Below are 72089 nucleotides of genomic sequence, written 5' to 3' on the forward strand. Positions count from 1 at the left end.
CCATCAAATCCACATGGCTGTAGATGACCAGGACAAAACCGCCTTTCGGACGCCCGATGGCACATTTTGTTATAAAATGATGCCGTTCGGACTTAAGAACGCGGGGTCCACGTACCAACGACTAATGGACAAAGAGTTTCACGCCCAAATTGGGAGAAACTTGGAAGTCTATATGGATGATTTGGTCATCAAAAGCCCCGAGCCAGAGGCGATGTTGAAAGACATTGAGGAAACTTTCAACACGCTCAGAAAGATAAACATGAAGCTCAACCCGAGCAAGTGTTCATTTGGGGTGGAAGAAGGGAAGTTCTTAGGAGTCATTATTACTAAAGATGGCTTCAGAGCGAACCCTGAAAAGGTCGAAGCCATTGTCAAAATGGAATCACCTACCACCATAAAACAGGCTCAAACACTTAATGGACGACTAGTCGCGCTTAACCGCTTTTTGGCAAACCATGCGGATAGGTCGTTCCCTTTTGTGTCAACGCTAAGAAATTGTTTAAAGAAAACGCACTTCCGCTGGACACCAGAAGCGGAAGCAGCTTTTCAGGAGATTCGATCACGCCTGATCGAACTCCCAACACTCACGGCACCACAAGCGGGGGAGGAGTTAATCTTATACCTCTCCGCAACAGATAGAGCAACCGGGGCAGTCCTGCTTGTAGAACGAAAAGGCATCCAGATGCCAATCTATTATGTTAGCCGCGTGCTGGCAGACGCGGAAACCCGGTACTCTACCCTGGAAAAACTGGTCTTGGCACTTATACACGCTTCACGCAGGTTGAGACGATATTTCCAGGGTCACCCAATCACTATTCTCACCAACTTCAAACTCTCAAATGTTCTAGGCAAACCCGAGTTATCGGGACGTCTAGCCAAATGGGCAATTGAATTGGGAGAATATGCGATTCAATACAAGCCGAGACCAGCCATTAAAGGTCAGGTCCTGGCTGATTTTATTGCAGAAGTCCCCGCTTCACGGGAGAAAGAGTGCCAGGAGGAGGTTCAACCCTCCCCAGCACACGAAATCGATGAAGTCTGGCGACTCTACACTGATGGAGCAGCTAGTAACGAGGGTTCAGGCGCAGGGTTAAAATTAACAAATCCAGCAGGCCAGGAATATACTTATGCTATTCGGCTGGATTTTCCAAGTACGAATAACGAAGCTGAATATGAAGCATTCCTGGCCGGATTGAGGATTGCGCGAAAGATGGGTGTAAAAAATTTGGAAGCCCACGTAGATTCCATGCTAGTGGCAAACCAAATAAACGGGACGTACACGGCTGTGAACGACACAATGGCCCTGTACCTTGCCCAAGCCAAAGCCATCATGCGCGATTTTAATGATTGTAAAGTGATACACGTCAAGCGCAGCGAAAACAAATCTGCGGATGCGTTAAGCAAGCTTGCATCACTGGCCTTCACCCACTTGGGGAAGGACATCCGCGTGGAACTCCTCGAAACACCATCAGTCCCGCATAAGGAAATTTGTGTCATCCAAACCGGTACAGAAACATGGATGACCCCAATAATAAAATACCTTGAAGCAGGAACGTTACCAGAGTCGAAGTCACAGGCAAGAAAACTACGCTGTAAAGCACTGAATTATCAGCTGGTCAATGACACCCTTTACAGACGTAACTTTCTTGGCCCATTGTTAAGATGCGTGGACAACCAAGATGCTGACTACCTCCTAAGGGAGGTTCACGAAGGCATCTGTGGAGTACACGCAGGCCCCCGCGCTGTGGTAGCCAAGCTAAACAACGCGGGATACTTCTGGCCGGGGATGCATATGGACGCGTTGGCATACATCAGAAAATGCAGATCTTGCCAGCTTTACGCACCCAACACGCATCGCCCGAAAAATGAACTTGTTCCTGTCACTTCCTCGTGGCCATTTCAGAAGTGGGCCATTGACGTGACAGGCCCATTTCCAACAGCAGCTGGGAATGTTCAGTTCCTAGTGGTAGCCATTGACTACTTCACCAAATGGATAGAAGCGAAACCTTTAGCCCAAACAACCGCAAAGCATATCAAAAAATTTATTTGGGAATTTATTATTTGTCGTTTTGGACTTCCACAGAATTTGGTAAGCGACAATGGCACCAACTTTGCTGACAAGAAGCTACAACAGTGGCTGAAAGAACTTCAAATCACCCACACCTTTACCTCAGTGGCACACCCGCAAGGTAACGGTGAGGTGGAAAGAGCAAATAAGAGCATCGTCGAAGGCATAAAGAGAAGACTCTTGGAACATAGATCCGGTTGGGTGGACGAGCTTCCACACGTCCTTTGGGCAAACAGAACGCTGAAGAAGACCAGTACGGGAGAAACCCCGTTCAGTCTCACTTATGGCACTGAAGCCATGATCCCAGTCGAAATCGGTTTACCCTCACCAAGGGTCTTAATCCAACCAGAAGACAATGATGCGGAAAGACGGTTAGACCTTATGCTAACCGAAGAGCGCAGAGACTTAGCCGCCGTGCGTGAAGAAAACTACAAACGACAAATGCAAAAATACTACAACACGCGGGTAAAACTCTGCAACTTCAAGGAAGGAGACTACATACTGCGTAACAACGAGGCTTCGAACCAACAACGCCCAGGAAAGTTGGCCCCGATTTGGGAAGGGCCATACATTATCAAAGAAGTTCTGGGAAAGGGCGCGTACCGGCTCGAAAGGCTCGATGGCACTCCCATCCCTAGAACATGGAATGGAGCTCAATTACGCAAATGTTATATGTAGATCAATTCCAACTTGTAAAGAAAAGGCCTAGAGCCACTTCTAATGGAAATGATTCTCCTTTCATGATGTATTAATAGCTTGTAACCTATGAACTTCCCTTACGGGAAGAAGTAGTTGCGTGTGGAAGGCGGCAATACCCGCATAAACACAACGCCAAAATGTTAAGTTCTAAGGAAAACCTACACGCAGGTCTGATGTAGGTAAAGTTTAGCCATCCTTGTAAGTGCAAGTGACGGTCTTACCCGCACAATCACGAACAAGGAAGCCAAACTTAACTTACCGTCTACCACGTTAAAAGGTTAACTTATGAACACTTAAAAGGATAAGAAAAACCTACACGCAGGTCAGATATAGGTCTAAAGTTAAAGCCATCCTACTAAGTGCAAGTGACGGTTACACCCGCACAATCACGAAAGAGGAAGCGAAAACTTTAGTCCATTATCAACCACGTTCAAAGGTTTAACTTAATGCCTTAGAAATTTCGAAAAGGAAAACCTACACGCAGGTCAGATAGAGGGTAAAGATTAGCCATCCTACCAAGTGCAAGTGACGGTTTTACCCGCACAATCACGAAGGAGGAGGCGAAACTTTAACCCATCATAAACCACGTTCAAAGGTTCTTATTCTAAACACTTGGGAAATTGCTAATTTAAACTAAGTATGCAAGTCATAAGTTTATAAAGCAAAGAACCCAAGGAAATAACAATCTTATACGCAAAGAGATTAATATTTCACAATCAATTACAAGAATGGCTGGGTAACTACCCGCCTAAAAGAAATCTATACAAGGCTGTCTATCCTAGCAGGGGGAAGGGATCTTCAAGATCAGGCTTCAGGGCCACCTCCGCTTGGACCAGCACCATCAGAGCGCGGCTGCCCAAGGAAAGCCTTAAGGATGCTTAGCCCATCATCAGCAGCAGCAGCTTCATTCACCTTCTCCACCACTGGATGCGGGAAGGCAGCGTACTGATTCACAGCTTGGTCATAAGCAGCTTCAGTATTAACATTGAATAAAGGGAAGTTGGAGGGCGGAAAGCCTCTCTCAGCAAACCCTAGACCAAGCAGGAAGCCAGTCTTCTGCCCATCCTCATGAGAAGCGTTGAGGGCTGCGCTCATTGCATCGTCGTAAGAGGTCTCTGAAAGGACCCGACGCACAACCTACAAAAGAATATTACAAGTTAGAACATTTTCTAATTACGAGCGGAAAGCGTAAAGAAAAAGATAAAGATACCTCAGGCAACGCTTCTCGAAGCAGCCATTGGAGGGTAGCTTGACTTTCTTTGTAAGCACGTTCGGCTCCGCTTTTATCAAGGTTGGCAAGTTGAACTTCCTTGGCGGCAGCTTCTTCGACGCTTTTGAGTTTCCTTTCAGTACGGTCAAGCATCCCCCTCTGGTCAAGGATCTCCTGCAGCTTCTTGGCATCTTCCATTGCCAAGGCGTCATGAGCATGCTGAAGAGCCTTTAATTTGCATTTAAGCTGCTCATTCTCTTCGCGAAGTGGCTCAGCAACAGCTTCAGCCTTGGCAGCCCTCTCAGTTGAGTTTCTCGCAGTCTCCTTGGCCAGCCGAAGCTGTTCATTCACAGCTTGGGCAGCCTTGGAGCGGGCCTCGAGTCGCGCCTGGACTTCAACCTCGAGGGCCTTGAATGCCTTCTCCTTCTCGGCTGCGGCAGCGGCCAACTGCCGGTTCTCCTCCCGAAGAGCCCGCGCTTCAGATACATCTTTGGCGCGAGCTGCTTTTAACTTGTCGTTTTCACGACAAAGCAGCTCGACGCGGGGCTGCGTTCGGGCCTGGAGAACCCGAAGCTCATTGGTTAGCCTACCCTCTTGGTAGCTAGCCATGGCTTCCCCCAACGCACCATGAGGAGCAGCGTGGCGAGCCCAGTCCACGCACTCCACAGGGGTGCGAAGGGTTGTTCCTCGGCGTATGTTCCATCTTGGAACATACACTTCATTGGAATCCGACACTGCAAAAGAAACAAAGGCAGTTAGGAAAAGATGACAAAAATATACAAAGAAAAAAGAACCCTACGTACCTGTAGGGTCAATAACAGGCCGATAGCCGCCAAACCCATCACCTGAACCTAAAGGAAATCCATCCAACAGGTCAGGCAGACGGGAAGGTGGCGTAGATCGGCGGGAAGCCCGGCGCGTACCTGATGGTCCGGCCGTCGGTGCCGGTGGCGCAGGTATAGTGGCAGCCGCCGTGGTAGCCATTGTTGGCGCCGTCTCCTCAGCAACAGTAACCGCCGGCTCCGTGAAAGATGCTGTAAAAATTGCACTCACGGCCGGCGGAGACACCTTCTCCGCTGGAACAGCCTCAGGAAGGCTGGAACCAGCGGAAGCAAGCGTAGACGCCTGGGTCGACGCCTCGGGAAGGCTGACCGAGCCTACCGTCATTGGCGGGGGAATACTTACTCCAACTCCACCCTGGAATGCGTCAACATCCACACCTGCACAAGCAAAAGTGTTAGAAAAATTTATTTGAAACAACAAATATAGACAGGAATTATGGGGGTACTTACGGGGTTTCTTGAGCTTGAACGCACGGACGAGCGGGGGCGAACCCGATGGAGCCGGCCTCTTGACACCGGTAACCGTCGTCGTCGCTGCCTCCCCGGAGGTAACACCTGCAGCCTCCGGAGCGGTGGTCTCCTCACCACCGGGCTTCCCCGCCACCTCTGCGTTATCTGACTCCGAGTCAGATAGGACTACCGGGTCGGCCGTAGAGGCCACTTTCTCCTTGCCTCTCCCGACGGCAGCCTTTTTCTTCCGCACCAGTGGAGGACCTTCTGCGGATTCCTCAGAAGAAGAAATGTCATGAACTCCAGCAGCAGGCACAGCATTGAGAGGTTCAGGGTAGAAGATAGGCTTACCTGGCCGTCGGTGGCTCAGGATCTCTTGGCCTGGCGGGTAAACCTCCACGAACCGACCCGCAGTCTGCTCTAAGATGGGCAACTCGTTCTCGTCCAGAGCACGAGTACCCATCCGCGCAGGACCATCTTCCTCCCGCGGATTCAGGAGCGACTGAAGATCGTTACCCTCTGAAATCAACAAGAAAGTTAGAAAAAATCGTAGTCAGCAAAAAAGAAACAAGACATACCATAAGGGGTAGAGTTCGAACCATATTCAAGGACGATCGGAACCTTATCCGCATTCGCCGCCTTCCACACCCGGCTCATCCACAGCATCACCATCGCCGACTCCGGAAAACGGAAAACCGGGGACTGGACCCGGGATATCTTCGCGAACCATTCCGCCTCCTCGTAGTTGATGGCGGGAAGGTTCGGAAGCGGCTGGCCATTCTTGAACTTCATGGCAATGGGGATGGCTCGAGCGGATATAAAGAAGAACTCTCTTCTCCATGAGCGAAGACTCCGCTCGGTGGTACAAATCTTTAAACCCTTGATACGGGTTGTAAGAGTGTACCACCCTTGGATGCACCTCCAAGTATAGAAGGTCATCAGGCGGTCAACAAGGGGCTCAAGGCCCAGTATCCGGCACACCCACTCAAAGTGCCGGACCTTGGCAATGGCCATGGGGTGCACCTCTGTCAGGTGCACACCGTGCCTCTCTAGGACACGGTACACAAACTTTGTCAACGGAAACCTAAGGTTCCCGTAGACAAAGAATGCAGCATAAACCCCGATTTTGCCACTAGGGGCATCGTACACAGTATGGTGGGGCTCAGGAAACTCAGGCTCGAGAGACTCGAGCATGAACTTCCTGACGATATACTGGTACAGCTCGACAGGAAGATAACACTGGCATTCGCCAGCAGTCTTCTGATCATCAGCATCGTGAGAAGACATGGTGGAAGAAAGAAGAGATTTCAGAGCAATGCTTTACTGAAAAAGAGAAATTCGCCGGAAATTACTGGAGAAGAAGAGATGAAAGTGGAAAGTGTGAATTACAAATAACCTTCTCTCCCTTTATATAGCAATCGCAATTAATGCGATGAATTTAATACGGAAGAGAGAGAAATCAAAGGTGCAATGAAACTATGACGCGTGGCAAAAGCAAACTGGCAACAGCTGTCAAAAAGGACGTGTGCCAGAGATTTCGCGGCTACGCGCCCGAAATCCCGTGCCCACGCGCCTGAAAAAGCAACTGGAATGACCACATAATGTCATGTCGCCATAACTTCTGGCACGTCCTGACACAGTCAGAAGAAACCGTCGCACGACGTTTGAGGTATTGGGTTGTTATCCATCCAACTCTTCAAATTTCAAAATTTAAAAATTTGAAGACCAAGGTTCAAAAAAGTAAGCGGGAAAATATCCCTTACCTTGGCAAACAAGTAACCATAAGCCGGGTGTGGGTACAGTGTAAAGGCAAAACCCTTCACATACCTAACACCCGCAGGGAATTGAAGCCAAAATATTTGGCAACCAAGTAACCATAAGACGGGTGCGGGTACAGTGTAAAGGCAAAACCCTTCACATACCTAGCACCCGCAGGGAATGGACGCCAGGAATACCTTGGAAGTAAAGTAACCGTAAGACGGACGCAGGTACAGTGTAAAGGCAAAACCCTTCACATACCTAGCACCCGCTGAGAATTGAAACCAGGAAGGATCTTCTGGGCAATGCTTGTGAAAACGGAAGTAATATCCCCGCATTGCGGGAACATCGAGTACTACGTTGTTTGAGGCTCCAAGATGGAATTGGTGGTTTAAACATAATTGATCACTATGTTCAAAAACTACCAGAACCACAGGGAGAATCCGCACAACTAAGACTCAATGCTCCTGACTTGCGAGGAGGTTACAGACCTACCCGCATCATACCCAAAGACCAAGCAGGAAACTCGGGAATTTCTGCAAGTGACAAGGACTTCCGCGGGAAGAACCCCCATGAAAAACCTTACAAAAACCCCTTTTCAAAACCCTTTGCTTAAGTCCAAAAGTTCACCTCACTTTATTAGACATTCGTGAGAAGAACATTGGACTGGGGGGACTTGAAGAGGTAGGTCCCAGCAGGGCTCAGTTGGTCCCGCATGACTCACCTTGAACAGGGATGTCTGCGCAAAGAATATCTACTCCCGCAGGACCCACCATGCTCAGAGAAGCCTACGCGCAGTATGCAAGCTGCATACGCAGGGAAAAGCCTCCCAATGGTAAAGTAACCCGCCTGTTCCCGCAGTTGCGGATACAAGCCATCAGGGAAGGCTACCCGCACAGCATAGCTACACGCATAAGGCTTAACACTTACAAATATTCAGTGTCACCTGAAAGAATGAGCAAAGGCGGGAGGGGGAAAACTCCCGCCAAAATGGGCCAGTCCGTATGATGGAGGATCTTTTGCGTGATACCTGACGAGGTAAAGACAAAAGATCTGACCAAGAATGCGACAGCTCACTGACAGCAGCGTGGCAGACAGCACGCCACAGCACTGTGACCAATAGCCGCCGCCTGCCCACCAACTCCTGCCAGACCACGTGCCTAGCCTGCAGTCGGTAGAAGACGAAGAGTGCACGGCACGCCTGCTCTGTGTCAGCCGCTACATATCCACCACTCACAGGTAGGGCACGTGCATAGGTTACAGTTGGTAGCGTGTTGGGCCGGCTAAACCCCTTGGAAACCCACCTTCGGCTATAAAAGACAGCAAATGGTATTATCATTTCATCATCTACTATCTCGTATAACTTACTTGATAACTGCTCTAATAGTATTCATATACTTTTATATTCAAAGAGCAATATAGACTGATTCTCACGCCGGAGGGTGGTCACAAGGAGGAACCCCCCCCTTCTCAGTGACGAGCTTACGGTGTCTGTTTTGCAGGTTCCCTGAAGTACAACTTACTCTGCTGGACCTAACCTTCGTGGGAAACATTACTTAGCCCCCAGATTACCTATAATCTGCCCGGGGTCACTTAGTGTTTCTTCAGTTATTCACTAAATGCCTAATACCTTATATAAAAGAAAAACATACAGGCCCTAATTAATTATATGATATTCACATAAGGCATTAAGCATACCACTCCTAAAGTTGTAACATTAATTTACACCAACCACAATCATCACAGCAAAAACAAGTTGGATTTGAATGCTCAAAGCTAGTCAATCGAGAACTAGAATGAACTTCCAAATTCAATACTTATTACATAAAATACTTTTGGGCAAAATCGAAAACCCTAAAACCGATTTGGGCAAATAAAAACAAAATTAGGTTAACCCGAAATTGGGCAATAAGGGGAAAACACACAAAACCGACGAAGTTTACCTTAAACAACCGGGTGTTCTTCAAAATCGCCCCAAAGTTGCTCCTGATTATCGAATGGAGGTGATATGGTGGGGGTTTTTGGAGAAGGTTAAGGTTATAGACGTGCTTGGGATAGAATTGGTTAGGGTTACGGAGTGACTAAGGGATAAGAAACCACAGTTATAGACGCGGTTTCTTAAAAACAGCTGCTAATGTTGTAATCTCAATCTTTAGACGCGGCTTTAGGCCTTTAGAAGCAATTTGTTGGCACCTTATTTATAAGCTTAATGAGAAAGGCATTTTTAGACGCGGTTTTTGGATAGCACCGCGTCAAAAGAAGAAACCCATCTGCGTCAAAAGTTCGTTTTTCTACTAGTGAAAACACAATGATAAATAAAAAGGCACAATGATTTTTTTCCCTTAACATTATGTCTTTTTTACGGTGAAAACATTTTTGTATTTTTACTTTTTTCGTTTTTTTGTTAAGTTTTGAGTTATGTTTTTTTATGAGGTGTTTTTTTGTATGATTATAAATCTTTCTAATCCTTCTCATTTTTATCACCCTTTGTAGAATAACTTGACCCTAATAAAACCGGAGTTAGTTAATCTACAAGGGAGGACAAAAATGAGAAGGATTTGTAGCAACAAAAAAAACCCCTAAAAAATAATGAAAATTAATAAAAAAATCATAACTCAAAACTTAATAAAAAACGAAGAATGTAAAAACACAAAATGTTTCCATCATCTTCCCCGTTAACAAAAAAAATGTTGAGGAAAAAAGACCATTGTGTCTTTATTTATCATTGTGTTTTTTGTTTATTTTCGTCATTAATTGTGTCTTTATTCCTCAACATTGTGTTTTTTTTTCTTGATATTGGGTTATATTACTTAACATTGTGTTATATTTTGTTTGCCATTGTGTTATATTTTGCGGCATATTGTGTCTTTTTTCTCGGCATTGTGTTTTTTTGGCGAATTTTTTTTTTAAACGGAAATGGCAGGGGAAACATATTGGTTTTTTTAATTTTTCATTTTTTATTTATATTTTGAGTTAAGATTTTTTTATTATTTTGTTTCATTTTTTTTTCATTTATGTCTTGTATTTTAACTTTTCCCATAAAACCATGCCATTTGATGAGAGTTTGTCTCTTGGTATGACCACTTTAGATGACCTTTTGATTCATTTTCTATATATGAAAAAGAAATGAAAGAAAATATAACTTCTATATAATTTAGAAGAGATGAGTATTCTCTAATTAACCATCATCTTCGGTTTTCCAGTAAAACTCAAGAACACCATTTTATCTTATGAAACCTCGGGCGCGAGCGCTTTCTTCGGCAATACACAAACTGTTTCGGTTGTTGTACCCTGGGAGATAGATGGACTCTTTAGTAGAGACCCGAAATCTGTTTTAAGGGAAGCGTATACAATACATGCCTCGACCAACGCTCAATATATTGTTCTGTTCATCTTTTGTTGCAGTCAATGGAGTTGGGTCAAGAACAAGAATCTACAGCCACAAGAAGAAGAAAAAAACTAAGACGAACGTGAAGATACTCAACGAGTGGACGACTCGAGTTAAGACATTTCTGTTGAAGTCTTCACCAAAGACATCGACTTGAATATTTAACTATATTAATATAAATTGTACTTTATATTTATTTCCTTTTCGGTTTTGTACATGTTATTTCTCTTATATAACGAGAGTATCATTATACTTATTTTATTATTTTAAATAATATTGTGACTCATGTTTTACAGCTTTCGAGAAGACTAATGGTATATTGAGTATTGATTGTACGTATAATAAGATTTTGCAAGGCTCTAAATATGTATAATAATATTAAACTTTAACACCTATAAATTTAATAAGACTTATAAAACATGGGCCGTTCCAGTGTAAACAACTAAAAACAAACTAATACAAGATACTGAATTTGGTGGCTCAGCTTAAAACAACTTTAAGGCATTACAAGAATTTCACGCGACATAAAGCAGCAAACGTACTATTAATTTAGATGTTTTACTAACATAACAGGTACTTTATTATAGAGGCGCAAATCCTAACCAGTCTTATTAAACCAAACCAAAACCAAAACTGGTATTGGAGAAAACGTTGGTTAGGAACTAGTTACACATTTTTGAACTCCAACCAACTACTAACCAGTTAACCGAAACCAGCTATTTTTAGCTTAAATTCAAAAGCTAAAATTGACACGTCAGAAGCAAGAGCGCATTGCAGATCTTGAACTTTGTTTTTTTGTTTTTAAATACACATAATGGCTATGACAAACAATATCCTGATGAACTCATGATAGAAATTTAGATCAACTTATATCCCACCCATAAATCCTAATTTTCTTTTCATTTAGCTCACAATCGGTTCTCAAAAGAGGATTAACCATAATGTTCATAACACTTGTTTCTATGAGGGTTTAAACTTTCAACCTCTTGGTTAATAACCCCTCTTAAGTCTTAACCAAAATACATAATAATTCTAAGCAATCTTCTAATAATTACACACCAAGCCATGGCATAACCTATACGATCGGGTCCATTACCCATTAGTCTATTTTTGCTTTAGTTTCAAAAAAGTTGTCGGTTAGATTCTTCCGAACAAGACGTAGCGCCTCCACACGCCTTTTAGCCTCTCTAGATCGTTCTTCTGCAGCCTCAAGCTCTGCACGTTTCTTTCTCAGGTTGATTTGGGCAGCAGTTATATCCGAAAGGTGGTTTGCTTTCATTTTCATAAGGAAATTGTACATTTCACTGGTCTCCTTCCTTTTCTGAATGTGAGCTTCAAGCCATGACACGTCAATGTTAACTGCTTTTGCATCCGACACCCGACTCTCTAAATCTTCCACTCTCTCATTAACATCATTGGCTTGAATCCGCATGGCAACTTCACAAACAGCTTCAAGGATTGTTGATCTCATGGAATCTGTTTTTAATAAACAGTTGGCTGCAATGTCACCGTGTTTCTTCAAAATGGCTTTAAGAATGTTTGCAACACTCTGCTTAACTTTGTAGCCTTCAACACAAACTATGCCACTTTGACTGGATGAGAACTTTTCCACCTAGGCAAAATTTGAGGGTCAGATGGATTGTGTGACACCTAATTACAATGCTGATGTTATGGGTTTAAACTTAAATGTACTCAAATTTATAACCATATTTTACAACCAGACCCGACCAATTTTGACCCGAAACTTAATATTATTCTGGCATATTTGAAATCTTTCATTAAAAAAACTAACAAAAAAGCCAAATCACACCGGTTTTTGTGCATTTCGGGCTACATTTCATTTTCCAATATTAATCATAGAAATGTATAACATAGTTGAGCAGTAGGGAGATACGTACAGAATCCGACATAGACACGTTTTCAGCCAACTCAGATTGTTCTTGCTTGGGTTCTAACATAACCACACCATCATCATCTTGTAACTACAAAAATAAAGCAATACGTGTCAGCCTACATACAAAGTATAATTCGGGATTTCACTGTTTGATGTAGTTTACTTTTAAGTTGTTGAACTGTATTAGTGTTTAAGCATTTACACTTTAGAAAATGCAAAAAAAGTCGATTATAACATTAAATACTGTGCATGACTTACCTTCTTGTCTCTAGGCTGTTCAAGTCGGTTACAACAGACTAGATTAGCTGATAATCCAGAAAGTGATTGAGCACACGGTGGGCCACTGGGTAACATTAGGTTCAAAACATAATCAGGATTGGACAGTTGAAACTGATCTTCATCTTCGTTGTCTTGCGGTACGTTTACATTTTGGTCAATACCGATTTGACTTTCATCGGTTTGAAGTTGAACTTCATCTTCTTCATCTTGCTGTACACTTAAATTTTGGTCAATACCGATTTGACTTTCATCGGTTTGAAGTTGAACTTCATCTTCCTCATCTTGTTGCACGTTTACATTTTGGTCAACAGCAGTTTGACCTTCATGAGTTTGAAGTTGAACTACATCTTCATCTTGCTGTACATTTACATTTTGGTCAAAACCGGTTTGGCTTTCATCAGTTTGAAGTTGAACTTCATCTTCCTCATCTTGCTGTACGTTTACATTTTGATCAACAACAGTTTGACCTTCACAAACTTCACCAGCTTGTCCTTGAGCAGATTCAGTATGAGTTTCAAACTTCACTTGAACTTCAAAATTTTGGTCAACAGCGGTTTGACTTTCATCAGTTTGAAGTTGAATTTCATCTTCTTCCTCATCTTGCTGTACATTGTCATTTTGGTCAACAGCAGTTTGACCTTCAGCAGATTCAATAATAGTTTCAAACTTCACTTGAACTTCAACATTTTGAGTTATATGATTGTCCTCTTGAATGCTATCATTCAAACACGGTCCGTCAACATGCATTGAAGCCTCAAAATTAACCAAAAAACCAGTGGCAACATATCGTATAGCAGGGGTTATTGCCTTTTCGGGATTACGTCTCAGTTGTTGCTCGTGTGCGTATAGTACCTGTTGGTTATAAACATCATATTACTTTATTCATGTTAAAAAGAACTTATACAAACAAACAATAAACAAACGTACCGCAAGAAAAGTGAAGGGGCCATTGTAGGGCTCTTTATCACTCCATTCCTCTTTTGTTCTCTTCAAGCAAGTTATAACATAACTGCACCAATCCATGTTAGATATGTCAGCTTCATTCTTGATTGACGAAAGAAACTTTTGATTCACGTTGCAACTCTTAGTTGTCTCACCCATGATAGAGTTGAAGACAACAAGAAAGTTGAGCTTGAAAAGTTCTCCCCCTCCCGTACATGATTTAAGCTTCTTAATGACATCTTTAACAGTTATATTACGATAAACGAACTGTTTTCTCCACTCTTGTCTAATAATATCGACCTTTTTCCCCTGTTTATTTTCATATACCGGAATTTTCCCCATAGGCACTCCGAAAACATGATGCACCTTGGAAGGTGTAATTTCAATCGTATGGGTGCCAACGTTTAACTCGTTCCTTTTATGATCATAGTTGTCTAACGACCAACGGCCCAATCCCATTGGCACGTGGTGTATGCGGAATGACATAACAGATTCAAATCCCATATCCCTTGTATCAGACTTCTGAGCATCAGTCAAGTCTTGTAACGCGTAACACAAGTCGTTTGGCGTGGCAGTCGTTTCAATGTTCATGTCTGTATACGATGCAAAATATTTTTGTTTTGTTGTTGTATCCATTGTTGATTGCTGGCGGTCGGGTCTATCTATCAGAAAAAAAGAAGGCATCACAAACTGACACAATGATTTTGATAAGTTTTAACAATAAGATTCAAGTGACAAGAAAACAAATGAAAGCAGTTAGAACTCCTAGTTGTAATTGAGGTCCCGCAGCATCACTTTTATAATAAGTTAACAAATTTATTTAGCAGAAATCATGAAAATAAGAAATGAAATCATGGAAATTGGTGAAAATGAAGCGCATTTGAATCCTTTACCGTTTGCAGCTGAAATCGAAGATGTCCAATTGAACTACTCAATTTTCTTCACTCCAGAGTTACCATTCCCTGCCTAGGGTTTGTTTCTTAAAGTAAAAAGGTAATGTTCTTTTCATCCTACTTTATATTTTGCGATTCAGATTTTTGACACAATTTTAGTAGCTATTTGTACTAAATTTAATAACTTGGGGTTTGTTTCCTAATTTTTAGTAGCTATTTGTTCTAAATTTAATAACTTGGGGTTTTCGCTAACAAGAAAAACCAATCATAACAAGGCATGTGACAATATTTTTGACACAAACTGGCGTAAAGTTTTGTAAAAATCAATGGGATATTTATTCCCTTCTTTTTTTTTATGGCCAATAAGTGACTGGGGGTGGCAATTGGTTATGGGTTGCATTGAACGGGTCATGGGTTTAAACGGGTAAGGGTTAAAATGAGTTAGGATCAGAACGGGTCATATAAAAAAAGGTTGTGTTGGTTTGGGTCGTAAGTCGTAACGGGCCAGATTTTTTTTTTCTTAATAAGGACAGCGGTTGAAAATTTTTCTTTTTTTTTTAATGTTATTTTAAGTTATAATTTTTTATTATTTTTTAGAGGTTTCTATTAAGATCAAAAACCCCTTAGAAAAAATTAAAAAATAATAATAATAAAAAAATCATAGCTCAAAATATAAATAAAAAATAGCAAAACTAAAATGTTTTTCCCGTTGCCCTTGTTCCATTAAAAAAAACCACCGAGAAATCCAATCGTGCTCATCCCGTGCAAAACTCGTGATGGCTCAAAACCTAAACCGAACTAGTTCCAATCCAAAACCCGTTTCGTGCCCAAACTTGTCTCGTGCAGAAATTTGTGCCACTCTGAAACCCGTTTCGATCCACAACCTGCCACATTTTCTTAGCACACTAACCTACATCGATTCATTTTTTTTCTTTGAATTTGTTGACCCATTTTAACCCGAAAATAACAAGGTGGAATTTCAAATGACTCGTTTTGACCTGTTTGGTTAAAATCTCTAACCGAAACCAACTCATGTAATTTTCAAAACAACCCAGATTGACTCATTTGAAATGGTTTGAGTCAAGATTACTAGGGCTGTGCAACGGTTCAGAACCGCGAGAACCGAATCGGAACTATTGAATGCTAAATATAAGAACCGGAACCGAACCGTATTTTAACGGTTCCGGTTCGGTTCGGAACCGAGTTAAATGGTTCTTGTGTAAACGGTTCTTGCTAGAATCGGTTTTTAATTAAAATTTCAAATATGAAATATTAAAATGTGTAAGAAACAAGTGACAACCCATAAAATAAAACATTATCATATCAACATATTATATTTTAATGAAGGGGATTGAAAATAGATTAGAATAACTCAAAATATTTCATAAAACAATTATTTTTTAAAACAGATTTAGGGCCGTGGAAGATGATTATCGTTTATGATATTGTTTGGGATTAACTATAATGTCACACCCCGACCAAAGGCGGCGGAACATGCCGAGGTGTAACGATTGTCCATAAGCACATGACACTAATTAAAGTGATAGTATTTAATAAACTCATTTCATTTCACAACATCGAAAATGTCACATAACAATTATCCATAAAATAACCATAAACAAAATATCACAAAATATGGCAAATTTGATATTGTTCATTTTTACTAATATCCAAAGGTCTTTGATGTCGTTTTCTTCACAATCATAAATCAACCAAGATGCAAAGCTGCAACATTTCATAAAATAAAGTTTGTCAACACAAAGGTTGGTGAGCAATTCATAAGTTTAAACATATTAGTATATAATAAAGATAGCCACAAAACTTGCATACGAAACGATAAATAAAAGTGGTAATTTGGATAAATAGATATCGCTAAACACATTAGCGACACCTAGCTATAAGGGGATGCCAAATAGTCTATGATTTTATAGTTATCGTTAATTGCATTACGTTAACGACACCTTGCTATAAGGGGATGCCAAATAGTCTAAGATTTTATAGTTTCACCAACCAAAAGCGATAAACACATAGGCATATAAGCATAGAACACCAAATCGAACGATTATTTAGGTAAAGTATACAAACCACAAATGTAAAGCATTTTGTTGAATAAGTATGAAATGTCACCCCCAAAATAAAAGATGGAAAATGGGGTATGAAGTACTCACCTTCAAGTAGTAAACTTGAAAGATGATAATTTGGAGATTTGTCAGAACGACGAGTTTAACGCACAATGCCTAAAAAGAAAAGAAGTCTTGAATTTAGAAAGGTTGTCTTGAAGGTCTTTAAAATAAATGTTGAGAAATGTAAATAATTAAAGTTCAAGGTTTTAAAATGTAACTATTTAAGAATTTATAATAAATACCCTTTAAAAATGTAAATTTGCTCGAAACCGGATTAAAGTATCTAACCTTAATGTTTACTCAACCTATGTTAAGTAATAAGGTGGATAAAATGCAAGAATGCAAATCCCTTTGGAATAAAGATACTAAAACGGTTTTTTTTATCGAGTGTTCGGGTCTTGATAATTGGTCAAACCCAAAGTCAACTTTCCAAAATATTGAATGTTATGAGATAACTCAATAAAATTTAATAAGACTTAACCAAGTATGTAGTTCCATTGTTTTAGAACTAACAACGCATGTTAAGCGAGTGTTCGGTTTTGTCGGTCCAAACTTTGTTATGAGATCAAGTTGGATCCAACATTTCCAAGTACTTAAGAAAATATTTAAAAATCAATTTGTAACTATTTTTAAAGAAATATACAAGTCTTGATGGCTAAAAAAACAAACTTGTATGTTTTAAGCGAGTAAGAATCGGTTTGGTTCGGTTTCCATCTCACAACAAGTTCATAGATGGTTTCCACATGTCCAAATACTAAAGAACTTGTATAATAATGTACAAATAAAAAAATACCAAAAGTTAACAATAAAGTCTTTAAACAAAAGTTCGGTTTTCGGTTCGGATCGTGTTTCGGGTTAAGACCGAGGTAAGATTCTACAAACCATAACCATAGAATTTGTAAAAATGATTTTAGAAACTTAGATCTAACAATAAGCATGTTTAAACAATTATTTAACAAAACTAGTAACAAAGTTCGGTTTACGGTTTAGAGCTATTTACGGTTAAACCGAAGCATAGACTATTAAAAACCCATAACCATGGAACTTGTAAACATGACCAACAAACTAAAATAAGCAAGATTAATATGTATGAACAAGTTATATAGATGTATATATATCAAGGACACGAAGTCCTCCATGAAGCCTTGCCTTATGAGGTCCGAAACCTCACCGACCGGAATCGGATAAGTAACTACCAAAGGTAAACAAGGGGTGTATGTTATATATATGTTGCACAACAAAACAACAAAAAAAAATAATAAAAAATAAATAAATAAAAATAAAAATAAAGGTAGAATGTTTTCAAGACCCAACAAGTGTGAAACAATATTGTAACATAAATCCATCATTTTGATTATAACATAAGATTCGGTTTACAAATCGGGTCGGTTTACATAATAAACAAATACAAAAACGAATACAAACAAGACTCGAAATTGACGAATGTCACATATAACCAGGAAAGTGAGAACGTGGATAGTCGCTCGTACATGGAAGTATGAAAACCTACTAAATAAATAGGATTTTAAATATAATCTTCAAAGTTTAAACCTAACCCGGTTCTAGCGGTTCTATAACCGGAACCGTCGGTTCTAACCGGAACCGAATCGGGAACTGTTTTCACCAAAATTTAAGAACCAGAAACGGACCCGAAATATAATAATACGGTTCGGATCTAACGGTTCGGTTCGGTTCCCCGGTTCTCGTGGTTCAGAACCGGCAAATTGCTCACCCCTAAAGATTACCACCTTTATCAATAACATTTAAAAAAAATTAAAAGAACCACTTGCAAGCCACAAGAAATCCAATAAAAATACATGAGTAACAATACAAGACAAACCAAAACGACCGACAAATTATAATAGAAATTTAATAAAATTAAATCTACGCCAATCTTCTCAATCCTAGCTTGCCCTCCAACACCTGTGTTTTACCCACATAAAAGAAGTGGCATTGATGTTGTTAATCACTCTATTTATTGATATTGGCACCTTCTTAAATATCTTTTTATTTCCCAATCTCTAAATCGACCGTCACATTACAACAAAGATTGCTTGTATTGTCAAACGTTCCTCCTTGTTGCTTTTATGTTTACTTGGAGAATCTAATACTTCCCCAACCGAATTAAATTATGCCAGACTCGAAAGTTTCACCCAGTTCTAAATAACAGTCCAAAACCAGTTAGCCACTTGACATCGAACCATCAAGTGACCCGAAGACTTTGAGAACAAGCTACATAGCACAGATATGTCATCTACAACATTAACTCCCCTCTTTGAAAGTTCAGTTTTTGTTTCAATCCGATCCAATAGCAACATTCAAATGACACAATTTATCTTTATCGGAACTCATTTTAATCAATAGCTCCTGTCCACCGCTTGATAATTCCAATTGTCTAATCGCATCTTAAATTTTTTACCATAAAATCCTCCACTTTACCATCACCTACCTTCCATCGTCCCGCCATAAAAACCACTGCCCCACCTTAATATTTTATTATACCCGTATAATAATAATAATAATAATAATAATAATAATAATAATAATAATAATAATAATCAAATTTTGTTAAACAGCGTTTAAAAGTAATAAATAAGTTGTTTATTTGGTCTTTTGTCTTTTAACAACTACCCAAAGTTATAATTAGTATTACCTGGTGACAAAAATGAATGTCAAAAACACATTAGGAAAAACCATATGTATTATCTAAATTAGTCAAACTAGTAAACTTCAAATAGATACTTCTACTATACTATTAAACCAATAACTCTTACCATAAATAATATGCATTCTTATAATTTCTTGTTAATAAAATAATTTAAAATTATATTAAATTACATTCAACTTAATTATATACAACATATTCTAATCTAATATACTATAAATAATATATTTGTTCCTTAATGAGTTCGGTTTTTCTTTTCAAAGTTTCATGATGGTTTGTTTCATTTCGGTTTTTGGTTTTAGTTTTTATAAATTTGTTTCGATTCAGTTTCGTTTGGTTCGATTTGTTTCTTTTAGTTTCATTTTAGGTGGGTTTTACTTTATTCAGTTTTTTGTTTGATTTTATCGGTTTTAGTTTTTCAGTTTCATATCGGTTTTTGTTTTAGTTATATTGGTATTTGGTTTTATTTAGATTTTCGGTTTTGGTTTTGTTTTAGTTTTTTTTTCTTCAGTTTAGTTTCGTTTCAATTTGTATTTAGTTTGTTTGGTTTTAGTGCCTATTGAAAAATGAAAGAATATGAGTTTCACAATTTAAGTGAAAGGTTCACGTGAGTTTCAGCTTTCAAATGAGTTTAAGTCATTGAAGCTTTATATTTTTTGGATCTTCATAACCAGTAATAATGAATTCGTATTTGGTAGAAAAAAAAATTCAAAATCTAAGAAAGTTGTATGTGTTTCCCTTCATTTTTTTTCTTAGTCTTCAAGTGTGTTATTTCAATTTTCATTTATGAAAATGTGTCATTTTAGAAATGTTACGATTTGATTTGGCTCAGGTCAAAATGGGTCATTTTAAAAGGGTATCAGTTTAGTTCTGGTCAACGAGTCAATATACAAAGGTATCGATTTCATTCGGGTTTCAACGGGCCTATCGATTTGGTTCGGGTCATAACGTGTCAATTTTAGAAGATATCGATTTAGTTTGGGTTAAAATGGGTCATTCTCAAAACGTAACGATTTGATTCTGGTCAACATGTCAGTTTAAAAAAAAAGATTTTGATTTGGCTCTAGTTCTTAAATTCGCTTTGGACATGCTTTAGTTTATTAGGGTGCAAGGTTTTTCATATGAAATGTAAAAATAGTTTTCGTAGTCAGATAGTCACTACGTTTGTTAGATTGGTGAATGAATGCTTATGTCATTAACTATATTCCCGGTCCAAGAAGAAAAGAAGCCCGAATCATTCTTGGATGCTTATAAGCTTTCCTGGATGCTTATTTTCATATTTGCTTGCTTTCCAGACTAATGTTAGTGAAGTTTGTGTGTTTTCCGTTTATATTATTTTTTAAACTTTATGAAGTTTATACTTTAAAGTTATAAATTTTCTCCGTAAAAACTCTACTTCGTAATTTCATTCTTTGTAAATTTATGTATTTCAATACTTTTTTGCATATGAATATGAATTGCAATTAAAAATCATGTTGTTGTCTCAAAAAATATATTAAAAAATAACTTGTCGTTTGAACATATATATGTGTTTCCTTGACGATTTCTATATTTCCGTCCGTATCGTGCACAAGTCAATAACCTATTATGCATTATAAAATCTAGCCATAGTTATCATATTTAGCACGTTAGAAGAACAAGACTATTCTCTTAGAAATGACTAACAAACTAAGGGAATAATCTTGTCTGCCCAAACATGACCCAAAGCTTTATTACTAACAAAAATTTAAAATAAAATCCAATTATAAAAAGTTCCACATCACATAGTTTAGTAACACAAAGTCACAAAGCTTATATATAGCTCCCTCCTAAACGAAATTGCCAACGATTGAAAGGCCAAAACAACGGCAAAGTCACTAACTTTTGAAAAATCATAAAGCTTACACATTTAGCTATATTCAAATTTTAGCCCAAAATCTTCATTGGTTTAGCAATCCTAATCGAAAATTTTGGTTAGGGTCTAAAACCAACACAAACCAACTTTTACACATCCTTACCCTGTGAACCCATTTTAAAGCCATGCATTTTAAGGTTTAAGGGTGTTCTTCAGGTTAGTTTTTCAAGTTTTGAGTTTTTCAGGTCGGGTTCTTTGGATTTGAAAGTTTTAAATCCAGACTCGAAACCCAACACAAATCTCTCATGGTTTCTTCAGGTTCAGGTTTTTTCAGGTTCAAGTTTTTTCGGGTTCAGTTAATCAGGTTTCAAGTATCCTAGGAAAAAAACTAAATTGCTCAATTTAATTGTAACATATTCTTCTTTACTCGTAATGGAAACAAACCAATACGAAAACAAAAATAAACCAATAAAACATTCTAAAAAGAGTAAAATTTAACAAAGTTCAAAAAAACCGACATAATTATCTTTAGTACACCGTGATTCGGGTGTTGGAGTATAGTTGTTTTTAGTCATAAATTGAAACGTACATTAATGAACAATAAACAATCGATTTATAATAGATGAAATACGAACAGTCGATTTAGACTAAAATGCTGATAACGTCAGCAGCTAAGACTAGCCTATAATACCTAAAAATATATATGGTTCTAAAACTAAAAGTTTATTCCGGTTTTTTGGGTTGACCTGAAACCTAGAATCCGGACCCAAGAACCAACCTGAATTACTTCAGTTTGGGTTCGGGATAGCCTTTTATTGGGTTCGTGTTTCTCAAGCCAGGTTAGTTCGGGTTCGGTTGCGGGTTTTCTCGGGTTGGGTTTCAGGTAAAAGTAACAGCCTAATACATATAATCAGTGTTTTGAAAACATGATCCGTTAAGTCATCTACATGGTATGATTTTAGGTGTTTTTTTGGGAGAGAAGCGGTGAGGTGGAGAAGAGTGGTGTTCTTGATAGATACCCGTAGAGTGGGTTAATCTCCAAGAACAAGAGAGGGAAAGAGACACGAACTTTGGAACAATTTTTCTTCTCCTTTTATTTCTAAAGCAATGGTTAATATATGGAAAACAATTGCATGAAAATAGGAAACTAAATCGAGAACAATAAGGAAACTAAATATTTAATAAAACATAATCAATTACTTGACTTGCAAGCAAAGCATTCGATCTTCTCAATCAAGTAAACACTTAGGAACCTTCTTGGATCTTTTGGACTTCCGATTGGGTTCACCAACAGTTTGGGTTTGAGGTCCTGCATGGTGATCCGTATCATCACTCCCTTCCCCAAAAATGACCTCGTCCGCGAGGTCCAAGGAAAAGTCGGAAACTGTAACTGAAACTCGTCTACATCTTCCCAAGTGGCTTCAGTAATATCTTTGGCCTGCCACTTAATCAATAACTCTGAGTGGCCTTCGGGAGATGTGTGTTTGTTAAGAACTGATTCGGGAACATAAGAAGTTGCCGAATCCGAAGTAAGCTCATCATGAGGTGGTTCATCAGACCTGTAGTAATATGACTTTCTTTCAAAAGCGAAACATGAAAAACAGGATGTATTTTAGAGGATGCTGGCAAGGCTAAACGATAGGCAACAGACCCAATTTTCTCCTCAACCTGATAAGGACCGAAAAACCTCTTTGATAACTTATGATGGAGTCGACGATCAACCGAAGCTTGTCGGTACTTTTGCAGCCTTAAATAGACCCAATCGCCGGGTTGAAATTCCTTGTGTAGACGGTGTTGATTTGCTTGACGAACCATCGCCTGTTGTGGATGGTCCAAGAAGTACTTCAGTTTTGCAATAATCTTCTTATGTTCAATTAAAGAGGAATCAGTGGAAGCAGTAGGGACTGCATTGTCGTTATAGTCATGAATAGCCGTAGCATCTCGCCCATAAACCGCACAAAATGGGGTCATATTAATTGAAGAATGAAAGCTAGTGTTGTACCAGAACTCCGCCAAATAAAGAAAACGAGACCATGTTTTAGGATCATGGTGTACAAAGGAACGTAAATAGGCTTCTAAACAACGGTTCACCACTTCAGTTTGACCATCGGTCTGTGGGTGGTAAGCACTCGAATGCAAAAGCTTTGTACCAAGCTGTTTAAAAGGTTGTTTCCAAAAACGACTCAAAAAAATAGGGTCACGATCCGAGATGATCGTCTTTGGCAAACCGTGTAGCTTGTAAAATTCTTTTAGAAACAAGGAAGCAAGCGATGCAGCATTAAAGGTCGGCGGCAATGGAATAAACCCAGAAAATTTACTTAGACGATCGACAATAACCCAAATGGCCGTTTTACCCTGTGACGCTGGAAGTTGGGTAATAAAATCCATCGATATATCCTCCCAAATATTAGAGGGAATTGCAAGGGGTTGCAATAAGCCGTACGGCCTGTGGTTTGGACCTTTGGTAGTTTGGCACGTGTGGCAGTGACGAATGAAATCTGTAATGTCGTTTTTAAGGTTCGACCAAACAAAAAGCGGTATCATACGTTTGTACGTGGCATTGATGCCCGAGTGACCGCCCAACGTGGAGGAGTGAAACTCGTCCAAAAGTTTCCTCCGGAGAGTCGGTAAAGGCGGAATAAGTAACTTACCGCGTATGTAAACAACCCCACCACGAATAGTATGTTGTGGTAATGAAGTAGGATTCTTGATAATTTTATCTAGCAGGGTCGTAGCCTCCGAATCAGTGGAATAATGAAGGCGCAAGTCATCGAGCCATTTAGCCACGGGCACCGAAAGGGTAAGAAGAATATCACCATGAAGTCGACTCAACGCATCGGCAACCTTATTTTCCTTACCCGGTTTAAAATGAAGTTCGAAGTCGAAACCTAGAAGCTTTGAAATCCACTTTTGTTGATCAGGTGTGTTGATAGTTTGGGTGAGAAGATGCCGTAGACTGTGATGGTCGGTAAAAATCCGAAACTTACGGCCCAACAAGTATTGTCGCCACTTCTTAACCGCTTCAGTAATAGCATATAACTCGCGATTATAAGCCGATTGAGCTTGCATGCGGGGACATAACTTCTTGCTAAAAAAGAAATCTGTCGGTCGTGTTGTGACAGTACGGCCCCAATGGCTATTCCAGATGCATCGGTGGTTAAATCAACGGTTTAGAGAAATATGGTAACGCTAGAGTGGAAATGGATACCATAGCGTTTTTAAGCGCTGTAAATGAATCCTGAGCCTCAGTTGACCATAAAAATTTTTTTAACTTTAGAATGTCGGTTAGAGGAAACGCGATCCGAGCATAATTCTGGACAAACCGACGATAATAACCTGTTAAACCGAGGAAAGCACGAAGGGTGGTCATAGAAGTAGGAACCGGCCACTGATGGATTGCATGCAATTTCTCCGGTTCCGCTTTAACACCCTCCGCCGAGATGATATGCCCTAAAAAGGGTAATTCAAAACAGCGCCAAAAATACATTTGGAGGCTTTTGCATGAAATTGATGAGACTGTAGTAATTGGAAAACGTACTCTAGATGTTGGAAGTGAAGGTCCCATGAGGTACTGTAAACCAGTATATCGTCAAAGAAAACCAAGACGAACTTTCGAAGAACCTGTCGAAACAGATCGTTCATAGCTGCTTGAAACGTTGATGGTGCGTTGGTAAGGCCGAACGGCATTACCAAAAACTCGTAGTGACCGTCGATGGTGCGAAACGCCGTCTTACCCACATCATCCGAGGCGACTCGGATTTGATGATAGCCGGCTCGCAAATCAATTTTCGAGAAAACCGTTGCACCATGTAGTTCGTCCAGGAGCTCATCCACAGTAGGAATGGGGAAACGATCGCGTATAGTGATCGCGTTAAGAGCGCGATAGTCCACACAAAACCGCCAAGAGCCATCTCTTTTATGCACTAATAGTACCGGAGATGAGTACAGACTATGGCTCGGTTGAATAACACCAGTTTGAAGCATCTCAGTAATTAAATCAGTCATAATTTGTTTTTGAAAATGCGGGTAACGATAGGGCTTAACATTGACGGGTTTGGTACCTTCAATTGTAGGGATGTGATGGTCATGCTTACGATTTGGTGGTAGGGATGTGGGCTCATCAAAAAGAGAGTTGTAGGTTTGTAACAACTGGTTAATTTGTGAGTTGTCATGGGTCGGTTTAGGGGTGGGTTTTGGTTGCGGCTGGGTGTTTTCGAAAACTAGTGTGTGCAAGGAGTCGACCCTTTGTTTAAGGACCAAACAATGAAGCGTACTTGGCGTCACCATACCGTTAAATTGCTCCCCGGTTAAAACACATTCTGACCCTTTAATGGTGAATGACAATTTAGGAACCGCAAAATCAGCAACAATTGGCCCCAATGTGCTCAACCATTCAACACCTAGGACAATATCCGCTCCTTCCACAGGTAGAACGTAAAACGGAACCTCGAAAGTTAAAAGGTTGAGAATAAGAGGAACTTGTGGACAATAGGACTTACAAGCGATATGTTGGCCATTCCCAACCATAACCATAAACGGTTTGATAGGGTCTGTTGGTAGTTGTAAAAGTGATGCAATACGAGGTTGAATAATATTGTGGGTACTACCCGAATCCACGAGGACAGTAACTTGGTGGCCGTGGATCTTGCCCGTTAGGCGAAGTGTCCGTGGAGAAATCAACCCAAAGAAGGCAGCATTGGATAGCGATAGGAATTCTGGTGGATCGGTTCGTTGGGTGATATCGGGTGGATTACGGGCAGCTTCCGGTTCATCTTCGAAACCATCATCGTTGTCAACAATAAGTAAAAATTGAGGCGGGTTGCATTTATGGCCCGGAAAATACTTTTCCGGACAACGAAAACATAGACCCTCGGAACGGCATTTTTGGAGTTCGTCGGGTGTGAGTTTGTTGAAAGGCAGGTTGGTAGTTGGTTTGGTTGGGGTGGGTAAGAGGCCCGGCTTGGTTGCAGCTGAGGATGTCGAGGCGGTTGCTGGTGTTGGCATTGTTGTGGTCTGCTGGGGTGTAGCGGTGAGGGTCGAAGTGTTAGACGGGTATGTGGGTCTGTTATAAGAGGCATAACGGGTTTTCGGAGTCGCCGCAATCTTATCTTTTATAAGTTTTGCCAAACCGTATGCTTGGTGCAAGGTACGCGGTTTGTGAATGGCGATCTCGGTTTGAATATCGTGGCGTAGACCCGATATAAAGCAATCGAGAAGAGCCTGTGGCGGTAATCCGAAGACATAGTTGCTAAGTTGTTCAAACTCGGCTTGGTATGCATGCACGGTGGTGATCTGACGGAGCTTGAATAATGCGGCTTGGTGATTTTCGTATTCTGACGGTCCGAACCGCAACGAAAGGGCACTCGTGAATTCCGGCCATGTGCCGAGTAATTTGTTGTTGGATAAGTGTTTGTACCAACTAAGTGCTTCACCGACAAAGTGAAAAACAACAAGGTGAAGCCGTTGTGCATGGGGGGGTAGCATAGTAAGCAAAATAGTTGTCGGCTTGGAACAACCAATCAAGAGGGTTAGAGCCATCAAAGAATGGGAGGTGGATGTGCGGGTGGCGAAGGCGATTATCGTTGTTGGGTAACGGTTGTTCAACGTGGAAGTGTTCCTGAGCTGGGTGTAGGAGGTTTAGCAATTGGTTTGAGATCTCAATTTGTTGTTGCATGGCAGTGGTGAGGGCCTGCAATTGGGTGTTAGTTTGGGCAGTGGCGGCTTGGTGAGCGGCGGTGGCTTGGGCGGATGCGGCGGCGGAAGCGGTGTTTTGGTTCAACAATTGATCGAGTTTCTCAGCGATGGATAACATGGGATCGGACTGGTTAACATCGGAAGAGACATTATCCCATTTAGGAGGCATGGGAACGTTGAATGAAAGCACCAATGATAGATTCCCGTAGAATGGGTTAATCTCCAAGAACAAGAGAGGGAAAGAGACACGAACTTTGGAACAATTTTTCTTCTCCTTTTATTTCTAAAGCAATGGTTAATATATGGAAAACAATTGCATGAAAATAGGAAACTAAATCGAGAACAATAAGGAAACTAAATATTTAATAAAACATAATCAATTACTTGACTTGCAAGCAAAGCATTCTATCTTCTCAATCAAGTAAACACTTAGGAACCTTCTTGGATCTTTTGGACTTCCGATTGGGTTCACCAACAGTTTGGGTTTGAGGTCCTGCATGGTGATCCGTATCAGTTCTTGTGTATGAACACCAAATAATCTGGAAGATTGTGAGAGGAAGGAGGAAGATGGTTGATGCAAGGGAGAAAGAAAATGGTGTGAGATTGTGAGTGGGACGGGACAATAGGGATAGCGTTTGGCCACTTTCAAAAATCTTTAAAAAGTGGGATGTTATATTCAAAAACCACCGGCCGTACACGGGCTATACTTTATTGACATACGGAGGGGACACTATGACAGTTTTTTTCAGTCTATACGAGCCGCACGGATTCTATATGAGTCGTATAGGTTTCCTGGCTCGTATAGACATCATGTTAGTATGCACTTTGACCTCCAGAGATTTATAATTATTTTCTTGTCTATACGAGCTATATAGATGGTATACAGACCAGGTATCCGGATTCCTTGCTCCAACTGAACCATGTAAGATTTTTGTGCTGCTTTGTAAGATTATACCAAGAGTTGAGTTAACACGAGTCAAAACATCAACGTCAATAAACGAAATTATTTTTCTAATACTATATTTCAAAAGCTTAGATAACTCATATAGGTGTCAACCAGAATAGATGACATGACGACAAGTAATTCAAAAGAAAAAAAGCCTATGCGAGTCAAATAGCCGCTATACGAGTCATATAGCTTGTATAGGGGCTATACGATACAAGGGAACAAGACATGACACTAGCTGACACAAAATGATATAATCCTGCACCTATACGACTCGTATAGCCCCTATACCAGCCGTATAGGTTCTTCTGGTGTATGAATAACCTTCCTGGTGTGTGTATAACCAAAGCCTTAAAAAGTAGTGATTACATCAAAACAGAAGGCTAACGGGCAACAAGTTGTGTCGCCATCCCTTTTTGAATTGCAAAACCTAATATTTTAAAAACTATATTGACTGATTTTAGAGTTATAACATTAATGTGCATGACCCGTTTTTATTGATTTACATTATGACTAGTTTATAATCAGAATATATAGATTCAAAAATCCAACATGAGTATGCTTGTTTCTTATTACTTAGCCCCCAAAATAGACCGAGAGTAATGCATTTTTTAAATGCAACAAACAAACAAATCTTTTGGTTGAAACAAAACGATGTTTCTCAGGTGATTTGGCATGTAATTCTAGTATGTGTTCAAATGAATCTTCTTATGGGGCACAGCTCGCGAATGCCTTGGTGAAACTGAAAAGAAACCGAACCCCTCTTCGACCCTAAATCCAGGTTACCGGTTCCTAAATATAAATAACCAGGATGGTCTGAATCGTCCAACTAGTGGGCGTTCGGTTCAAAACCACGCAAAAAAAGTCTACTCGACTAAACATGTTTTGCCTGTTACTCAACCCATCTATTTTACCGCGTCTAACAAGACCGGGTCATAATTCGTACTTTGATAAATACAAAACTACACATAATATAAAGGACCTAATACCATTCACTGCTGTAGCACTCAAGACAACATATTACATATCCATAACCATGACCACAGTTGACAGCAGAATAAATCAACAGTTGATATAGCAACAAAGTGACTGTTAATTTAGATTAATTACTTACAATAATAATAATAATATCAAGTGGTCATCACTCTAAATGAGACCATAATCTGGTAATCTTTAACCTCTATCTATAAAACTTAACCACTGTCTCAAATAGCCTATGGGAAGGGTTGGTGTGCCAATGAGTCTAATCTAGCGTTACATTGCAATATCTTCTCATCCCAATCATTATCAGCAACACAGAGCCCATTCACAAGCAATTCAGCCCACTCGACCTGTTCTCGTGCAGCCACGACCTTTGCATCCGCCTCATTCAAATCCCTTTGGGCTGCTCTTTCAATCAACAGGCTCGCTTTCGTTGTTTGCTTGACCAAATTTAACCTTTCCAAAGCCATTGGCTTTTCACGAACGACTTCTAACTGAACCCGAAGCCACGCCACGTCGATGTTGACTGCTTCTGCATCTGACACCTGGCGCTCAGTTTCTTCCATTTTTTCAAGAACCGCATTCGTTTGAATTCGCTTCACAACTTCACAAAAAACCTCAAGAATTGGTGATCTCATAGAAGTTGTTTTGAATACACAGTTGGCTGTGATGTCTCCGTGTTTCTTGAAAACCGCTTCAAGAATATGTGCAACGCTTTGCTTCACTTCATATCCTTGGACACAAATTTGCCATCATCCGCAGAAGACGTAACCTGAAAATGGTTTTATTTTAAAAAGTAAGGTTATCATTTTTTTTATCATGCTTAAAACGTTAACCAACTCGCCCGGTTTAGAATAGCTTTTAGAAGCAAATAGCATTACCAGTTTTCTCAATGGACTGTTGTCCCTTTTGCGTTTTCCCTTCGCTTCTCTTACAGATGTTGGTGGATCATAAAAGAAAGGTTGGCAACACGTTGGCTTGGTCTCTCGAACTCGGTTTTTATAATGTGAGTTCCTGGGCAGTGTGATTCAAACCGAGCAGCAAAGTTCATGAGAGCCTTTTCCTTTTCTCCTTCTTGCGAACAATCATATGAAGCAATCTGCAAGAGGAACAAATACTTGGTATATAAAGGAATTAAATGATAATAATATTAATGATTAACGGCAAATAGGCATCACCTGATTTGTGTTTCTTAAAAGTGTAACTAGACTGTCTACAAGTTCAAGTTTGAGTGCTACACTTTCCTTTATGATCGCGGTTATAATTTTTTCCATCTCGACTTTAATTGCAGCGGGATTGGAGCTTTAAAAAAAGATCTCATTTGAGTTTAGAAGTTTTCAACATTAATAACAGAATAAAGCATGGAATGTACACGAAGCGAACGTTCAGTGAACCCTTATTGTTGTTTACTATAAATGTTGATATTGTTAAATAATCTATGGTATTTAGATTTTAATTTTAGATAAACTGTTTGTTTTTATTTTATTTTAAACTTGTGTCTGTTTGTGTTTGTTTATGTCCGTTTAGAATATTAACAAATGAACATAAACGAGCACGAACAAGAAAACATGTCCGTCAACTGTTCGTGTTCGCTTGCTAGTTTACAGCCCAATCAGAAATGCAGACAGAACCAGTGTAACTGCTAAAAAGATACCCATAAACTGTTAAGAACTGTTTGAATAACCGAAGTTTTAATCCGGCTCCATCCGACTGCAGCTCCAACATCAGTAAAGACAAATCGAACCTGTTAAATGTCTCAAGAACTCTGCCCATTTCCGTATAGCTTCTACCCGATGCAGACGACAACTTCTCAAATGTGAGTACAACCATTTCAAAGAAAGCCTGCACACCAACAACATATGAATTAACTACGAAACTTGTATTCTAAAGATCTAACACATTAACTCAGATGTTTCGTTTCATATATACCTTCAACTTTTGATGATTGTAAGGAGGATATTCAGGTGCACAAACCCTCAAGATCTCACAAAAACAACATGAAACTGAGATGTTGACATCGAGATCAGGATGTGTCACGAGTTCCTTAGCATCCAATGCTTTGATTACCGGACGCAGTGCATGCTTCATCGATTCAGATGGAGCTTGTCCACCTTACGCAGAATGTTCTTCAGTTTCTATTACAATTACACAAAATTTAGTTGCAAACATCACTAATGTCATACATTGATCTGATTTCAACCTTCAAAAAACGGTAATCAATCGAAATGAGTAGTGTAGCTTACAGTATGAGATAAACGAGCCGATTCGAACCCAAGCTCATCTACCCTCGAGCTCGGTTCATGATTAGTTCATAATTTCAAGCTCGTGCTCGACTCATTAATTATTTGTTAGTTATTTTACTTGTATTATACTTAACTTTTGTATATATTTTAATTATAATTTTTATACGTGATATAATACAAAATATCTACTTACTATTATTATTAAATCATAATTTCTTTCATATATTAATAACTACTATATTAAATAAAAATCATAAAAACAATGCGAGCTGGCTTGAGCTCCACAACAAAAGTGAAGCCTCAAGCTCGAGCTCGGGTCGATTCAAGCTTTTAACGAGCCGATCTCAAGTTAGGGCAAAACACCGATTAACATTACCTATGCATTTGCAAGCCATAATAAACCAGCAACTTGAAGCATATATATATGTATCATCGATTATATAAAATATATAAAAAAGTAACCTGAAGAAGAACGCGAATAATATCCGTACGTGAAAATTGTAATAGCTTCTTGCCGGCGTCCATGAGCTCCATTTCCAGCTTATAATTATCATTATTATTTAGTGATGATGAAACACCAGACACCAGCATTTTACAAGTTTAGTAGTTCACTCAATCGCCTGAAAAAAAAACAACATAAAATGATATGATTTATTCCTATACGGATGATTTATGCCAACTTTAATATCATGCATATGTATATGTATGTATGTATGTATGTCAGAATTATATTTCTATTTCATGTATATGTGTTTTGGCTTTTCAGACGCTAGTACGCTACTTCCAAATTTTCTTTCCTTATTTAGTAATCTATGAATTCTTAAAACATAAATAAATAAAATTCCCAAGTAGTTGTGTATTTTTGTTATTTAGTAGTAGTTTGAGACCCATGTATTACACGGGGAATTAATAAAAATTATAATGTTTATACATTAAGCAAAATACAATCAATAACACATAACACAATTATCATATATTATTAATACAATTACAACTTACATTAAAATTACATGAATTACAAAACAAATATTACGCAACTATTTTATAAATAAGAAAAAATTTCTTTGTACACTATATTTGTGGTTGTATTGTTCAGATTACCTTGTTTATCAAGAATCAGAATCTTTAGCCCACACATGCTTGTAACTCTTGACAGGACGACATATAGCTGTCCATGTGAGAACACGGGTTCTTTCAAGTACAAACCAACCCTAGATAATGATTGACCTTGGCTTTTGGTTATGGTCATCGCAAAACATACTACAAGGGGAAATTGTTATCTTTGAAACTTATATGCTATTTTGTTGTCCGTTTGAGTCAGTGATGATTTATGGATCAAAACTCTATGTCCAATGTTAGTTATAGAAATAATTTTGCTTCAACTACACGAGTACCTAAAGATATAACTTTAGTCGAGAACAGTTACATAAGCCTTCTTTCGGGTTAAGCTTTCTTAGGAGCATAACAGGAACACCGGTTTGAACCCGATATTACAAAAACCGGTTCGTAGTTATTAACCACCGGGTTAGGACCGGTTTGGAGTTTTTTTTAGCTAAAACTGGTTTGAACCCGATATTTTGGAACCGGTTAGACAAAAACAGGTTTCATCCGGTTTAAAACCAGTTTGTAGCTCAAAACTAATTTATAGCTCATATATCACATCCATTTATAGCTCATTGACCACTCCATGTAATGCCCCATTGAAAAATCAATTTATTGTAAAGGAAAATATGATTGTAATTATAATAATGATATTAACAATTGCTTATGTTACAATAAGAAAGATATTTTGGAACCGGTTAGTCAAAAACAGGTTTAAAACCCGTCTGTCTATATACGTCAGCTTCAAAACTAATTTATAGCTCACATATCATATCCATTTATAGCTCATTAACCATTCCATGTAATGCCCGGTTGAAATTTGGAAATCAAATTATTGTAAAGGAAAATAGGAAATATCAATTGGAAATCAATATATGGTAATTAGTTCCAACCGTAATGGCAGTATCAATACATAGATACCAACACTGATCGGATAATATCAAATTGACGTAAGTGTTGGTTGACGTACGTAAAGACCCAAATTTATTGCTAGCATATGGTAAGTAAAAGATTCTTGGTAATGTTTTGGTTGACAGTTTCTCAAGGTTATAAAAAAAGATGATGATATATACAGACTGCCAAAACTTCTTTATAAAATATAGGTCTTTAAAGTGTAAAGAACCGGGCGTTCATTGAACTGCCCGGGTTTAAACCGAAGACTGATTTGTGCACCTCTAGTAATAAATGTGTCAACTACTATTTTAAAAATGAAGCGGTAAATAGCAAATGTTGTTTAATAATTTATTGTTATTGTATGTATAATAAAGGAAAATAACTTAAAATAAAAAGTGGCATACCTTTACACTAAATGTGTCAACAAACGCACCAACAGTAATAGAGTCAGATTTTTGATGCCATTGAATGAATTAAACAAACAAATTTAAGTAAGACTAAACAAATCAAAATATCATTTGATTTGAAATTGGAAATAATTCTTCATTAAAAAGTATTGATTGGCCATGAAAAGTGTATCAATTGAAAAAGGGTTGGTTCACCATTCTTTTAGGCAATTAGCAAACCAATGATAGGATAATAATAAGCTATTGACGAAAATAAAAAAATCATTCATTTTGAAAATTAAAGTTGAAATCCAAGCATTAGTAAAAAATAATTGAATAGAAAAAATTCAAAAAAGTTAAATCCCCATAGAAAAAATTCCAAGCAAACAAATCTAGATTTTAATTAAAACAAATAAACTTTATTTTAAAAGATCAACATTTTTAGTCTTAGTATTGCTTTGACTTTTAAACAGCTATTGTGACATCTGCCCCGATCCGACCCGACCCAGGTACCCGTTTCTCTGATCCGATCTCTTTCTTTTATGATTTAATATTTATTTATACTTATATTTTACTTTTAATAATAATAATATATTTTCCTTCCCGCCTCTTTCTCTCTCTTTCTTTCCGCCGTCCCGTCCCTCTTCTTCTCTCTTTCCGCCTTCTTTTCCCTCTTGTCGCCGTCCCGCCCTTAAGCCTTGAACCCCTGTCCTTTGTTCCTTCCCGCCTAAGGTTGTCTGCGCAGCTCCACGCGCCAGACTCCTTACAAGGAAGCCTGCGTGAAGACCACCTGTTACTGCGATACGCGAGACGAACTGTCCCCGCAGCGCGCTAAGGATTTTAGTTCTTCCCGCGGCGCGCTATGGATACCGTTCTTCCCGCGACGCGCTAAGGAATATAGTTCTTTTCGCGACGCGCTTAGAATTGAAGTTCTTCCCGCGGCGCGCTTAGAAATGTAGTTCTTCCCGCGACGCGTCAAGGTTGGTTCTGTCTGCCTTCGCGCTCGCGCACTCTTGACCTTCTGTGTCCACCTTCGCGCTCAAGCTTTCTCGCGCTATGTCTTGAGTCTTTTCTTCTGTTTAATCCAGCCGTTTACTTTTGTGTTGTCTTATCTTCTGTGCTGTTGACCTGACCTATCTTATGTCTGAAAAGCCACTTTTGGCGCAGCATGCGCACCAACCCCATTGGTTGACAGAAAAAGTGACTGACATCATCTTTTGAGATCTGCTTTTCCATGCTTGACCAGTATCTTTATCTGACCCGCCCATGCCTGTTTACTGTTACCTGTCAGCTTTTCCTTTGCCCCCTGCAGCTGCCATATCTTTTGATATCTTTTGCTTTTGGAATCTTTTACTTTTTGAGATCTTTTCCTCTTTTCTAGGGATTGTGTTCCCTAGGGTTTCCCTATAAATAATAATGTTAATTTCCTAACACTACACACACAAAGCACTTAAACTCTCCTGTTCTCTCTTGCTCCTTGCCGTTGTTCTTCCTCTGCCGTCTCCTCTCTCTTTGCCTTCGTCTTCTATCCTGTTCTGCCCTGCTTTTCCGGTAATATATATTATATATAATAATTTACTTATTAATTATGCTAACTTATAATCAAGACTTAAAACAAATCATTAAAACAATAATCTTATTTATAGGTTAACTTGTGCTTGTTTAAAGTTGGTTCTTGCTTTATCTTACACCGCATCGTTTATCAAGTGAGTAATCTCGTACCTAATCCCTTTTTATTTTAATGTTTTGGGATGTTCATGTGTTCGTACAAACTTAGAGTCTTAATCTGTTTATGAACTTTAGTCGCGCAGTATCCCATGTGTTGAGGACGTAGACTTGGCTGTTTATTTGTATGTGTGGATCATTAACCGTCTTGTCGGTCTATTCCGCAGTTCTCATGGTACCATTAGATGAACACGGGAGAACTATCGTTTATGATTTTCTCTTTTGTTTACACTTGCACAGTTTTTCTTGTTTGTGAGCTCAATCGTGAGCACTGGCAGTCTATGAGTATGAATCTTAGAGTTGGTCCCGATCGGATTACACCCTTGTTGAAAACCAGACACATGTTGCACGCAGATTTATTGTTATCTATGTATTGTATTAAACTTGATTTCTCACCAACACGCAAGTGTTTGACGTTTATTTTAACACATGTTCAGGTTTGCAGTAGCTGTTTTGGAGCTTGTGGACACGTAGGAAGTTCTTTATTTTGGACCTAGATTAAAATGTATCAAGACAAGTTATTGCTGTTCGAATATTATGATTTATAATATATTGATTTATGATGATTTATGTTATCTTATGTTTACTTTGCGCGTGCGCGAATGAATGTATTTATTAAATATTGACACCCAATAGTGTCACGAGTAATGAAACAATATATGGCGCCCCGATGTATAATCCGCCTTTGGTCGGGGTGTTACAGATTGGTATCAGAGCTCGTTGACTTTAGGATAGGTGGTTAGACGTAACGGCCTAGAATACCTAAGAGTCCCTTCTCGCGCATGAGAGAAATCTCATGTTTGCGCGCTTATTGTTAATTACTCGTTATTTATGAATATGCTCGCGCCTGCGCAGTATATGATTTTATGTTTTATTCCGCGATATTTCGATTTTTGTTGAATTTCGATTTTTATTGATTTTACTTACATATTCGTTTGTTGGATTTGAAAATCCGAAAAGTCATGGTGATACATGAATAGTTGATTTTCAATTTCCATTTACGATTATGTTCTGAGGTTGGAGACTTGAAAAGTCATGGTGATACATGAATTGTCAACCTCCAATACTCATTTTCTTGTACATTTTATATTGAAGATTGAAAAGTCATGGTGATACATGAATCGTCAATCTCCAATACTCGTTTGCTCGTATATTTTAAATTGGGAATTCGGAAAGTCATGGTGATACATGAATTGTCGATTCTTGATTCGAATTTGTTACCTTTATTAAGTCTGCATTTAGGGTCATTTATTTTACTTTAACTTTTGACAGTAACTGACTCCGCGAAACCAAGCTTTTCGAGGTTATACTTTGCGCTAAAACCAAGATATTAACTAAAATTAAAACTTTTATAGAATGCCTCCGCTATCAGCTCGCCATCTCAAGAAGAAAGAAGCCGCGCGCAGACGTTCGCTGCAACGTTCCCAGGAAATGGCCGCCGCAATAGCCCAAGCCTTAAACCAAAACAATGCTAACACCCCTGGTTACAACATTAAGTCCTTTAATGCAGGTAACCCTCCAAAGTTCACAGGTCTTGAAGGAGCCACCGTGATGCTCCAGTGGCTTGAGAAAATAGAAAACACTTTCCTCCACACCCAATGCCCCTCAGACAGACGAACCCTATATGCCTCCAGTGTCCTGGAAGCAAGGGCGCTTACATGGTGGAATGGAGTAGCTCATGCGCGTGGCGCAGAAGCTGCTTCTAGCATGACATGGGAGGAATTCAAGGAAATTCTGACGCGAGAATTCTGCCCTCCCAACGAAGTTAAGCGCCTGGAGGAAGAATTTTGGAATCTTAAGCAATACAGCGGTGAAGCGCGCGAGTACGCGACGCGCTTCCATGAACTAAGCCTGCTTGTCCCTCACCTTGTTACCCCTTCCCGCCGAGCCATAGAGAAATTCCTTGGGGGTCTCCCCATGGAAATTCAAGATTCTGTATGGGCCAGAAACCCAGTTACCCTCTCTGACGCCATCGAATTGGCCGCTGTGCTCAGCGACAACCATGTCAGAGCAGGAACCCTGTTCCTGCGGGGAACTGAGAAGACCAAACCCACCAAAACTGTCCCTGAACCAACAGAAACCAAACCAGAACCCTCAAACCATAACCAAAAACGTAGGCGCAGACAAGTCTACGCGCTTACCAGCCCGTCCATAGTCCAGCAACCCGCCTACCAACCTCTAGTATACGCCCCTCAACCCATGTCAGCCTACCCAACTCCCCCTGTAGTCCACAACTATGCCCTAACCAATCCCGCACTCCCTGCCCCGCCAACTAAGAAACCCTACACAGGAAACCACCCCTTTTGCCCAACCTGTAGACTCCACCACCGACCTCAAGTCCCATGTCGACTTTGTAACCGATGTGGCCGCGCTGGTCACCTTGCAGAAAACTGTAGAGTCCTTCCCGCCAATCCAATTGCGCCAACACCACCAGTCTACCCGCAGAACCCACAACCAACCTACCAAAACCCACGACCCAGATCGTGCTTCAACTGCGGTGATCCCAGTCATTTCCGGAACGCATGCCCGAGCCTACAAGTTCAGATTACGCAAGCGAATCCGGTGAACCAGATTTCGAACCAAGTGACACGCGGACGAGCTTTTAACATAACCGCGCACCAAGCGCAAACGAATAATGACGTAGTTAATGGTACATTTTTGCTTAACGGATTTTATGCTTCTGTACTTTTTGATACTGGCGCCGATCGAAGTTTTATTTCTCGCGCGTTTGAGCAGAAGTTTGCGCGACCGCGCAACGATTTAAAAGAAAATTTTTCAGTTGAATTGGCTAATGGCGAAACTGTTTTAATTAACTCAGTGATTAAAGATTGCACGCTTAACCTTAACGAAAACGATTTTCTGATCGACCTCATCCCCATGCCTCTTGGAAGTTTTGATGTTATCATTGGTATGGACTGGCTTACGCATAATCGCGCCGAAGTTATTTGCGCCAAGAAGATGATTCGCATACCTCGAGAAAATGGTGATCTTCATATCTACGGCGAGAAACCCTCCCGCGGTCTTAAACTTATGTCTTGCGCCGAAGCCCGAAGGCTCATGCGGAAAAGGTGTATTGCATTCTTAGCCCATGTGGTTAAGCCTGCTGAAGAAAAGAAGCTTCGCGATATCCCCGTTGTGCGTGATTTCCCTGAAGTTTTTCCTGATGATCTTCCTGGTATCCCTCCCGCTCGTGAAGTCGAGTTTCGTGTTAATCTTGTCCCTGGTGCTTCCCCCGTAGCTAAATCTCCTTACCGTCTTGCGCCCGCTGAGATGCAAGAATTGGCAAGCCAACTTCAAGAGTTGACCGCTAAAGGATTCATTCGCCCTAGCTCTTCGCCCTGGGGTGCTCCGGTGTTGTTCGTTAAAAAGAAAGATGGATCGTTTCGCATGTGTATTGATTACCGCGAGTTGAACAAACTCACCATTAAGAACCGGTATCCCTTACCGCGCATTGACGACCTCTTTGATCAACTCCAAGGTGCCTCTTGTTTTTCCAAGATTGATCTCCGCTCTGGCTATCACCAGTTGCGCATCCACGATGAAGATGTTCCGAAGACTGCTTTTCGAACTCGTTATGGCCATTTTGAATTCTTGGTCATGTCCTTCGGTTTAACCAACGCACCCGCCGTTTTCATGGATCTAATGAATCGGGTGTGTAGGCCTTTCTTGGATAAATTCGTGATTGTGTTTATCGATGACGTTCTGATTTATTCTAAGACCAGGGCCGAGCATGAGCAACATCTTCGATTGGTGTTGCAAAAGCTTCGAACCGAGCAGCTCTTTGCCAAGCTTTCCAAGTGTGAATTCTGGTCTGATGAAGTACAGTTTCTTGGCCATGTTGTGAACAAGATGGGTATTCATGTCGACCCATCAAAAATTGAAGCAATCAAGAACTGGATTACGCCGACCACTCCTACCGAGATCCGTTCCTTTCTGGGCTTAGCTGGTTATTACCGGCGCTTCATTTCGAACTTCTCGAAGATCGCTTTGCCTTTAACAGCTCTAACGCACAAAGGTAAACCGTATATTTGGGGCTCGAAGCAAGAAGAAGCCTTTCTGATGCTCAAGCGTTTGTTGTGTGAAGCTCCTGTCCTTGCGCTACCTGAGGGTAATGATGATTTTGTCGTGTACTGCGATGCCTCCAACCAAGGTCTCGGTTGTGTTCTTATGCAACGAGGCAAGGTTATCGCCTACGTGTCAAGGCAACTCAAAATTCATGAAAAGAATTATACAACTCACGATCTCGAAATAGGCGCAGTTGTTTTTGCCTTGAAGATCTGGAGACACTACCTTTATGGTACTAAGTGTATCCTCTACACTGACCATAAAAGCCTTCAGCATATCTTTGATCAGAAGGAACTCAACATGAGACAACGCCGATGGAACGAACTCATCAGCGATTACGATTGTGAGATCCGGTATCATCCTGGTAAGGCTAATGTGGTAGCCGATGCGCTCAGCCGTAAACCCAGCCAGCTTAACTGTATCTTGCCGCGCACGCAGCTTCACTTCGCGCCGATCCAGAGCAACCTTGAATTGCGCATTCGTGACGCGCAGCGCGCATCCATCAGTAATGGTAACCTTCGCGCCGAGTTAGCGTGTGGCGCGGAAGCGCACTTTGTCCCTAATCTGAGTGGAATTCTCTGCTATCTCAATCGCATCTGGATTCCCTTTGATGAGAATCTTCGCGCTGATATCCTGAGTGAAGCGCACAAATCTCGGTATTCCGTTCATCCTGGCGCTGATAAGATGTACAAGGATTTGCGCATTACTTATTGGTGGCCCGGTATGAAAAAGGATATTGCTGTGTTCGTAGCTAAATGCCTGACTTGTTCTAAGGTAAAAGCTGAACACCAACGCCCATCTGGTTTGCTCGAACAACCAGAAATTCCTACGTGGAAATGGGAAAGTATAGCGATGGACTTCATTACCAAGTTACCTTTGACAACAAGCAAACATGATAGCATTTGGGTAATAGTGGATCGATTGACTAAGTCTGCTCACTTTCTGCCCATTCGTGAAAACTACCGTGTTGAGCAACTCGCGCAGCTTTATGTCAAGGAAATTGTCTGCCGCCATGGTACTCCTTTGAGCATCATATCCGATCGCGATGGCCGTTTTATATCTCGCTTTTGGAAATCTCTCCAATCTGCGCTAGGAACTCGCTTGGACATGAGTACGGCATATCATCCTCAGACTGACAGTCAGTCTGAGCGAACTATTCAAACCCTTGAGGATATGCTACGATCTAGTGTTCTTGATTTTGGAGGTAATTGGGATTCGCACCTGCCTTTGATCGAGTTCTCTTATAATAACAGCTATCATTCCAGTATCGGTATGGCCCCATTTGAAGCACTTTACGGTCGTAAGTGCCGCTCCCCGATTTGTTGGAGCGAAGTGGGAGAAGCTCAAATCACAGGACCCGAACTAGTTCAAGAGACAACCGATAAAATCGCCAAGATCCGTGATCATCTGCTGACTGCCAGAAGCCGACAGAAGAGTTACGCAGATCGCAGGCGAAAGCCTCTCGAATTTCAAGTTGGTGATCTTGTTCTCCTCAAAGTGTCGCCCTGGAAGGGTGTTGTCCGCTTTGGGAAGAAAGGTAAGCTTGCTCCTCGATATGTTGGACCATTTAAGATTCTCGCGCGTGTAGGAAAAGTTGCCTACAGACTTGACCTGCCGCCCGCGCTCAGTAATGTGCATCCAACGTTCCATGTATCCAATCTCAAGAAGTATTTAGCCGACGAGGACCTTCACATTCCACTTGATGAAGTTCAAGTTGATGAATCCATGCATTTCGTTGAGAAGCCTGTTGAGATTATGGATCGCGAGGTTAAGCAAACCAAGCACAGTCGCATCCCTATCGTGAAAGTTCGCTGGGAGTCCAAGCGCGGAGCCGAGTTTACATGGGAAAGGGAAGATCAAATGAAGATCAAGTACCCGCACCTGTTCTCTGCGCAACCTACTTCGAGATAAATTTCGGGACGAAATTTCTTAAAGTAGGGGAGACTGTGACATCTGCCCCGATCCGACCCGACCCAGGTACCCGTTTCTCTGATCCGATCTCTTTCTTTTATGATTTAATATTTATTTATACTTATATTTTACTTTTAATAATAATAATATATTTTCCTTCCCGCCTCTTTCTCTCTCTTTCTTTCCGCCGTCCCGTCCCTCTTCTTCTCTCTTTCCGCCTTCTTTTCCCTCTTGTCGCCGTCCCGCCCTTAAGCCTTGAACCCCTGTCCTTTGTTCCTTCCCGCCTAAGGTTGTCTGCGCAGCTCCACGCGCCAGACTCCTTACAAGGAAGCCTGCGTGAAGACCACCTGTTACTGCGATACGCGAGACGAACTGTCCCCGCAGCGCGCTAAGGATTTTAGTTCTTCCCGCGGCGCGCTATGGATACCGTTCTTCCCGCGACGCGCTAAGGAATATAGTTCTTTTCGCGACGCGCTTAGAATTGAAGTTCTTCCCGCGGCGCGCTTAGAAATGTAGTTCTTCCCGCGACGCGTCAAGGTTGGTTCTGTCTGCCTTCGCGCTCGCGCACTCTTGACCTTCTGTGTCCACCTTCGCGCTCAAGCCTTCTCGCGCTATGTCTTGAGTCTTTTCTTCTGTTTAATCCAGCCGTTTACTTTTGTGTTGTCTTATCTTCTGTGCTGTTGACCTGACCTATCTTATGTCTGAAAAGCCACTTTTGGCGCAGCATGCGCACCAACCCCATTGGTTGATAGAAAAAGTGACTGACATCATCTTTTGAGATCTGCTTTTCCATGCTTGACCAGTACCTTTACCTGACCCGCCCATGCCGGTTTACTGTTACCTGTCAGCTTTTCCTTTGCCCCCTGCAGCTGCCATATCTTTTGATATCTTTTGCTTTTGGAATCTTTTACTTTTTGAGATCTTTTCCTCTTTTCTAGGGATTGTGTTCCCTAGGGTTTCCCTATAAATAATAATGTTAATTTCCTAACACTACACACACAAAGCACTTAAACTCTCCTGTTCTCTCTTGCTCCTTGCCGTTGTTCTTCCTCTGCCGTCTCCTGTCTCTTTGCCTTCGTCTTCTATCCTGTTCTGCCCTGCTTTTCCGGTAATATATATTATATATAATAATTTACTTATTAATTATGCTAACTTATAATCAAGACTTAAAACAAATCATTAAAACAATAATCTTATTTATAGGTTAACTTGTGCTTGTTTAAAGTTGGTTCTTGCTTTATCTTACACCGCATCGTTTATCAAGTGAGTAATCTCGTACCTAATCCCTTTTTATTTTAATGTTTTGGGATGTTCATGTGTTCGTACAAACTTAGAGTCTTAATCTGTTTATGAACTTTAGTCGCGCAGTATCCCATGTGTTGAGGACGTAGACTTGGCTGTTTATTTGTATGTGTGGATCATTAACCGTCTTGTCGGTCTATTCCGCAGTTCTCATGGTACCATTAGATGAACACGGGAGAACTATCGTTTATGATTTTCTCTTTTGTTTACACTTGCACAGTTTTTCTTGTTTGTGAGCTCAATCGTGAGCACTGGCAGTCTATGAGTATGAATCTTAGAGTTGGTCCCGATCGGATTACACCCTTGTTGAAAACCAGACACATGTTGCGCGCAGATTTATTGTTATCTATGTATTGTATTAAACTTGATTTCTCACCAACACGCAAGTGTTTGACGTTTATTTTAACACATGTTCAGGTTTGCAGTAGCTGTTTTGGAGCTTGTGGACACGTAGGAAGTTCTTTATTTTGGACCTAGATTAAAATGTATCAAGACAAGTTATTGCTGTTCGAATATTATGATTTATAATATATTGATTTATGATGATTTATGTTATCTTATGTTTACTTTGCGCGTGCGCGAATGAATGTATTTATTAAATATTGACACCCAATAGTGTCACGAGTAATGAAACAATATGTGGCGCCCCGATGTATAATCCGCCTTTGGTCGGGGTGTTACAGCTATTAAGTCAAATTCGATACTTAGAAGTTACAATCTTAAAAGTTAATACATTATAATTGCTAATATATTAAATGCATAATTAAATTAAATTGATTTATCTAGTGGACATGGGTTAAAAAAAAGAAGAGTCATGAGAGCATGACAAATGACAAAATATGGTACTCTTTTATTAGAGTACTAAGATTATACATACACTTACAAGTTACAAAGATAAATACATTTTTGTCCTTTTCTTATATCACTTTTTGTTACCCATTTTACACTTTTACTTATAGTTCTAAAATCATAATAAGCATTTGTGTGTTGCGATTTAAAAAGTTTAAGCTTGCTCAACGCTACTTATTTTCGATACATCGATGAACCCTAGGGTAGTGCCTATATGGTCACTACACCGGAATCCACTATGATCGACATTAACTTTGATGATTGTAAATTTTAACGTAAGTCAACCATCTGGGATAACTATATAGAACGGGTTTTCATTAACAGAGTTTCTACTAAAGGTAACTAAATTACTAGCAATTGTGATGCTTCCCTAACTAGATATAAATGCGGTTATGAACAACTAGTAACTGCTTTAACCATCAACTCTGACATGATCATGACGGTTTGTCCCAATTATAAAACGAAAGTCTTTGGTCTATTTTTAGTAGACATGTTCATAACATAATACACATACTCGTTCTTTATTGTTTTTGGATGACCTGATTAAGATTTCAAGAGTACCGACCAATGAGCACCTCAATCAAGATCGATCGCTTTGTTCCCCAAGGTTAAGCCGATTAAGAGAGAGCAACACTCGAGAAAACAACAAGTGCAATGGCTCAACTTGAAGTTGTCTCGACGTAGTGAAGCTGCTTCTGCCCATTTGGTGTACAACTCGGTTGCTACTAAAATGAAGCATTTTCCCTATGAGGGAGTGGTAATGAAATCGAGGGAACAAATTTGAAACGGGTAAGAACTCTACGGTCTCATCCTCATTTTCATTTAAATAGAGAATGTGGGTCTATGTCAATTGAGCGGGTATTACAAAGCCTCATCCGGGTCCTATAATTTGTCAAACATTCAATTTTGTAGCTTTCGATATTAATAAATATCGACCATGAATCATTCAAATGGGGATTCCTTGATTAAAGATGTTCATTTGTACATGTATCATATACGACACATGTGACATGTGATACATTTCCGCTCAAATCCATTTTGTATAAAGAGTAGTGAATGAGAAAGATATATACTTTAGAACCGCTAACGCAAAACGTAGAAAAATGATACGATAAAGAATTAGGGAGTCAAATTGGGAATAGAAGGACTTGAACCTCGTGATATTTGAAATCCACATATTTTCCTATTACTATAAATTTTGATTTGACTTCTTTGCTTTTGTTATAGAAACTTTAATGGCAGTTAAGTCTGGAGGAAAAATTATGAGCATTACGTTTATGCATAACTTCCGTAACAATGTTAGCACTGTTAATGATATCTAAGGGGAAATTATTACGAATAATGTCCTCTAATGACGAACATGTATGGACACATTCACTCACAGAAAATGGCATTTACTTACCCATTACGTTAATTGATACTCGGACAGGCTACCATAAAACAAAAAGATCTTTTTTATAATGAGATTTTACATATGTTCAAGCCTTCAAGGTTCAATATGGAAAAAAGAGTTTTAAGGTACTACCACCTAAATATTTTAATTTAGTAGCGAACACAAGGGAAATGTTTATGAGCATTCCAAGCTAGTGAGCTACGAAATTTATTTTATTATTATTTATTTTTTGTTAGCAAACGCTTATTTTTTCAATTACTAATGCGGGGAAATATTCATGAGCAATCCAAGCTACGAATTTTAAACTTCTTTTTTGTTAACTCGGTCAAAACCGATTTGTCCAAAAACCGGTTCGGGTATACATTATAATTAAGAGATACACGTACCGACAATAAAAAAAACAATATCTCCATCTTTAAAAATATAGAGTTTTATAAATAGTAATTTATCTAAATATAAAAATTCACTATTTCATTATCTATATCTACCTATCCACCTATTCTAATATAATTCTAAGAGTTGCTTCCACCAATACAAGTGTGCCACCTCACCCCACCACTTTCCATCACTAGTGATGGAATTTTGGTGGGGGTGGTGGTGTGGTGTGGTGTGATGGAAATTTTTTTTATGTTTTGATAATTTTTTACAACTTAAAAATTAAAAACAATATTAAATTAAAAAAAATAAAAGTTACATTAAACAATCTACTCCTCGTCCGAATTCGGAAATTCCAAACCTAAAGAACCTACAAGTTCAACTAGATCATATCTTAACCGATGGTAAATATCTTCGTTCCACAAGTCTAATTGCACGTTCTCAGGAATGGGAACTTGAGTAGGAGGATCCGGCACCCAATCTGGAGAAATTGCACGTTCGTCTTCTTTTATTAGCATACTGTGCAATATGATGCATGCATATAACATGCTAGAGATCATGGGTTTTTTCATTGCATGAACCGGTCGACTAAGTATACACCATCTACCCTTTAAGACACCGAAAGTTCTCTCGACATCTTTTCTTGCCGATTCTTGCAACTTCTTGAACGCCTTTTCCTTGACCTCGACAGGAAACGAAAAGGCTTTCACAAAAACAGACCATGCCGGGTAGATACCATCGACAAGAAAGTAGCCACGTCTGTAATATCTCCCGTTGACAAAATACGGACAAAAGGGTGCGGTACCATCTGTCACGCTTTGAAACAACGGTGATGTGTTTAGAACACTGATGTCGTTGTTTGAGCCAGGAACACCAAAATAAGAATGCCAAATCCATAAATCATTTGACGCAACCGCTTCAAGTACGATAGTCGGTCGTTTGATATCACCCCTAACATACGACCCTCGAAACTCCCGTGGACAATTCCTCCATTCGATATGTGTACAGTCGATGCTACCGAGCATCCCTGGAAAATGCCATCTAGCCTCATGCGCGGCGTAAAGACGTGTAATGTCGTGTCTTGTTAGTTTTCGTAGAAACTCTTTGCCATACAATTTAATAATCGCGTTACAAAAGAATTGCAGACATTCACGTGAAGTTCTCTGAGACATTTGTAAGTATTCATCGAATTGATCAGGTGGGTTACCTGTCACTAATTGACGAATAGCGGATATGCATTTTTGAAGCGACGTAAAACTTTGTTTGCCCCTCGCGTCGTAAGATGCTTGAAACCATTCTTCGCTTGCTTCGACGTTCGCTACAATATTTAAAAATAAAGATTTCGGCAAACGAAACCGATCCCTGAACGTCTCGTCATTGTATTTCGGCTCCTCCACAAAATAGTCGTTCATTAGCACTTCGTGGGCATGTATACGATCACGATCCACCATTTTTTTCTTTGGACGGCTCGAGCCTTCAAGTTCGTTATATAACAACGGGAACCATTCAACAATGTCATCGTCCGAAGAGGAAGAGCTATCGGTGTCTAGCGGAAACGAGTTGCTCGGAAAATCCATATTATTTTGTTTTGAATTGAAGTGGTGAAGAAATAGGTTTTTGTAGTAGAAGATTGAGAGTGTTTTGAGTTGGATTTGATTTTGAGTTGGATTGAAATGGTTGTTAATTTATATTGTTAATTTTTTTTTTAATTCCCCAACCCCAACGGTCACCCCCCTCCCCAACGTTCAAATTTCTTGGTATTCACCTCGTGATGGCCATCACGGCCGGACCCCCATCACGCGTGATGGGGGGACCAGCGGCGGTGTTCGTGAGGCCATCACGTGTGATGGCCGGTGTATAACGGACCACCCCCACTTCCTTAATAAAGTAAAATAAATGGGGACACTTGTCATATTTTGGTTAATTCTTACAAATTTTTTCCCTCCAAAACTAATATACCATAATATATATCATAAATCAATAATTATTCACTTTCCTTTTACACTATATTTTTATAATATCTATGAATTTTTATAAATATAAATATTAACTTAATATTTTACTATATATTTTAAAATACTTGATGAATTCCAAAAATCAACAACAAATCATGTTTCTCAAATGAAAATTGTTTCGGGTTTTTTGTGAAAGTTAAATTTGATTTTATGGGTCAAAAGTTGGTAAATAGATTGTTTGGTACAAGTTAACTACATTTATGCCAAAATTTGTTACGGGTAAAAAATGAAAATTTTGAGTATTTTTATAAGTTTGAGAATGCAAAATAACTTTATCGTTAAATTTGTTATGAGTTCAAAGTGTTGACTTTAAAATGTCAAAAATATGAAAGTTGGAATTTTAAACATGATTCGACGGGTTTCAAGTTTATTTTTAAGGGCATTTTTTGAAATAATCAAAAGGTTCATGATTTGGCAAATTGACTATTTTCCCCTCAACTATTAAAATTTAAGAAAAGATTGCGAACACTTTCGACATGCCACCCCCATGCCTATCAATGCTTCTAATTTTTATAAAAGTAGAAATATTTATGTCAACATTAATTTTTCCTTCAATGGTGATCAAAACGTTGTATGGGAAGCATGTCATGCGAAACTATGCTCAAATGAAACAAAATATTCACAAAATTGAATTGGTTAACATGCTATTTTTTATGTTGTCAAGAAGTCCTTTGAAACTTATCAAAATCTTTTTTATGATGTAGCTCAGAAAAACATAGTTCTTGAAGAACATCCATTGCTAAAATTTAATATTCTACTTTCCTTTGATAAGTGGTAAATTGATAAATATAGCAATAAAGGTAACGCCGCTTTTGTATTTAGGTTGAGTGGTTAGAACTACAATCGTATGAGAAGTCTTATTTTCGAAATTGGTTCATAACCAAAATTCTTTCAATTATACATATATGACACCGAGAATGAATTTTTCAATAGAAAGAAGCATTCTCGGGTACGATTTTGCACTGACATTTTTTTATTAATTTCATTTTAAAAAAAAAATCATTTTGTGATATAAATAAAATCAATTTATGCACATATTGTATAGATATAAGTATAGATATAATACATTTTATTTCATATACGCTATGTAATTATTTGTTTTACTTATAATTTTATAATTTAAATTATCCCGTGTGTGACACGGGCTCTAAAACTAGTCTACTTATTCTAATAAAGTAAAATAAATGGTGACACTTGTCATGTTTTGGTTAATTCTCACAATTTTTCCCCTCCAAAACAAATATATCTTAATATATGTAATAAATCAATAATTATTCGCTTTCCTTTTACACTATATTTATATAGTATCTATATATTTTTATAAATATAAATATTAACATATTATTCTACTATATATTTCAAATACTTTGTGAATTCTAAAAATCAACAACAAATCATGTTTCTCAAAAATGCAAATTGTTTCGGGTTTTTTGTAGAAGTTAAATTTGATTTTATGGGTCAAAAGTTGGTAAATAGATTGTTTGTTACAAGTTAATTTATGGGTCAAAAATGAAAATTTTGAGTATTTTAAAAAGTTTGAGAATGCAAAATAGATTTATCGTCAAATTTGTTATGGGTTTAAAGTGTTGAATTTAAAATGTCAAAAGTATGAAAGTTAGAATTTTAAACATGATTCGGGTTTCAAGTTTATTTTTAAGGGCATTTTTTAAAATAATCAAAAGGTTCGGGATTTGGCAAATTGAATATTTTTTCCCTCAACTATTAAAACTTAAGAAAAGATTGTGACACTTTCGACATGCCACCCCCATGCTAATCAATGCTTCTAACTTTTATCAAATTTCAAATATTTATATATGTCAGCATTAATTTTTCATTCAATTGTGATCAGAACGTTGTATGGGAAGTATGTCATGCAAAACTATGCTCAAATGAAACAAAATATTCACGAAATTGAATGGGTTAACATGTTATTTTTTTTGTTGTCATTATGACAAAGTCGAGAAGCCCTCTAAAACTTATCAACATATTTTTTATGGTGTAGCTCAGAAAAACATAGTTCTTGAAGAACATCCATTGTTACAATTTAATATCCTACTTTCCTTTGATGGGTGGTAAATTGATAAATATATCAATAAATGTAACGCCTCTTTTGTATTTAGGCTGAATGGTTAGAACTACTATCGTATGAGAAGTCTTATTTTCGAAATTGGTTCGTAACCAAAATTCTTTCAATTATACATATATGACACCGAGAATGAATTTTTCAATAGAAAGAAGCATTCTCGGGTACGATTTTGCACGGACTTTTTTATTAAGTTCATTTTAAAAAAACCATTTTGTGATATAAATAAAATCAATTTATGTACGCTTTGTATAAATACAAGCATAAATGTAATACATTTTTTTCATATACGCTATTTAATTATTTATTTTACTTATAATTTTATAATTTGAATTATCCCGTGTGTAACACGGGCTCTAAAACTAGTATTCTAATAAAATAAAATAACTGGGACACATGTCACTTGGAGATTCATTATTAGACAAAATTTCCCGCTCAAATTATTTTCTTATTTTTAATGAAAACCTATTTATGTCAGTGTAATCAAAGCATATAAATCCATCATTTAATCAAATTTGACTAATTACCTAAAAAAATATTCGGGTATTTATGTCAGCATAATAAAAATATTTATATTTTTAATGACATCATATCTACCTTTTTTTATTAAATTATGTGGTAAACTAATGAAAGATATTCATAGGTCTAAGAAGATAAAAACAAAAAATTATGAATGAATAACAATTTTATTTTCACGTATTCATTCAACCTCGATGGATGCATGGAGTTCTCATCCATATCTTTCAAATATGTAATACAAAAACGTGTTTCAGTCATGCTAATTTTAATATATGTTCTATTTTTATGTCATGCATAATAAAACATCTTATAATCTTTTATTATAATTCGCTATCCTTATTTAATTACAACTTATAAAATCAGTATGTCCATTTTATTCGTGATTATGAAGAAATTGTGTGAGAATTCACCACATATTCGCATGAATATTCCATTAGAAAATACAATTTTAACTTATTAAATTATTTAATTTGATAAAATTTAGTTTTTTTTAATTTATTCATTTAATGTGCATAGTTTAATTGTATTTTTTTTAGCTTCTCGAGATTCACACGAGTTCTAAAGCTAGTTGTGAATATATAAGGCAAAAAAAAAGTAATAAAACACATATTTGCGACTGTGACGGAGATAGAGAAGAGACTTGATAGGTTAGGCAAAATTTAAAGATCTATAAAGATGGAGACACAGATTTGTGAATGCTCTACTCTTCTAAATTCTAATATTCAAAACATCCATAAATATAAAAATTATATAACTATTCGACTGTCCGAATTTAGACTTGAAACCAGAGTTTGTAATCAAACTAATCAAGGAACACTTCTGAGATTTTACAAGACAAAATATAGCAAGGAAGTTTTAATTCAGAATCTTGTGATCATCAACTAACTAATGTCAAGTATTATAGTTAAAGCTATATGCATAAAACTTATCCCTCATCTCAATTAGCCTACACCCATGAAGCTGCCTTTAGCTTTACATTCCAATTCCAAGATCTTGCCATCTAGATCCTTTTCAGCACTCTTGAGCTCCTCCATCAGCATTTCAGCCCGTCTGACCTGTTCTCGTGCAGCCTCAACCTCTGCATCCATCTCTTTCAAATCCTTTCGGGTCGCTATTTCAGTCAAGAGGATCCCTTTTGCTGTTTTCCTGACCAGATTTGACCTTTCCAAACCCTCTGTCTTTTTGCAAATGCCTTCTAAGTGAACCCGAAGCCATGCCACATCAATGTTGACAGCCTCTGCATCCGACACCTGGTGCTCTATTTCTTCCATTCTCTCAACAGCCTCATTGGTTTGAATTAGTTTGATAACTTCACAAATTACCTCAAGGATTGGTGATCTCATTGAAGACGTTCTGAATACACAGTTCGCTGCAATGTCCCCGTGTTTCTTGAAAATAGCTTCAAGAATATGTGCAACGCTTTGCTTTACATCATATCCTTGGACACAAACTTTGCCACCCTCAGAAGATGTAACCTGAAAATGGTTTTATTTTAAAAAATAAGATTATCATTTCTTTATCATGCTTAAAACATTAACCAACTCGCCCGGTTTAGAGTAGCTTTTAGAAGCAAATAACATTACTTGTTTTCTCAAAGGACTGCTGTCCCTTTTGCGTTTTCCCTTCGCTTCTGTTACAGATTTTGGTGGATCAAAAAAGAAAGGTCGGCAACACGTCGGCTTGGTCTCTACACACTCGGTTTTTATAATGTGAGTTCCTGGGAAGTGTGGTTCAAACAAAGCAGCAAAGTTCATGAGAACCTTTTCCTTTTCCTCTGGTTTCGAGCAATCATATGAAGCAATCTGCAAGAGGAACAAATACTTGGCATATAAAGGAATTAAATGATAATAATATTAATGATTAATGGAACATAGGCATCACCTGATTTGTGTTTCTTAAAAATGTAACTAGACTGTCTACAAGTTCAAGTTTGAGTGCTACACTTTCCTTTATGATCGCAGTCATAATTTTTTCCATTTCGAGTTTAATTGCAGCGGGATTGGAGCTTAAAAAAAAATCTCATTTGAGTTAGAAGTTTTCAACATTAATAACAGAATAAAGCATGGAATGTACACAAAGCGAACATTCAGTGAACCCTTATTGTTGTTTACTACAAATGCTGGATATTGTTAAACAATCTATGGTATTTAGTTTTTAATTTTAGATAAATTGTTTGTTTTTATTTTACTTTTAACTTGTGTCCATTTGTGTTTATTTATGTCCGTTTAGAATATTAACAAAGGAACATAAACGAGCACAAACAAGAAAAAGAAAACATGTCCATCAAGTGTTCGTGTTCGCTTGCTCGTTTACAGGCCAACCTGAAGTGCAAACAGAACAAGTGTAACTGCACAAAAATATCAGATTCCGTACCCATAAACCGCTAAGAACTGTTTGAACAACCGAAGTTTTAATCTGGCTCCATCCAACTGCAGGTCCAACATCAGTAAAGACAAACGATTCCTGTTAAATATCTCAAGAACTCGGCCCATTTCCGTATAGCTTCTACCCGATGCAGACGGCAACTTCTCAAGTGTGAGTACAACCATTTCAAAGAAAGCCTGCACACCAACAACAAATGAGTTAACTACGAAACATGTATCCTTAAGATTTAACACATGATTCATACCTTCAACTTTTGATCATCATAAGGAGAATCAGGTGCACAGATCCTTAAGATCTCACAAAAGCAACATGAAAGTGAGATATTCACATCCAGATTAGGATGTGTCACCAGTTCCTGAGCAACCAATGCCTTGATTACTGGACGCAGTGCATTTTTCATCGATTCAGACGGCTTTTGTTCTACCTTACGCAGAACGTCCTTCAGTTTCTATTACAGTTACAATTACACAAATTTCAGTTAAAAGCATCACTACCGATCATACATTACCAATTTGAACTTTCAAATAAGGTAGTCAATCGAAATGAGTAGTGTAGCATACAGTATGAGATGAACGAGCCGAGCCCGAGCTCGTCTAGGCTTGTTTCGAGTTCTGTTTCTGAAGCTCGAGCTCAGCTTGTTGATTATTTATTAACTATTTTACTTATATTCATACTACTTAAATTATGTATGCATTTTAATTATATTTTGTATATAATAAATAAAAATTCTAAAAATAAGAGGCTCGAGCTCGACAAGTGAAGCCTTAATGAACAGCTTGGCTCATAATTTGAGCCCCTAATCATAAGAAATTAGGGCCAAATCACCGTAAATCATTTCATTCATGCTAAACCATGAACTTGAAGCACATATATAAGATGGAGAGAAAGAAAAGAAACCCTAGGTAGCCTTACTGAAAGAATATCCTGATCCCAGCTTAAAGATGACATCGGATGTAACAGCTTCATCCCGGCCTCCATCACCTCCATTTCCACCTCATTATTATTATTATTATTATTATTATTATTAAGTAGTAATGATGATGATGAAACACCAGACAACATTTTACAAGTTTAATTAATTAGTTCACTCAATGATAATAAATAAATATTATAATCAATCGCCTTAAAGTTAAAACAACATATAAATGGTGTTATCTCTGTACGGACGATTTTATGCCAACTTTATCATCGTATATATGTATGTATGTCAGAATTATTATTACTGTTATTATTTTATATAAATGGAATGCTTGTTTCACCTTTCAGATTTTTACAACATATTTTCTTTTCAATGTTTAAACCCACTTACATTAATTTACTATCAAAGATTTACCCTAGAAGTTTTATACAGCCCATAAAATAAAATAGTTATTTTATTATTTTTGTTGGCTCTTTTGCTTTAGTAATTAACTAGTTTTAGAACTCATGTGGTGTATATGGTACTTAAAATAAAATAAAATAAAGCTATAAAAATTAAATGATTGAATTAAAATAAAAAGTTATATTTATCAAATTAAATAATAAGTTCAAATTATATATTCTAATGGGATATTTGTACGAATACTTGGTGTATTTTCACGCAATTTCTTCATAATTACAAACACACACACACACCCCTTGTGATTTTATAAGGTGTAAATATGTTTTTTTAATGGAATAGCAAATTCTAACAAAAGATGATAAAATGTTTTATTTATCATGAATGACATAAAAATCATCATATATAAAATTAGACTGAATAAAAACACGCTTTTGTATTACAGTTTCGAAAGAGATGGATGAAAATTTCATGGATCCATGAAGGTTGAATAAATATGTAAGAATAAATTGTTATTCATTCACAATTTCTTCTTATCTTTATCATGTTAGAACTATAAATATCATTCATTGAATTTTACCACATTTATCTTCCACTCAAAAAGTGTATATAACTTTTAATTAAAAAAAAAGGTACATATTTTAATGCCCTATAATTTAGATAATTCGTTATTTAATTAAATGATGGATTGATATGTTTTAATTACACTGACATAAATATGTTTTCATTAAAAATAAAAGAATAGTTTGAGCGAAAAATTTAGGCCAGGAATAAATATACAAAGAGCATGCGTCCTCAGTTATTTTCTTTTATTAGAATAAGTAGCTTGGATTTATATAAAATAGAATGAACATTCATGTGAGTTAAGATTAGAAATTATTATATAATACAATTACAAACTTTGGTGTCGCTAAGTGCCAATTGGGCCACTTGACGACACCGTATTTGTTGTCAATTTTTTATTCTTGTTTTAGTTCCAGTAACGTCATAAATATAACGGAAATCGAAAAAATTCGCGTAGACTCACTGCATTTTGTTTTAATTTCGATACCGTAACCAATGTGATGGAAATTGTCCGAATTTGCGTAGGCTCGCCAACTCAACTTCCTGAATCGGCAATGCTCGAATCTTCCCAACGCCCAAGTGTTTCTGACTGATGCACTCAATTGATCTACCTCAAATTTTATATGTTTTTGTTTTATTTTTGGTTTTTAGTTCCGGTATCATAACACACTTAACCAAAACCGACTGAATTTGCGTCGACTTACTGCCTCAACGCCCGGGGACCAACAACGTTTGGGTTTATCATCGCCTGGGTTTTACCAACCTGTCCGGCGCAACAAGCCGGTATAACACTAGTTATAATATAAATTATAATATGATGGAAACCAAGACAAGGTAGCACCAATATAGATGAGCGACTTGCTTTAGGTATCCATAATCCACTTGTCAACATATATAAAAAAAATGGGTTGTTAGATTTTACAAAACAAAATATGAACCGTGAACGACACTTATTTTCTTTCGTAGAAGTCCATTGGGCGATATTAAAATGCTCGCCATTATTTTCGGACAGTTAATAAAAAATCTCTATTATAATAAAAAAAAATGTTTTTGAACACGTGCTATGTATATGCTTCAAGCATTTTGACGGTTAGTGAAGAAACACTAATGGACCCCGGGCAGATTACGGATAATCTGGGGGTTAAATAGATGTTTCCCACGAGGGGTTAGATCCGGCAAAGATGGTTCTTCTGATAACCTGCAAAACAGACACCGTGAGCTCGTCACTGAGAAGGGGGGGGGGTACCTCCTTGTGACCACCCTCCGGCGTGAGAATCAGACTAGATTGCTCTTGAATATAAGTGTATATTAAGAGATTGCTAGAGCAGATATCAGGTATAAGATGTAAGATACAAGATAAGATGAGATGATCATATCATTTGGGGTATTTATAGCCGAAGGTAGGTTTCCAAGAGGGTATAGCCGGCTGAATAGTATTCCTGTTCTACCAACTGTGGCCTACGCACGTGCCATGCTGGTAGTTGGTGGGTAGGCAGCGGCTGACAGTGACCAGGCCTGCTGTGTACTATTCCTTTTCCACCAACTGCAGGCTATGCACGTGGTATGACAGGAGTTGGTGAGTAGGCAGCGGCTAATAGTGACATACAGTACAAGAGCATGCTGCTCGCCATACTGTTGTCAATGAGCTGTCGTATCTTTGGTCAGATCTTTTGCCCATACCTCGTCAGGTACAGTACAGAAGATCTTCCCGTATCGTACGGACTGGCTTATTTGGGCGGGAGTATTCCCCCTCCCGCCTTTGTGCGGGATTGTTCCCGGCTTTGCTCATTCCTTCAGGTGACTACTGAATTATTTTGAGAGCTAAGTGCCTTGTGCGTGTAGCCTTGCTGCGCGGGTGGCCTTCCCTGATGGCTTGTATCCGCAGCTGCGGGAACAGGCGGAGTACTTCGCCATTGGGAGGCATTTCCTGCGGGAACAGCTTGTGTACTGCGCGTAAGGACGTCACGTCTCTGAGCATGGTGGGTCATGCGGATCCAGTTGGTTTCTGCGCAGACGTCTCTCTTCAAGGTGAGTCCTGCGGGTCCAACTGGGCTCTGCTGGGACCTACCTCTTCAGTTAGTTTTTAGGAAGAGAAGTTGTGCGGTTGGTTACTTGTGACCAGATAACCGAATCCAAGACCGTATAGATGGGTAAATCGACGACATTGTATAGATATAAACCGACATCGTTACCTCCTTTCCATTGATGATGATCGCTCAATTATTTTGGATGACAACCCCAAATCCACCACCAGCAGTTCAATCACATCAATTTGTTGGATCATAGGCGACTGCAACCAATCAGTGTTCTACCTCCGTTTCTGTTTATGAATCACAATCAGATACAAAATTACGTTCTCCTTTGATTGGTGTGTGTTTGCTTAGGTGGAGTTATGAACCAAAAGTCATGATGCAATTCTGACGATAAAGGTAATTATGGGTTGACACGTAATTATCAAAGTTCTCGCATTAAAGACATAATAAGTACGTTGTGTGCAATAACTCGAAACCTGGAATGATTTTTAAAGACGGAACAAATGCAGTATAATAAGGGCATTGTGGATACGCCGCTGGTACATCCTATATATAAGTGTCCTTGTCATATTCCCATTTGTGGCGTCTTTCGTGTCATTCAAAGATCAATGTTATTTTTTTATTTTTATTTAATTATGTATATATAAAATTGTTAAAACTTTTCACAACTCATTGTATTAGTTATTTCTTTTAAAATTTTATTTTTATTTTAATTTCGGGACAAAATTTCTAAAATTTGTGAATCGTGTAACATTCGTTACTTTTCAAACCGAAAATCCGATCCGTTTTAATTTTCGGTTTTATTTATCAATATATATATATAGGGGTGAGATTAAGAGAAAACTCATTTTATAGAGAAAACTAGAAAACTCCATTAAAACCATTGATTTTACTTGGTCAATAGATAAAAATAAAAGAAGTGAAAAAAAAGAAAGAAAGAAAATGGGGTTTTTAATGAAGAAGGGTAAATCGTCCCATTATATCACCAATTTTCTCTCAATTCTTGCTCTCCTGACCCTCGTCGTTCGCATCTTTCTTTCAATCTAGGGTTTCATATGCAGATCGTTGATTTGGCTGCACAATCAACCAAATCGATTGTGAAATCAGCACACAGACTAAGAACTCCATCAGGTAAGTGATTATAATAGTTGATTTCACACATTCTATGATTTGATTGGGCGTATCACACGGGAATCACACCTATAGTCCCAATTTTTGTTTGTTTTTTCCTTCAATTGAAGAACAATATAACATAGTAATTACATAAGACAGTCAATAACAATGCGTATGTTGATATCAGCTCATATATTGTGGTTATCAGTCAAATATTGCTTATATGTAGTACATAAATGATGTATTTCACTGCATATTTTAATTATACTACACATATGTAGTGCTGAGCGTAGTAATATTAATGTAATTATATACGTTTAGTTATAATACGCATGTGTAAATGAACTTGTTTTAGTTATATTGCATATATGGTAGTTCAATTTTGGTGTGCAACTAATCATTATAGGCATAATTATCGTTTGATTCGGTATGCCCTCCAACTGTTTGATGAAATGTCTAATTGAACACGTTTTGGTAATAACAATGTTGATGCACTGGTAATAACACTGAGCATATGCAATACTACGCATATGCAATATAAATACCACATGTATGCAGTATAACTAAAAATATACAGATTATGCACTGTAACTAGAAATAACTAGTAAAATATACATGGATACATCAACATTATTTGGTTCAAACATATTACACATATATAATACAAGTAAGCATATACACTTATATTAAAATTACTACTTTCAACGCTACATATACGGAACATAACATAAATATGTTTTAAAATACATTGTGTATGTATTGCATAAATCTAACACTGTCTTGTTATTGTTTTATTTGAACTAGTTACGCACACTTGCGTATGGTAAAAGTAACCCATTTTAATAATGTACATATGTAGTATTTTTATTGCATATGTATACAAACAGAATTATATGTTTATTTTAACAAACTTACATATATGGTATAGACACGAAAACAAGGGGCCAAAAAAGGAAACAAAAAAAAACATGGTAGAGTATTGGACAATGAAAATGAGGTCGATTTAGGATATGCTAATGGACATAACAGTTTTGATTGTTTAGTTTAGAGAAGTTATTGAAAATTATGCATATATTATTGCGATTACATGCATTCGTATAAATAACATTACATTTATGTTAGGTCACAAAGAATAGAAAGAGGTTAAAATGGCCACATAAAGTGAAAGAGATAACATGAACAGACGAGGAATATGAGTTTGACTAGAAGATGAGGACGAACATGACACAACCTTAAATGGTATGCTCTATATAGTTATGACCACATTACATGTATATTATCACGATTACATTTATGCGGTGTTGATGTACTGCGTGTATATACAGAGTAGTTCTGATGCGTTTCATTTTTATTGTATATAAATGACAATTTACTGCATATGTTAGTTATAGTGCGTATATGTAGTGTTGAATGTAGTACTAGAGTAGGGGTATTACACTAAAATTGCTTCAATAGTCCGTGTTTTTGTTTTTTTTTTCTAACGTTTAATCGAATAATACATATATGCAATACATATTATATGTATGTTGTAATGCATATACGCAATACATGTTATATGCAAATGAGTTTATATTATTTACATATATGCATTGTTGTTATAAGTTGTATTACATATATGCAGTTATCAAATATTACATGCATATGAATGTTCTATGTTGTAATACATATATGTAGCTATAAGATATTACATGTATATGAACTATCTTGTATTACATATATGCAGTGCTAAAATATCACATGCATATGACATATGTTGTATTACATTTATGCATTGCTAGTATAGGCTTTTTATGGTCACATGTAATTATGTTGTAGGCTGTATATGGAATGAGTTTACTTGGTGTTGATGTAACAATAGGTATAAAGACAAGTTACTATGGCTATGAGTAGTATAATTGTTTGGATTGCAGCCTGTGATTGTAAATAACTACAACAAAATTGATATTACAGCTAGCTGGATCGCTGCTTGGGTCTTATGGAGGTATGATTGTGGATTTGATATGAGGTGGACGACTGTTATTAAGATTTACAGTTGGATTTCTTGTTGGGTTGTGTGTAAAAGTATGACTAATATGCATAAAGTTTTGACATGGGTGCATAAAATTATGACATGAGTACATAAAATTCTGACTTGATTAATGATGTATGTGTTGAAAGCTTGTTGTTTCTCTTTGTTAAGCTCTTTTTATTGGGAGTGATGTTGCGTTCGTTTAAGTCCTAATGGTAATAATTGCTTCAATTGTTGGCAGACAAAAATAGCCCTTGGTTCTGCTTGAAGCCTAGAAAACTGATTAGTTTTGGTATCCTTACAAGATTTTTATCAAAAGTGTTGGATATGAAGCATAATAATTGGATGTTGCAGATGGATTGTGTTGGTATTTGCTTGATTTGCAGCTAAATGACTTATTAAAGAATATGTTTTGTTGCTACAACATGAAGATTTCAAGTTTTGGTGGCTGGTTATTATCATTTTGTCTGTGTATTGGTTTGTTATAAATGTTGTGGGTTGGTTTCCTTCTTTAGTTTTTGTTACGATCTTGATTGGTTGTTTAGGCTTGATGTTTATTTATTTAAGTTAGTGGTGTTTAGGTTGGTCAACTTCGTTTTTTTATGATTTTTTTTTGTTGATGAGCGTCCTCGGGGAAAGGTCCCGGGACTCCCAAGGCCATTAATTGTAATCTTATTTTTTTTCTAGTTTAGTTTTTTGCAGTGTCTGTCTTCTTTAACACAAAAAATGCAAGAAAAAACATAATGGAAGATCCAACAATGGCACCTGTTAAAAGGGCTTGTTTTTAGTGTGTTTATCTTGTTATTGTATATGATAGGATTTGTGTATCAGTTGTTAGAGTGTGTGATGGAATTTGAATATAAATGTTATGGTATAATTACGTGGTGGTGTTAACTGATGTATGAAATTTGTACTGACATTATGGCTAAAATGTATTAATATTATGCAACGTTTATGTAGTATGTATATATGTAATGCTGATACATTACATATGCAATAGTGATGTATTACGTATACGCAACACATATATGTAGGGCTGATGTGCTGAAAGTAGTATTGTTAGTGTAATTATACATGTTTAGTTATACAACATATGTGTAATATGTTTAAACCAAACAGTTTTAGAGCAACCACCTCTATTTATTGGTAATGCATATATGTACTGCATATAAAAATTGTGATGACAATGCTAATGCAAGATTTGTTTAAGCATACTACATATATGCAGTATTACCATGTTTCCATTATGTATATAATTTTATAACACTATTGCGATAAACAATAGGTGTTAATATGCTTGTATTAACTGTATTGCATACACATAGTGCTACTGTAATACATATATGTAGTACAATTGTATTACAAATATGTAATACTACTGTATTGTGTATAAACAATAGGTGTTTAGTTTACAGCTGAGTGACGAATATCATACATTAAAGTAACCAACAAAAAGAAAACATGTTGGAAAAAGAAAATAGAATTCAAAAACAATGTATATTTCTGATACAAATATTTATACAAAAGTAGTCCTCGTTAACAAGCGAGCACGCCTATTTCGTGGTCTTGTCATCAGGTTAATATGCTTGCTTCAACATCCAATTTATATGTATGCTCGTTACTTGACTGTGTATAATTTGTGATATCATGCAGTACTTCGGCTAAAGAGATGATGCTAATGGTTACTTTTTGTACCGGGAACAAAATTTTACCCATATAAAGCTCAAATAACAACCAACATACCAAATATCAATAGTATGATCACAAGTCAACTCCAAAACTGCATAATACCATGTTTGAATAGTCAATAAACTGCATATATTACACAAGTTTTGTAAATAAGTAGATAGTACACATGTGTAAAACTCGGTATTATGTATCACACAGCATGTCCATTTTTCTAATCAACGTATGCAGTCCATGTATTAATACACATACGTAATACATGTATTACACATATGTAATACATATATTAAACCACGTAAAACCCAATCCAGCAATTAGGTCAAAATAATCACTCTACTTTCCTAATATCTGGTATAACTGATAATTATCAATCATTTATCTACTAATAATGTCGTAACTCATGATTCATCAATTAAACTATTAATACATGAAACAAGAAGATTATGAATCAATTGTTGATTAAAAAAAAAAGAATTTCGATTTGGAATACCTACAATTGACGGGTTAAACAACCGAATTAATCAGTGATTAGGGTTCGGAACAATCAAGTAGTCATGATTTGTGATCTGCAAGTGTTAATTTCTATAAAAAGGAGGTTTGTATAGAGATTGTTGTACAGGGAGGCTGAAGAGGATGCCGAGCAAGAAAGTAATGTTTTTTTTTTCTCTATTTGATCAATTTACAAATATAACCCTATAGCTAGGAGTTTCTTAATTTTCTCTATAAATAAGAGTTTTCTCTTGATCCTTCCCATATATATATATATATATATATATATATATATATCTTGATTTTTATTTTACTTGACATTCGTCAATTTTCTTTTCGTATTTGGATTTGATTTTGTATTCGTTAACTCGACCTGACGGATCATTTCGTTGTATTTTATCTATCACGTTATCACTAATAAAATATTCTGACGATTGGAGTTAATTGTTCGCTCATTTTCTCGTTTAGTTAACGAAACCTCGGGATCTTAATATTTTATGTATAAATAATTCGTTAAAGTTTCGGGTATAATTTAAAAGATATTCAAATATTATAATTTTTATTACTTTTTAACATAACTCAAAAGTTCAAGGTTATTATTAAAATTATACTTTAGTTTAAAAGTTAATACAAATAGAAAGACCAGAGGCTAAATTGAAAATTTTCATTTAAGTTATATTAAAATATTATACCCCAAACTCCACCTCCTTCTTCCTTCGGTTTTCCGATCAACCATGGCCGGCGACGAGTAAGGTTGTAACATCCGTTACTTTTCAATTCTGAAAACCCGACCCGTTTCAAAATTTTGATATAATTCGTCGGCATTTATTAATGAAAGTATTGAATTTCATATCATTTATAACTCATGTTTAATATTTTATTGTTATGATTTTTATTTCTGATGTTTACGATGTTACAGAACCGATCGCAAACTCTTTTTTCATGTATTTTATTCCCAAATTTTATTTTATCATAGTCCATTTATTTAAACTTCTCAAAAATCAAACTTTATTTCTTTTGACTCTTTTTAAAAATATTTCATGAACCTAGATATGTCTCCATAGTCAATTCATCATTTGACTCATTCAATTGAGTCAACTCCATGATTTTCTCCATAAGACTAGCCTTATGACTAGCCATCAATTTAATTAGTTTGACCCTGTTTTTAATGATTCTTTGCCTATATATACTAGCCTCTACTTCTACAAATCTTGCATCACAATCCATTTCACTTCCAATTATGTTCTAGCTCTCTAATTTGTGCAAAGTCCAAGTTTGACCAAAGAAAGTCAAACTGCCCAAGTTCAAGTTTATTCGTTTTGTCTTGTGTTCACTCCTCGGGTTTGTATGTTGATTTTTCTACAAGTTTAGTTTGTTTAGGATATTATGCTATATTAAAAATATTTCAAACGACATTCGTCCCACTAAAGACAAACTCAACTCGCTTATGTTCATTTTGGACAAAGTTTGGTTATTTTTGTACATATAAATTTTGAAACATAAATGTTCTAACCAATGAATAATATTTTTACCATGACGGAAACGAACCCGACATAAAAGCGGGTTCGGGTCCGACTAAAAACAAACCACTCGCTTAAACTGTTTTCTTACTCTTTAGGCCTGTCTAACTTTCTTGAACGGCCGAACTCATAAAAACTGATTAACAAATATCGCAACCCAAATTCTTAATAAATTTTACCAACTTGGGTATTTTTACGTCAAAAACATTACTAAACCAATTATAGAGGGAAAATATATTTTTCGTTATAAACTCTAAAAATCCAAACTTTGAACAAAACCTATCGTCGCCTTTGATATTTTGTTTCATATCCATTATTTTGAATCTAGAATTTATTTCGTAGGACCGTTTGCTGAACCAAACTTGCCCGGTTTTGCTCGCTTAAACGCTTACCTTGCTTCACTCGCATACTTTAACAAGTGAGTTTTCATAACCCCTTTTTACTTTTACACGTTTTTGGGGTGTAGCATGTCCAAGCTAAGTCTGATCCCAAAGAGGGTACCCCAAGCTGGATGCAAATTTACTCTGACCCAAGAACCCCAGTCTTTAACCCCACAGATTCTCCTCATGCTTCTGTTTCAGGTCCATCAAGGAGACCCAAGATGAGAGTAATGCAACCGGAGACCATTCGGATTGAGGTAAATACAAGTAATGTAGAAGTTGAACCGGAAGAAGTTACCGAAGAAGTTGAGCCAGAAGAGGAAGAATCAGAGGAAGAACCAGAAGAAGAATCAGAAGAAGACCCGAAAGAAGATCCAGAGGAGGAGGTTTCAAAGGAAATGAACATTGACGAGAAAAGCCATGAGATGCAAAATCATCCAGGATGTGACTGTCTACCGAGCATGTACTGTAAACAACCATTGTTTCATCTGTCTCCTCATTATGACCCACAAGATCCATATGTCCAAGCACTTACAAGCGGTTTTCCACCCTTCACTGGTGTTGTTCCAACCGTCTCAGAACAAGCAAACGAGATCAGGCAGCGGGAAGAGGGTGCAGAAGTTTTTCATAACATGCCAGTTGAATCCAGTCCACCACCGCCATATCCAAGGAACCATTATGACATAGTCATGATGGGATACCGTTATCCACCACCCCAGTACGGATATCCAAGTCTCATCCCTCAGTCCCAAGAAGAGCATCTTGATCGGGCACTCCATGAGACCGATGAGTTACGCAAAAAGTTGGCTACGGAGAGTAGCAAAAAGAAGAAAGTGGAAAAGAATTTACTACACAAGTGTAGTAAGTTGAAGAAGATAATCAAGAAATATATGAGGGATTGAGAATCCCGCTCCATTGAAGTTGCACCATCCGTTCCCCACTCCATGCAGTTGCATCGTTTGTTTCTTGTTCCGTTGTAGTAGTATCGGTTGTTCCTAGAATAAGTCTGTTGTACTTATGATGGTATCGTTGTTCTTAGAGTCCATGGTAATAGGAGTTGTCGTTGTGTACTCCTAATTCTGATATAAATAAAAAAACTCTTAATAATGAGTAATTACCTTATAATTTCAGAATGTCGAAACAAGATAATCCCTCCCAAAATAAGGAAGCTTCGAATGCTAAAAGCAACCAATCAAAAACTAAGTCTGCTCCAGGAAACCATGAGCAGTTGATAACCAAAATGCAAGAAATGATTAATGCCATGAATACATTATTACCTAGCTTGAAAGAAAAATCTGTCCACCAAAGTGAAAACCAACAAAACAGTAAGTCTGTCAAATCCAAATCCCGTCCTAATCTTACCCCTCAAGACGAAGGAAGTGATCATGGATCAACCAATGGTGAAAAGATCCACCAAACCTTTAAAAAGAAGTTACAAATTGAAGGTTGTTTGTTTAAAGACTTTAAGAACTGTGGACCGAAAGAGTTTTATGGCGACAAAGGAGCCATAGCCGCCATAAGATGGCTCGAAGAGATGGAATCAATTGTCATAATAAGCAAATGTAATGAGGAGGAAAAGATTCAGGTGACAACACAGATGTTTATAGAAGAAGCCTTAGAGTGGTGGAACACTCTGTTGATGGCAAGAGGAAGAAAAACCATGTATCAGTTGACGTGGGAAGAGTTTAAAGATCTGGTTATGCAGAAGTATTGTTCGATGCATGAAACTGACTTAGTTCAAACCAAGTTTCTCAATCACAAGGTAGTAGGGACCAATCTGAGAGAATACAATACCAAATTCCAGGAATATTACAGTTGGTAACACCCGAATCAAGCAAGGTAACTCGCTACATATGGGGTTTACCGAGAGAGATAAGAGACATGGTGAGGTCTCATTTGCCACAAAAAGCCGAATTCGCTATGGAGCTTGCTGGTTATTTGATGAACGGTTTGATCCGCAACAAAGAGGAGGACAAGAAGGAATATTCAATGATTGACAAGAAGGGAAAGGGAAATAACCGTTTCAAAGGAAAAGATGTGGATAGGAGAAGAGGTGGTTTCAATTCCAACTACCCGTTGTGCAAGATTTGTAAGAGGCATCACTTGGGTCGATGCCGGTTTGCAGTATCTTCATCTGTTTTGTGATACATGCCAGAAGCCAGAGCATGCCACTACTGATTGTTGGAAGAACAAGATAACTTGCTTAAACTGCAAGGAGATGGCGCATCTCAATTTTGAATGTCCTAAGAAGAATGTTGTTGGAAGTGGCGGGATTGGAGGTGCTGGGGGAAGCGGCACCAAGAATGAAGGAAAGAAGGGGAATGCTCGAGTCTTTGTACTCGAAACCAAGAAGGCCGTAGACATACCGAAAACCATCACCGGTACGTTCTTAGTTAATAACGTTTACGCGAGAGTTTTATTTGATTCTGGTGCAAATCAAAGTTTTATAGATTATAAGTTTTGTAGTCTATTAAATGAACCTTTAAGAAAATTAAATAAAACTATAAACGTCGAAACGGCCAGTAGTGAGTTAGTTAAAATTTCAGAAACTTTAGAAAATGGAAAGATCTTATTGGCAGGCTACGTCATCCCAGTACAATTGCTACCCATGACATTAGCGGGCTTTGACATAGTTCTAGGTATGTACTAGTTATCCGACAACCATGCTCATATCATTTGCAATAAGAAAACCATAGAACTTCAAGCCCCTAACAAGCGAACAATTCAAATCGCGGGCGACAAAGATGCTGGTCATGTTAGCATAATCTCTATGATGAAAGCTAACAAATACTTAAACCAATGATGTTTAGAATTTATGGCTTATGTGACGGAAGAATCAAAACCGAAGGAAATCAAAGATGTGCCCATAGTATCCGAATTTTCTGATATCTTTCCAGATAAACTTCCAGGAATCCCACCCAATCAAGAAGTCGAATTCAGGATAAACTTAATGTCGAGAACAGCTCCAATAGCCAAATCCCCCTATCGTTTGGCTCCGACAGAAATGAAGGAAATAAAGAAACAACTGGATGGGTTGTTAAAGAAAGGGTTTATTCCTCCAAGTTCATCACCTTGGGGAGCTCCGATTTTATTCGTCAAGAATAAAGATGGTTCCATGAGAATGTGTATCGATTACAGAGCCTTGAACAAAGTAACTATTAAGAATCGATATCCGCTACCTAGAATTGACGATCTATTCGATCAATTGCAAAGAGCGAGTATCTTTTCGAAAATAGATTTACGTTCTGGGTATCATCAGTTGAAAGTTCAAGAAGAAGATATCCCAAAGACAGCTTTCCGAACAAGTTATGGACATTATGAGTTCACCGTGATGCCATTTGGACTCACTAATGCCCCAGCCGCTTTTATGGACTTGATGAACAGAGTTTGTAAGCCTTATTTAGATAAATTTGTAATTGTATTCATTGACGATATACTTATTTATTCTAAATCGGAAGAAGATCACAAAGTTCATCTTAGGATCTTGCTTGAGATACTCTGAAACGAGAAGTTGTATGCTAAATTCTCCAAGTGCGAATTCTGGTTGCATGAAGTACAATTTCTTGGCCATGTTATCAGTGCAAATGGAATTCAAGTGGACCCCGCAAAGATTGAAGCAATAGCTAAATGGGAGATTCCTAGATCGTCAACCGAGGTTCGAAGTTTCATAGGTTTGGCTGGATATTATAGAAGATTCATTAAGAACTTCTCCGGTATAGCAGTTCCCTTAACTTCATTAACCCGAAAGAATGTTAAGTATGAATGGGGAATCAAACAACAAGAAACATTTGATTTACTTACGCAAAAGCTCATAAATGCACCTATACTGGCATTGCCAGAAGGTATAGAGGATTTCGTTGTATTTAGTGACGTATCTCATTCAGGTTTGGGATGTGTACTAATGCAAAGAAAGAAAGTAATAGCTTATGCTTCTCGTCAATTGTAAGTACATGAAAAGAATTATACGACTCACGATCTAGAATTAGGTGCCATAATCTTTGCCTTAAAGTTATGGAGACACTATCTCTATGGAGTCAAGTTTATCATGTACACTGATCATAAGAGCTTAAAGCATATATTTGATCAGCAGGAACTTAACATGCGCCAAAGAAGATGGATGGAAACTTTAAACGATTACGACTGTGAAATCATCTATCACGAAAGAAAAGAAAATATTGTAGCTGACGCATTGAGCCGAAAGGAACGTGAGAAACCCAAAAGGGTTCGAGCTTTGAGATTAGAACTACAAATAGATCTAATCGAACAAATCAAGAAAGCTCAGAAACAAGCAATTGAAGAAAACCATATCTCCGAAGAAAAAACGTAACGGCACCATTGATTCTTTAGTAAAAGGAGACAACGACATACTCAGACTTGGGAACCGAATTTGGGTACCGATGATTGGTGATTTACGTGAAAAGATCATGAGTGAAGCTCATAAATCAAAGTACATGATGCATCCCGGTAGTGATAAAATGTATCAAAATCTTAGGCCGAACTACTGGTGGAATGGGATGAAGAGAGATATTACTTTATATGTTGCTAAGTGCTTAACATGTTTACAAGTCAAGGCAGAACATCAAAAGCCTTCAGGTTTGCTTCAACAACCTAAACTCCCTGTGTGGAAGTGGGAGATGATAACAATGGATTTCATTACAAAACTCCCTAAAACTACCCGACAGCACAATGCTATTTGGGTAATCATTGATAGGTCAACTAAATCCTCTCATTTCTTGCCTATCAATGAATCTTATTCTATGGATAGATTGGCACGGATTTACGTGAACAACATCGTAGCATTACATGGTGTGCCATTATCTATCATATCTGACGTAGACAGCAGATTTACGTCTCATTTCTGGAATAGTTTCCAGCAAGCGTTAGGAACTAAATTGAATCCTAGCACTGCTTATCATCCTCAAACTGATGGGTAGAGCGAAAGAACAATTCAAACGCTTGAGGACATGCTTCGAGCATGTGTGATCGATTTAGGTGGATGTTGGGATGATCACCTTCCTCTGATGTAATTCTCGTATAATAACAGTTATCACACAAGTATTCAAGCCGCACCATTTGAAGCTTTTGTATGGACGGAAATGTAGAACGCCTGTATGTTGGTCCGAAGCAGGAGATAATCAAATATCTGGACCCGAAGTAGTCCAAGAAACCACGGATAAAGTATTACAAATCCGTGAACGACTTAAGGCGGCAAAAGACCGACAAAAGAGCTATGCAGACGTCCGCCGTAAGCCGTTTGAATTTCAAGTAGGCGATAAGGTCTTATTAAAAGTATCACCGTGGAAAGGAGTCGTACGATTTGGCAAGAAAGGAAAGTTAAGTCCACGTTTCATAGGACCATTTGAAGTACTAGAATGAATCGGTACTGTTGCTTATCGCTTACGTTTGCCAGAAGAGATGAAAAGGATACGATTTATTTCACGTCTCTAACTTACGTAAATGTCTGGCTGACAAAACTCTAGCCATGCCCTTAAAGGATGTCGAAGTCAATGAAAATCTAAAATTTGTAGAACAACCCCTACAAGTTGAAGATTTCCAAGTCAAGCAACTTAAACGTCGACGGCTAAAGTTAGTCAAGATAAGATGGAACTCTCGAAGAGGACCCGGGTTTACTTGGGAGCTAGAATCAGAAATGAGAAGAAAGTACCCACATCTGTTTTAGCAAATCTCGAGGACGAGATTCATTCTAAGCTGAGGAGGATGTAACATCATGAAAATTTTGATCCAAATTTGACAAACTAATAAAACTTAAGGACTAAAAATATTCATGGTATAAAGAATAGGTAACATAAGACAAAGAATGGAAATAGCTTATGTTAAGGGAATGAAGTAGGAGACTCCATCCCACATCGGAGAAAGAAAGAAATATAAAGCATTTTATAAGGAGAGAACATTCCATGGAAATGTTCTAATGTGGCCAACCACTCTCTCTAGTCCTAGCGGAGGGTGCGAAGCACCCGACGCGCACGCGCACGGGCTCGGGTGAAGGGCGATAGGCGCAATGTGGCGCTTTGATGGCGCACTTTGCACTTTGCACGCTCGCATCGCCAAGAGCCGCCTTTGTAATTTTTGGGTGATGAGACGAAATCAAGATATGGCGGTTACCAAAAGACCAGGGACTAAAAATGAACATAACGGAAGTTTTGCATCTTTGCGATACGCGAAGAATCTGAGTTGCATCTTCGCGATACGCGAAGATGCAGGGCACGTGGCAAGATAGTGGCGACACGTGGCAAGCCTACGCGTCAGCTTCGCAATACGCGAAGTTGTAGAAAATTTTCTATAAATAGGACGGCCATGGGGGTGTTCCTCATTCATCCAACACACTCCCAATCACATATATTACCTCGAAAAGCGTGCCCTCACCCCAATATGTCGATATCCCAACAAAGTTTTGTCTTGAAGTGCGTGCCATAACTCTACCTAGTTACTCTCTCGACCTCCCTCCAAGTAGAAGTGCGGTCCAAATAAAAATGCGGTCCAAGTAGAGCATAGGCATTTCGAGTAATAAGCCATTCAAGGTAGGGGTCTGCCGATTATTATATTATAAATGGCTTAGACCCTAGTCAGGGATATAGCGTATACCTTGATTTTATAAAGTAAAAATTATGATTTCATAAAGTCGAGATTATAGATAAAATAATACTTCTTTATTATATATAAAGAATTTATTAAATATTTCTTATAACAAAAGAAATTTGAAATAAACATTTCTTCACGAAGAAGAAACAAAGGTTTATAAATGATTAATAAAAGTAAGGACTAGAGGTCCTTATATTTATAAAGAGATAAAATGTCAAGGTAAAAATTATGCAATCGGACTAAAGGTCTGAAGCTAGATCGTTGATCTAGTACTTATAAAACGTTATTCTCGTACTATAGGTCCGAGGTAACAAGGCTATATAAATTGGTGAGAAACACCAACCAAGAAGAAAGGTGAATACGTCCAGCTTTTTATAAAGCAAGTCTGTGAATGTTTACATGGGATTATATCCCTAAAACTTTATAAACAAAAGTAATGCTGGCCCTCAGGCTATTGTATACGTTTGTCTGGATCCTTACATATGTGGGTAGACAGTGGGCACATCGCACCACACTTGCTAATGCCTCCGCCACATTGGGTCGGACCTAAGTAATTGAGTAAAATATGCAATTGAGTTATAAAAGCGTTAATTCAGGACTTTCATTCATCATAAAAAAAAATTGAGTTATAAAAGCATCAGGTTTTTGCCACTGATTGTCACAAACTAAAACGAATAAAAAAAATCATTTTTTTCCCCACGTTTTTGTCAACACCAATGAGTTTCGGTTAAGAAACCATGGCACCGCCCACCCTAGCCTTCATACCACATACCCACTTACTTCGAGAAGACAAATATCGCAAACTCCATTTTATTTTCCTTCCTCCTTCATGTATTTTTATTATTTTTATTATTTATTTTTTTTATATAATTCTATTTGGATATGATCGAAATAATTCTATTCATCTAATTTCTTCAAAGGTTGTTATGAAATTTAAATTTGAGTTTGGTTATTTATTGATTGTTGACCTATTTTCGTTCATATTACTCTCAAGCACGAAACACACAGAATACTGCATCATCTATAATACATAATCATATTGCTGAATTTGTTTACATTTTGTTATCTCAATTTCGCGGTCTATGACCGATTTCCCATAAACATAATCGTTTAGTGGAAATTGGGACTATGAACATGGTTGTGTACATAGTTATCTAACAGAAACCGTATTTTTACGTTGACTATCTATGACCGGATATCTCTAAATGGATTCGTTTTCTTAAAACCGGGGCTATGTTTATAGCTATCTAATAGAAGTCACGTATACATGTTGAGTTTATAATTGTTTTTTTTACACAAATTGCTTTGGCTATTTGTTTGGTTCTTTTTTCGCTCAATGTTTCATCGAAACATCATGTTATTCTAGATCTCAGTGTATCATCAATTTAAGTCCAATCCTTTACTTTGTTATACTCATCTCGAAGTTTCAACTATCTACTTTGTTATTTTGTCACCAAAGTATCGTTTATTTACTTTGTTGTTTTTTTTTACCTAACACTTTAGCATCTTACTTGGTTATGTTTTGTTAGCTCTATGTTACATTTATTTACCCTGTTATTCTCGACCTCATTATTTCATTTATTGAGAGGTTCATGACTTCAATTGTTTTCATTCGTTATTCTAATTATCTGGTGTTATTCAAGAGTTCCACTCATTCGTTGTAAGTTCATAACATCATTATTTTGTTGTAAGCCACAATGGTTTCACTTATTTATTTTGACCAAATATTTTCACTTATCCTTGATCCCCATGGATTTATTTATATATTTTGTTAATTTTGATACGTATAGTTCATCATTCTTGATTTCCAAAGTTTTCACATAAGAACTTATTGTATTTATTGTATATGTTTTAAAACCCACACAATGGGACAGATTATGTGGACCATCCGACGATAAAGGTAAATATGGGACAACAAGTAATTATCCAAGTCCTCGCATAGAAGACTGATGCGCTTAAAATGGTATATAAAAATATTGCAATTACTTAACTTAGCACAACGAGTATTAAAAACCTAGAATACCCTAAACCAAACCACTAGCAACAGGCAAGTGAACCTATCGAGTGTAGAATAGCTAAGGGAAGTCTGGGAGTATCGAACCCTAGAGACACTAATTAAATTAACGAACTAGATTCTAAAAGCTAAATAAATTAATAATTAAGAAAAAGATTATTCTTGTATTTTTATTTATTTTATTTTAAAACTTATAATTATTTAGACTATTTAATTAAGCTAACTTAACTAATAAAATAAACTTAAACTCTAAAGACTTAGACGAAGACAATAATGAGAAAGGCGTTACCTGGGCTTGAAATCCTATTTGTGAATCTTGGATGCTTATCGACTATGGAAACTGTGATGGAACCGGGATCTAAAGATACGATGCCCTAGACATCCTAGTGGATCCCTAATCATTCTCTGGGTGTCACCTAAAAGGATTACCTAAGGGGCGTATGACACAAACC

General features: G+C 37.8%; 4 protein-coding genes across 4 annotated transcripts; all 4 read right to left on the reverse strand.

The window, feature by feature from the left end:
* Window positions 1-12230: 12230 nt before the first annotated feature.
* LOC143560394 (uncharacterized) lies at window positions 12231-14166 on the reverse strand. The gene is made up of 3 exons (XM_077048703.1): window positions 13516-14166; window positions 12568-13440; window positions 12231-12397 (listed from the first exon to the last, which is right to left on the reverse strand). Exons 1-3 carry the CDS (start codon window positions 14164-14166, stop codon window positions 12266-12268), a joined length of 1656 nt encoding a protein of 551 aa, XP_076904818.1. The 3' UTR covers window positions 12231-12265.
* Window positions 14167-22237: 8071 nt separating this feature from the next.
* On the reverse strand, window positions 22238-26908 carry LOC143560396 (uncharacterized). Its single transcript, XM_077048704.1, has 4 exons — window positions 26562-26908; window positions 24584-26464; window positions 22697-24181; window positions 22238-22604 (listed from the first exon to the last, which is right to left on the reverse strand). Exons 1-4 carry the CDS (start codon window positions 26906-26908, stop codon window positions 22238-22240), a joined length of 4080 nt encoding a protein of 1359 aa, XP_076904819.1.
* A 3354-nt stretch (window positions 26909-30262) lies between these two features.
* On the reverse strand, window positions 30263-30754 carry LOC143560397 (sister chromatid cohesion protein PDS5 homolog E-like). The gene is made up of 2 exons (XM_077048705.1): window positions 30596-30754; window positions 30263-30508 (listed from the first exon to the last, which is right to left on the reverse strand). Exons 1-2 carry the CDS (start codon window positions 30752-30754, stop codon window positions 30263-30265), a joined length of 405 nt encoding a protein of 134 aa, XP_076904820.1.
* Window positions 30755-51887: 21133 nt separating this feature from the next.
* Window positions 51888-52899, reverse strand: LOC143560398 (sister chromatid cohesion protein PDS5 homolog C-like). Its single transcript, XM_077048706.1, has 3 exons — window positions 52825-52899; window positions 52157-52360; window positions 51888-52088 (listed from the first exon to the last, which is right to left on the reverse strand). The coding sequence occupies exons 1-3, from the start codon at window positions 52897-52899 to the stop codon at window positions 51888-51890; spliced, it is 480 nt and encodes a 159-aa protein (XP_076904821.1).
* Window positions 52900-72089: the final 19190 nt, after the last annotated feature.

This window comes from Bidens hawaiensis, unplaced genomic scaffold (genome assembly GCF_021521415.1).
Source record: "Bidens hawaiensis isolate Kalapana, Puna unplaced genomic scaffold, B.hawaiensis_p1.1 tig00020328_1, whole genome shotgun sequence".
Taxonomy (NCBI): domain Eukaryota; kingdom Viridiplantae; phylum Streptophyta; class Magnoliopsida; order Asterales; family Asteraceae; genus Bidens; species Bidens hawaiensis.

Bases quoted from the DNA above. Each gene is read 5' to 3' on its own strand.
- LOC143560394 (XM_077048703.1), bottom strand. From the start codon at position 14,166: ATGGATACAACAACAAAACAAAAATATTTTGCATCGTATACAGACATG. The intron at 13,441-13,515 runs GTACGTTTGTTT...TATAACCAACAG, and splicing joins GCCCCTTCACTTTTCTTGCG to GTACTATACGCACACGAGCA. The intron at 12,398-12,567 runs GTAAGTCATGCA...TTATTTTTGTAG, and splicing joins AACAGCCTAGAGACAAGAAG to TTACAAGATGATGATGGTGT.
- LOC143560396 (XM_077048704.1), bottom strand. From the start codon at position 26,908: ATGCCTCCTAAATGGGATAATGTCTCTTCCGATGTTAACCAGTCCGAT. The intron at 26,465-26,561 runs GTTGTTCCAAGC...TGAAGCACTTAG, and splicing joins GGCTCTAACCCTCTTGATTG to TTGGTACAAACACTTATCCA. The intron at 22,605-22,696 runs GTCTGTTGCCTA...ATATTACTACAG, and splicing joins CAGGTTGAGGAGAAAATTGG to GTCTGATGAACCACCTCATG.
- LOC143560397 (XM_077048705.1), bottom strand. From the start codon at position 30,754: ATGAAGCATGCACTGCGTCCGGTAATCAAAGCATTGGATGCTAAGGAA. The intron at 30,509-30,595 runs GTATATATGAAA...GTTGGTGTGCAG, and splicing joins ACAATCATCAAAAGTTGAAG to GCTTTCTTTGAAATGGTTGT.
- LOC143560398 (XM_077048706.1), bottom strand. From the start codon at position 52,899: ATGGAGGTGATGGAGGCCGGGATGAAGCTGTTACATCCGATGTCATCT. The intron at 52,361-52,824 runs GTAAGGCTACCT...TAACTGTAATAG, and splicing joins GGGATCAGGATATTCTTTCA to AAACTGAAGGACGTTCTGCG. The intron at 52,089-52,156 runs GTATGAATCATG...GTTGGTGTGCAG, and splicing joins ATGATGATCAAAAGTTGAAG to GCTTTCTTTGAAATGGTTGT.